The 72,089-nt window shown below is 45.4% G+C and overlaps 2 protein-coding genes across 14 annotated transcripts; both read left to right on the forward strand.

The window, feature by feature from the left end:
* The first annotated feature begins 33,327 nt into the window (after positions 1-33,327).
* LOC125508415 lies at positions 33,328-37,552 on the forward strand. 13 transcript variants are annotated; one of them, XM_048673124.1, is made up of 7 exons: positions 33,328-33,945; positions 34,012-34,082; positions 34,755-34,843; positions 35,762-35,882; positions 35,976-35,984; positions 36,331-36,446; positions 36,615-37,552. In XM_048673124.1, the coding sequence occupies exons 1-6, from the start codon at positions 33,617-33,619 to the stop codon at positions 36,378-36,380; spliced, it is 669 nt and encodes a 222-aa protein (XP_048529081.1). In that variant the 5' UTR covers positions 33,328-33,616; the 3' UTR covers positions 36,381-36,446; positions 36,615-37,552. The 13 variants fall into 13 exon arrangements, 1 of the variants encoding a protein (XP_048529081.1); XR_007283452.1 differs by having other exon boundaries at positions 33,329-33,945; positions 34,755-35,882; positions 36,615-36,714; positions 37,267-37,552; XR_007283456.1 differs by lacking the exon at positions 35,976-35,984.
* A 3,645-nt stretch (positions 37,553-41,197) lies between these two features.
* Positions 41,198-58,912, forward strand: LOC125508416 (alpha-(1,4)-fucosyltransferase). The gene is made up of 4 exons (XM_048673127.1): positions 41,198-41,943; positions 57,116-57,289; positions 57,894-58,470; positions 58,552-58,912. Exons 1-3 carry the CDS (start codon positions 41,395-41,397, stop codon positions 58,461-58,463), a joined length of 1,293 nt encoding a protein of 430 aa, XP_048529084.1. The 5' UTR covers positions 41,198-41,394; the 3' UTR covers positions 58,464-58,470; positions 58,552-58,912.
* Positions 58,913-72,089: the final 13,177 nt, after the last annotated feature.

Genomic DNA, 72,089 nt, shown 5'->3' on the forward strand with positions numbered 1-72,089 from the left:
ACGGTGCTTGATCCCAGTGACAGAAGGGGAACCGATACGTATGTATCGTTGCTATTAAGGATAACAACATGGGCTCTATTTCTACATAAATAGACCTTGTCTACATCATGTCATCGTTCTTATTGCATTACTCCATTTCTCCATGAACTTAATACACTAGATGCATGCTGGATAGCGGTCGATGTGTGGAGTACTAGTAGTAGATGCAGGCATGAGTCGGTCTACTAATCTTGGACGTGATGCCTATATAATGATCATTGCCTGGATATCGTCATGATTATTTAAAGTTCTATCAATTGCCCAACAGTAATTCGTTTACCCGCCGTTTCCTATTTTTCTCGAGAGAAGCCACTAGTGAAACCTACGGCCCCCGGGTCTCTTCTTTATTATATTTGCCTTTGCAAACTATTTTTATTTTCTTTTATGTTTATATCTATTAAACCAAAAATACAAAAATACCATGCTGCACTTTATTTTATTTGGCGTTCAATCTATCAACTTATCACAACTTTCTCACGTCCGTTTGCCAATTTCTGGCGTCGTTGCCCGAAAGCGATTGACAACCCCTTAAATACGTCGTATTGCGAGTATTTGTTATTTGTGTGCAGGTGCTGTTTATTTAGTGTTGCTTGGTTCTCCTACTGGTTGAATAACCTTGGTCTCATCACTGAGGTAAATACCCATCGTCGCTGTGCTGCATCATCCCTTCCTCTTTGGGGAAATACCGACATGGTTCTTGTAGACATCACTAGCCACTCTCGCCTCCGACACCTTTCTCCTTTCCCCTACGGTAATTTTAGCAATAAAATCTTCCACATCTCTGGGATGTGGTTCCTCAATGCTACCCTCATAAGGTAATTTACAAACCTCACAAAAGTCATAAAGCATCATCTCCTTATGCTCATCATATAATAAAACTCTACCATGGGTGGTGATCTCCTAGCATGAAAATGAAAATTTTGCACGAAAGTATTAGTGAGTAGGAGATACTGATCACATTGGTCGTGGAGGAAGTCGGTGACGCCTGCATTCTCAACCAAATAATAGAAATCCTCATAAATTTCGTCCGCCTCCAAGAATGCATCACATGGTCATTCACACGGCCGAATATCCATGGTGCGAGGAAGATTGTACTTGGGTTTCTCCTTCTCCTCATTTTCTTTTTCCTTCGAACCCCGGCTCGAAGAGCCAACAATCTCCTCATCATTTTCTTCCTCTGTAAATTTCTGAATCTTTTAGTGACTCAAAATAAAAGTGAACCAAACTCAACAAGATTGATAGAAACTACTCCTACAAGTGTCTAGAGGCTATATCATGCATCAAAACTACTTTGGACCATATAAATTTGACATGCAAGCTCAAGAAAAAGGTCACCACAATAGCAAAATTTTGCAATAAATAAAGCACTAGAACAAAAACTGATTGGACCATTGGAGGAATCATATACCGAAGAACAATCCCCCAAAGTAGTTTTGTGAATGAAGCTTTGAGCAAGGAGATAAAAAATGGCAGCAAAATGAGCAAGAACACGGGTTTGAGCTATGGGATGATTTTTTTTCTGGAGGAATACGAAGTTGATGGGTGCTGGAATAAGTGGAGGGGACCCACGTGGGACCCATAAGGTAGGGGGCGTGCCCAGCGGGGTAGGGCGCGCCCTCCACCCTTGTGGCCCACTCGTGAGGCCCCCTAGTGTGTTCTCAGAGCCAGAAATTCTCAAATATTCTATAAAAAATCATACTAAATTTTCAGGGCATTTGGAGAACTTCTATTTTCGGGACATTTCTTATTGCACGGATAATTCAGAAAACAGATAGAAATTACTATTTTTACTTTATTTAAACTAAATAACAAGAAGTAAAAGGTGGTATAGAAAGTTGTGCTTTCTAAATTCATCCATCTCATGCCCGTCAAAAGGAATCTATTAACAAGGTTGATCAAGTCTTATTAACAAACTTCTTCTGAATGACATGAAACCGGAGAATTTTTTAATAACACTAGGTTACCTCAATGGGGATATGCATGTCCCCAACAATAAGAATATCATATTTCCTTTTGACAGTAGGAAGAGGAAATTCAAAACCTCCAATAGTAAGAGTTGAAATTTTTCCAATAGAATTGATACTATGGACTTGAGGTTATTTCTTCCGAAAGTGTACCGTATGCTCATTACCATTAACATGAGAAGTGACACTGCTTTTGTTGCAATTAATAGCAGCCCCTGCAGTATTCAAAAAGGGTCTACCAAGGATGATCGACATACTGTCATCCTCGGAAATATCAAGAATAACGAAGTCCGTTAAAATAGTAACATTTGCTACCACAACAGGCACATCCTCACAAATACCGATGGGTATAGCAGTTGATTTATCAGCCATTTGCAAAGAAATTTCATTAGGTGTCAACTTATTCAATTCAAGTCTACAATATAAAGAGAAAGGCATAACACTAACACTAGCTCCAAGATCACATAAAGCAGTTTTAACATAGTTTCTTTTAATGGAGATGGTATAGTTGGTACTCCCGGATCTCCAAGTTTCTTTGGTATTCCACCCTTAAAGTATAATTAGCAAGCATGGTGGAAATTTCAGCTTCCGGTATCTTTCTTTTATTAGTAACAATATCTTTAATATACTTAACATAAGGAGGCATTTTAAGCATATCGGTCAAACGCATACGCAAAAAGATAGGTCTAATCATTTCAGAAAAGTGCTCAAAATCTTCGTCATCCTTTTTCTTGGATGGTTTAGGGGGAAAGGACATGGGTTTCTGAACCCATGGTTCTCTTTCTTTACCATGTTTCCTACCAATGAAGTCTCTCTTATCATAACGTTGATTCTTTGATTGTGGGTTATCAAGATAAACAGCAGGTTCTATCTCAACATCATTATCATTACTAGGTTGGGCATGAACATGAGCATCATTATTAACATTATCACTAGGTTCATGTTCATCATCAAATTGTGTCTCAGCATCAGAAATAGAAACATCATTGGGATTCTCAGGTGTGTCTACAACGGGTTCACTAGAAGCATGCAAAGTCCTATCAGTTTTATTTTTATTTTTATTACTAGGACTAGGTGCATCAGTATTAATTCTCTGAGAATCTTGCTCAATTCTCTTAGGATGGCCCTCAGGATATGAAGGTTCCTGGGTCAATTTACCACCTCTAGTCATAACCCTAACAACATTATCATTATTCTTACTATTCAACTCATTGAGCAAATCATCATGAGCTTTAAGTACTTGTTCTACTTGAGTTGTAACCATGGAAGCATGTTTACTAATAAGCTTAAGATCATTAACAGTTCTGCTCATATAATCACCCAAGTGGTCAAGCATGTAAGCATTATGTTTCAATTGTCTACTAACATAAGCATTGAAGATCTCTTTTTTAACAATAAAATTATCGAACTCATCCAAGCATTGACTAGCAGACTTATTATGAGGAATACCACCTTCATCAAATCTATGGAGAGAGTTTACCTCTACTACCTGTGTCGGGTTATCAAGACCATGTATTTCTTCAATAGGTGGTAAATTCTTAACATCTTCAGCTTTAATACCTTTTTCTTTCATAGATTTCTTTGCCTCTTGCATATCTCCAAGACTGAGAAATAGAATACCCATTTTCTTCGGAGTTGGCTTAGGAGTTGGTTCAGGAAGTGTCCAATCATTATCATTACTCAATATGTTATTCAATAGCAATTCAGCTTGCTCGATAGTTCGTTCCCTGAAAACACAACCAGCACAACTATCCAGGTGGTCTCTGGAAGCATCGGTTAGTCCATTATAAAAGATATCAAGTATTTCATTTTTCTTGAGAGGATGGTCAGGCAAAACATTAAGTAATTGGAGAAGCCTCCCCCAAGCTTGTGGGAGACTCTCTTCTTCAATTTGCACAAAGTTAAATATTTCTCGTAAGGCAGCTTGTTTCTTATGAGCAGGGAAATATTTTTCAAAGAAGTAGTAAATCATATCCTGGGGACTACACACACAACCAGGAGCAAGAGAATTAAACCATAACTTAGCATCACCCTTTAATGAGAAAGGAAACAATTTAAGAATATAGTAATAGCAATTTTTTCCTCATGAGCAAATAGGGTGGCTATATCATTCAATTTAGTAAGATGTGCCATAACAGTTTCAGATTCATAACCATAGAAAGGATCAGATTCAACCAAAGTAATTAACTCAGGATCGACGAAGAATTCATAATCCTTATCAGTAACAAAGATAGGTGAAGTAGAAAACATAGGGTCATATTGAATTCTAGCATTCAAAGACTTCTCTTTCAGCTTAGCTAACATTTTCTTAAGATCATCTCTATCATTACAAGCAAGAAAGTCTCTAGCAGTTTCCTTATCCATAATATAACCCTCAAGTACAACAAGCAATTCATATCTAGGGGTAGAATCATAATCTTCAGTTTCAATAATATCACCAGTTTCAATAATTTCATTCTCTCTAACCCTAGCAAGTTATTCATCAAGAAATTCACCTAGTGGCATAGTATTATCAAGCAGAGAAGTAGTTTCATCATAAGCATCATGCATAGCAGAAGTGGCATCATCAATAACATGTGACATATCAGAATCAATAGCAGGTGTAGGTGTCACAAGTTTACTCAAAATAGAAGGTGAATCAAGTGCGGAGCTAGATGTCAGTTCCTTACCTCCCCTCGTAGTCGAGGGACAAATATTGGTTCTTTGATCTTTCAGATTCCTCATAGTGATCAACAGATATAAATCCCAAGTGACTTAGAGAATAGAGCTATGCTCCCCAGCAACGGCGCCATAAAAAGGTCTTGATAACCCACAAGTATAGGGGATCACAACAGTTTTTGAGGGTAGAGTATTCAACCCAAATTTATTGATTCGACACAAGGGGAGCCAAAGAATATTCTCAAGTATCAGCAGTTGAGTTGTCAATTCAACCACACCTGAAAGACTTAATATTTGCAACAAAGTTTTTAGTAGCAAAGTAGTATGGAAGTAACGGTAACGGTGGCAAAAGTAGCAGTAGCAGTTTTGTACCAATTGTAATGGTAGAATCAAAAAAAGTAAATTAGCAAAGATTAATATGAAACGAACTCAAAGGCAATTGATCAATGATGGATAATTATGTCGGATGGCATTCATCATGCAACAATTATAACATAGGGTGACACAGAACTAGCTCCAATTCATCAATATAATGTAGGCATGTTGTTGACACCTGATTTTGACACAATGCAGAATGCAATGGAGATGGCCTCAAATGACAAAATATTCTAAATGAGAAATTTCACATTGCCGAGTGGAACAACTTTGATGTTTGGACCATAATCATTCAGCATCATATCAAAGACCAAAACTACACTCAGATTGTCATGTTTAGGTGTTCTGAGTGCTTTTTGGTCAAGTACGCCTCCAGGACAATCTCGGATGAAGGAATGCTCTACATGAATTGTCTTCGTCTCGTCGAATCGGTCGATTTTGATATAAAAATCATCTCAATCCGAGTTCGTATGCAAAAGTTAGAGCTATCTGGATGCAGCCCTGTCAAGAGGCGAAATATGACGCGGAAGACCAGACATGTCTTGGCAAGTGTCTGATGTAATGCATGAGTGTTTTGGCCCAGAAGATGGCCTCGAATCGGAAAACGTTCAACACGAAAGTTTTGGCCCAGAAGATGGCCTCGAATCGGAAAACATTCAACACGATAGTTTTTCGTCTCGTCAAAACGGTCAACTTTGCTTTTGGACACATTTTCATCCGAGGTCGTTTACTGCCTCAAAAACCTTGCCGGGGAAAACTTGCCGCCGTGAACAGTAACCTTGCCGGGGAAAGCTTGCCGCCGTGAACAGTAACCTTGCCGGGGTAGAGCTTGCCGCCGTGAACAGTAACCTGCCGGGGAAAGCTTGCCGCCGTAAACAGTAACCTTGCCGGGGAAAGCTTGCCGCCGTGAACAGTAACCTTGCCGGGAAAGCTTGCTGCCATGAACAGTAGAAACTGTCGAGGCCAATCCGACCAGATGCTGAAGATGGGCTCAAATACTTATCTAGATGGCTTCGGATGAAGAAGTGTTCAACACGGGAGTTGTTCGTAACGTCGAAACGGTCAACTTTGCTTTTGGAGTCATCATCATCCGACGTAGTATACGACCTGCAGAGACGCTGTAAGAGTCGGGCGGTCCAGTCAGCTACATGAACGAGTCCAACTCGAAATTAGAGATGACCCCGTGGAGTATTCAAGATGGCCTTATTTGGAAAAGTGATCAACATACGGATTGTTGGCCTCGTCGAAGCACACATAATTGATATTTGAACCGTCTCCATCGGAAGTCATATGCAGATTCCACAGCCCACGCAAGGAGCAAGACAGAAGATTGGACCAGATTCGGGCTGAATCCGAGTGGGACCAGAACTAGGATTCTAGGACGTGAATTGATGTAATTTTCTTGTAAGGAAAGCCTAGATAAATCCTTTGCTTGTACGGGAGGTCCAGCCGCCTCTTATATATGTTGGGGGTGACGGCCGATTGAACAAGACACAATCGAACAAATCAATACACTACTTTTTCATATACGTTTTATCTCTCCACCGTTTTTCTATCTCGTTCTTCGCTGTTCTTCGTGTTTGAGAGCTGCGAATTCCGAGGCTCTAGGGGCGAGCGAATCGACCTAGAGCAGCCCATAGCCGCCGCACTCCCTGACGGGGTCCCTCCCGGGGGTGTGGGGTTTTCGGGTCTACAAAAGCGCCCGTCGACTGTCTTGCGTATCGCGCTGTCGGTCAGGTCTCCTTCGACGTGAGCTGCGGTGCATCACCCCCGGCGTCGAGGGTACACGTGACGTGTTCGTGTGTCAACACATGTATTCCGAATATAGTCATACGTGCTTATGGAAAAGAACTTGCATGACATCTTTTTTCCTACCCTCCCGTGGTAGAGGGGTCCTATTGGGAACTAAGGGATATTAAGGCCTCCTTTTAATAGTACCAGACCAAAGCATTAGCACTTGGTGAATATAGGAACTCCTCAAACTATGGCCATCAACGGGAAGTGTCCCAACTATTGTCACTCCGGGGTTGCCGGATCATAACACGTAATAGGTGACTATAACTTGCAAGATAGGATCAAGAACACAAATATATTCATGAAAACATAATAGGTTTAGATCTGAAATCATGGCACCCGGGCCCTAGTGACAAGCATTAGGCATAGCAAAGTCATAGCAACATCAATCTTAGAACATAGTGGATACTAGGGATCAAACCCTAACAAAACTAACTTGATTACATGGTAAATCTCATCCAAGCCATCACCGTCCAGCGAGCCTATGGTGGGATTAATCACGCACGGCGGTGAGCGTCATGAAATTGATGGTGGAGGAAGGTTGGTGATGATGATGGCGATGATTTCCCCACTCCGGAGCCCCGAACAGACTCCAGATTTGGCCTCCCGATGAAGAACAGGGGGTGACGGCGACTCCGTATAATAAGACGCGATGAATCCTTCTCTCTGATTTTTTTCTCCCTGAAGGTGAATATATGGAGTTTGAGTTGAAGTCGGTGGAGCCTCGTAGGACCCACAAGGACAGAGGGCGCGCCCCCACCCTTGTGGACAGGGTGTGCGTCCCCTTCGGTTGATTCTTTCACCAATATTTTTTATTTATTCCAAAAATAATCTCCATGAAGTTTCAGGTCATTCTGAGAACTTTTATTTCTGCACAAAAATAACACCATGGCAACTCTGCTGAAATCAGCGTCGGTCCGGGTTAGTTCCATTCAAATCATGCAAATTAGAGTCTAAAACAAGGGCAAAAGAGTTTGGAAAAGTAGATACAATGGAGACGTATCAGGGTCGTATTCCTATGTGCGACGAATGCAGGGAGGCTCCTTGGCTGGAGATAGGGCCCGTGCTCGCTTACTTGCCTCTTGCGCCTTGACGGTGAGCTGGCACTTCGGCCCCATATTCGGCCGCCAAGGTCGTAGTGTGTTCCTCGGTCCGGAGAGAGCGCTCCACGTTGCCATTAACTGTGATGACGCCTCTTGGTCTGGGCATTTTTAATTTGAGGTAGGCATAATGTGGGACGGCGTTGAAATGAGCGAACGCCATTCGGCCTAGGAGGGCGTGATAGCCACTTCGAAAGGGGGCGATGTCAAAGATCAAGTCTTCGCTCTAGAAGTTATCCGGAGAGCCGAATACCACTTCCAAAGTGATAGTGCCCGAACAACGGGCTTTAGTGCCGGGGATGACCCCCTTGAAGGTGGTGCTGCTGGGTTTGATCCTTGACGGGCCAATTCCCATTTTCCTTACTGTATCTTCATAGATCAGGTTGAGGCTGCTGTCACCATCCATGAGGACTCTCGTAAGGTGGTATCCATCGATAATGGGGTCTAGGACCAAAGCAGCTGACCCTCCATGACGAATACTGGTTAGGTGGTCCTTGCGGTCGAAGGTGATCAGACATGCCGACCATGGATTAAATTTCAGGGCTACAGACTCTATCACATAGATGTCCCGAAGTGCGTGCTTCCTCTCCTTCTTGGGTATATGAGTGGCATAGATCATATTTACCGTTTTGACCTCATGAGGGAATTGTTTCTGGCCTCCGTTGTTCATCATGCGGGGTTCCTCATCGTCCTCGCTACGGGGGCTTTTGCTCGTGTCCTGGGCTGTGAGTTTGTCGGCCTGCTTGATTATCCAACAATTACTGTTGGTGTGGTTAGCGGGCTTGTTTGAGGTGCCATGGGTCTGGCAAGGCCTATCCAGGATGATGTCCAACTTGGTGGGTCCATCTTGGTTTCCTTTAGAAGGCTTTTTCCGCGGCCCTGATTTGGGGTTACGGAATCCGACATTTACTATCATGTCATCGACATCGGTGCCATTGTGCCGACGCTTGTTTTTATTGCGCCTGGCTTCCGAAGTGCCGGGGTCTTTGGGGTTGGTGCTTCTACAAGCCAACCAGCTATCCTCACCAGCGCAAAAGTGGGTCATGAGGGAGGTAAGGGTGATACGTCTCTGTCGTATCTATAATTTTTGATTGTTCCATGCCAATATTATACAATGTTCATATACTTTTGGCAACTTTTCATACTATTTTTGGGACTAACATATTGATCCAGTGCCCAGTGCTAGTTCCTGTTTGTTGCATGTTTTTTGTTTCATAGAAAATCCATATCAAACGGAGTCCAAACGGGATAAAAACTTACAGCGATTTTTTGGAATATATGTGATTTTTGGGAAGAAGAATCAACACGAGACGATGCCCGAGGGGGCCATGAGGCAGGGGGGCACGCCCCTGACCCTCGTGGCCACCTCGTAAGGCGGTTGGTGCCCTTATTTCGCCACAAGAAAGCCAATATCCGGATAGAAATCGTGTTAAACTTTTAGCCCAATCGGAGTTACGGATCTCTGGGAATATAAGAAACGGTGAAAGGCCAGAATCTGGAACGCAGAAACAGAGAGAGAGACAGAGAGACATATCCAATCTCGGAGGGGCTCTCACCCCTCCGCCACCATGGAGGCCATGGACCTGAGGGGAAACCCTTCTCCCATCTAGGGATAAGGTCGAGTAAGAAGAAGAAGAAGAAGAAGAAGAAGAAGAAGAAGAAGAAGAAGAAGAAGAAGAAGAAGAAGAAGAAGAAGAAGAAGAAGAAGGGGGCCCTCTCCCCCTCTCTCCCGGTGGTGCCGGAACGCCGCCGGGGCCATCATCGTGTGACGGCGATCTACACCAACACCTCCATCATCTTCACCAACATATTCATCACCTTCCCCCATCTATCTACAGCAGTCCACTCTTGCGCAACCCGCTGTACCCTCTACTTGAACATGGTGCTTTATACTTCATATTATTATCCAATGATGTGTTGCCATCCTATGATGTCTGAGTAGATTTTCGTTGTCCTATCGGTAATTGGTGAATTGCTATGATAGGTTTAATTTGCTTGTGGTTATGTTGCTGTCCTTTGGTGCCCATCATATGAGCGCGCGTGTGGATCACACCATAGGGTTAGTTGTATGTTGATATGACTATGTATTGGAGGGCAAGAGTGACAGAAGCTTCAACCTAGCATAGAAATTGATGCATGCGGGATTGAAGGGGGACCGATATATCTTAATGTTATGGTTGGGTTTTACCTTAATGAACGTTAGTAGTTGCAGATGCTTGCTAATAGTTCCAATCATAAGTGCATAGAATTCCAAGTCAGGGATGACATGCTAGTACTGGCCTCTCCCATAAAAAACTTGCTATCGGTCTAGTAACGTAGTCAATTGCTTAGGGACAATTTCCCAACTGCTACCACCACTTTTCCACACTCGCTATATTTACTTTAGTTGCTTCTTTACCTTAACAGCCCCTAGTTTTATTTTCGTGCTCTTTACTTTCTTGCAAACCTATCCAACAACACCTACAAAGTACTTCTAGTTTCATACTTGTTCTAGGTAAAGCGAACGTCAAGCGTGCGTAGAGTTGTATCGGTGGTCGATAGAACTTGAGGGAATATTTGTTCTACCTTTAGCTCCTCGTTGGGTTCGACACTCTTACTTATCGAAAGAGACTACAATTGATCCCCTATACTTGTGGGTTATCAAAGGGCCGCCATTGTCCTCGGCTTATCTTGGCTGAGCTGGTGTGCGAGCAATTCGTCCCGGATACTATGTTTGAACGCGGCTATGGCTTCGGCGTCTGGGCAATCGACTATTTGATTCTTTTTGGTAAAAAAAGCTATTCCAAAATTGTTGGGCCGACTAACTGATACGTCTCCAACATATCTATAATTTTTTATTGTTCCATGTTGTTATATTATCGTTCTTGGATGTTTAATAATCATTTTATAGTCATTTTATATCATTTTTCGGTACTAACCTATTGACATAGTGCCAAGTGTCAGTTGTTGTTTTTTGCATGTTTTTTACATCGCAGGAAATCAATACTAAACTAAGTCCAAACGCAGCAAAACTTTTTGTGGATTTTTTTGGACCAGAAGACATCCAATGGGCAGAAGAAGCACCTGGGGGCTGCTCCGAGGGGAGCACAACCCACCAGGGGTGCGCCCTGGTGGGTTATGCACACCTCGGGTGCCCCCCGGGCCGCCTCTTTACTCTATAAATACCCCAATATTCCAAAAACCCTAAGGGAGTTGACAAAAATCAATTCCAACCGCCGCAGAGTCTAGAACCACCAAATCCAATCTAGACACCATCACGGAGGGGTTCACTACTTCCATTGGTGCCTCTCCGATGATGCGTGCGTAGTTCTTTGTAGACCTTCGGGTCCGTAGTTAGTAGCTAGATGGCTTCCGCTCTCTCGTTTGATTCTCAATACAATGGTCTCTTGGAGATCCAGATGATGTAACTCTTTTTGCGGTGTGTTTGTTGGGATCCGATGAACTTTGAGTTTATGATCAGATCTATCTTTTTATCCATGAAAGTTATATGAGTCTTCTTTGATCTCTTATATGCATGATTGCTTATAGGCTTGTATTTCTTCTCCGATATTTGGTTTTGTTTGGCCAACTTGATCTATTTATATTGCAATGGGAAGAGGTGCTTTGTGATGGGTTCGATCTTACAGTGCTTGATCCCAGTGACAAAAGGGGAACCGACACGTATGTATCGTTGCTATTAAGGATAACAAGATGGGGTCTATTTCTACATAAATAGATCTTGTCTACATCATGTCATCGTTCTTATTACATTACTCCGTTTCTCCATGAACTTAATACACTAGATGCATGTTGGATAGCGGTTGATGTGTGGTGTAATAGTAGTAGATGCAGACAGGAGTCAGTCTACTAATCTTGGACGTTATGCCTATATAATGATCATTGCCTGGATATCGTCATGATTATTTGAAGTTCTATCAATTACCCAATAGTAATTTGTTCACCCACCATTTGCTATTTTTCTCGAGAGAAGCCGCTAGTGAAACCTACGGCCCCTGGGTATCTTCTTTAAAATATTTGCCTTTGCGATCTATTTTATTTGCTTTTATTTTCAGATCTAGTAAACCAAAAATACCTTGCTGCATTTTATTTTATTTGGCGTTTGATCTATCAGTCTATTACAACTTTCTCACGTCTGTTTGCCAATTTCTCGCGTCGTTACCCGAAAGGGATTGACAACCCCTTGAATACGTCGGGTTGCGAGTATTTGTTTTTTGTGTGCAGGTGTTTGTTTACGTAGTGTTGCTTGGTTCTCCTACCGGTTCGATAACCTTGGTCTCATCACTAAGGGAAATACCTATCATCGCTGTGCTGCAGCATCCCTTCCTCTTTGGGGAAATACTGACGTAGTCTAGCAGACATCAAAAGGAATTTCTAGCACTGTTGCTGGGGGACATCATCAACATCTACCAGGTTCCTAATCACAATCTCATCCTCTCGCAATTTACATTATTTTCCATTTTCCTCTCATTTTCCTCTCCCCCACTTAACAAAATTTTGTTGTTTTATTCGCCCTCTTTTTCGTTCGCCATTTTCTTGCCGGATCTGTTTTTGCGTGCACTCTTGTTTGCGTAGTCATGATGCCTCAAAGAAAATATTATGATGTTCCTTACCCCAATATTTTTCTTGAAATTGAGAAAAGTACTAAGGAATATATGACTACACAATTTGAGCATACTAAGTATTTTACCGAAGAACATAAGGAACACTCCGTTGTGCTTTATGCTATAACAAAACAACTTGATGATATCAGTAGAGAAGTTTGCAATCTCCAATCTAAGTATGCTTTTGCTGAAAGTTTTCTAGGAAAAATATATCCGATGCACAAGGTACCCTAGTAAATCAAATGGCCGCAAAACCAATCTTGCTAGAAGAAAAAATGATGATCTTAAAATGATTTGTGCTTCTTCTATTGATTCCTTGTTTAGTAAAATTAAGATTGATGAAAAAGGGACCGGAGAAGAGTCAACTTTAGCTAGAAGGCGTCCCGGTAATCCGGAGGGTGAAAATCTTGCTGAGAAAATTGATAAAAGTGGGTTTGAAGAGGTCAAAACTTTAACTAGTGATGTGCCCACTCTTTTGGATTACAAAGACTTTAATTATGATAGTTGCTCTTTGATTGATCGTATTTCTTTGTTCCAATCCATGATACACCTCATGCTTATGAACAAAATAAAGCTTTTACTAAACATATTGTTGATGCTATGATGAAAGCTTTAGAAGAAAAGTTGTAATTAGAAGTTTCAATTCCTAGAAAATTACATGATGAATGGGAACCTACTATCAAAGTCAAGATTAAAAATTATGAATGTTTTGCTTTGTGTGACTTGGGTGCTAGTGTTTCTACAATTCCGAAATCTTCATGTGATGTGCTTGGTCTTACCGATATTGAAGAATGCTCTTTAAATTTGCACTTGGCGGATTCTACTATTAAAAATCCTATGGGGAGAATTAATGATGTTCTTATTCTTGCAAATAGGAATTATGTGCCCATAGATTTTATTGTTCTTGATATTGGTTGCAATCCGTCTTGTCCAATTATTCTTGGTAGATCGTTTTTACGCACTATTGGTGCCATGATTGATATGAAAGAAGGCAATATTAAGTTTCAATTTCCACTAAGGAAGGGTATGGAACACTTACCTAGAACAATAATTAGGGCACCATATGAATCAATCATGAGGGCATCTTATGGATCTCGAAACAAAGATGACAAATCTTAGATCCTTTGCTTTATGCCTAGCTAAGGGCGTAAAACGATAGCACTTGTTGGGAGGCAACCCAATGAATAGAATTTATTTTTGCTTTTTGTTTTCTGTTCTTGAGTGTTTGCACAATAATGCTATTGTTATGATTGTGTTTTTTGTGTTTTAATTAGTGTTTATGCCAAGTAAAGCCTTTAGGATCTTCTTGGGTGATAGTTGTTTGATCTTGCTAAAAAAATAGAAACTTTCATGCTCACGAAAATAATTTTAATTTTTAAACCAGAGTGCGATAAAATACCAGTTCTTTTTGAAGAAGATTAATATGAAAATTTAACAGGTTTTCTTAAATTTCAAGATTTTTGGAGTCACAGAAGTATTCAAAATATCCAGATTGCTACAGACTATTCTGTTTTTTGACAGATTCTGTTTTCTTTGTGTTGTGTGCTTGTTTTGATGATTCTATGGTTTTCTTTGAAGAGTTTTTGCCATAGAAAAGTTGGAATAGAGTAGATATAATGCAAGAATAAAATATTAATGGGTTGCAACAACACTTATAGTAGTGATTTGCTTTTTATACTAACGAATCTCACGAAAGGTTTTGTTGAGTTTTGTGTGATTGAAGTTTTCAAGTTTTGGGTGATGTTACGATGGATGAAGGAATAAGGAGTAAGAAGAGCCTAAGCTTGGGGATGCCCATGGAATCCCAAGCTATTATCCAAGGAGAAGCAAGCAACTAAGCTTCGGGATGCCCCGAGTGGCATCCCCTCTTTATTCTAACGACCATCAGTATTTTACTCGAAGCTATATTTTTATTCGTCACATACTATGAGTTTTTCTTGGAGCGTCTTGTATGATATGAGTCTTTGCTTGTTTTTATTTTTTGTTTTAAGTCTTGATTCCTTTCTGGACACACCTATTTGAGAGAGCCAAAATTATGCCATGAATTGTTAGAATTGCTCTCTATGCTTCACTTAATTTTTTATGAGCTATGGAATTGCTCTAGTGCTTCACTTATATCTTTTTGAGCACAGTGCACTTTAGTATTTTTGAAGAAATGCTCTCTTGCTTCACTTAGATTTATTTGAGAGTTAGTAAAATTTTCAAGAAATTCTCTCTTGCCTCACTTAAATTAATTTGAGAGAAAGAAATATTATGCTCATGATCTTCACTTATATTTGTTTGAGCTTATCAAAAGCAACATATGAAAATTAGTTCCAAAGTGATTGATATCCAAGGAGGATATAATAAAAACTTTCATGAAGATCATTGGACAAAATAAACTTGATTCCTTGTAATAGTTTTGAGATATGATGATGTGATATGTGAGTCATGTTGATGAGTAATTATGCTTTAGTAACAATATTGGTGCTAAGGTTTGTGATTCCCTATGCAAGCACGAAAGTCAATAGTTGTGCAATGAAATTATATCCTACTTGTGGTGCATTATTCGGTGTTAATTATGCTTAATGCTCTCTTATGAGATTATTCGTTTCTTGGTTGGTCGCTTCTCAATCTTTTGCTAGCCTTCATTTTGCACTAAGTGTGATCACTACTTGTGCATCCAAAATTCTTTAAACCAGTTTTGCCACATGAGTCCACTACCTACCTATATGCGGTATTCCTTTGTCGTTCTAAGCAAATTTGTATGGGCCATCTCTAATTTTCAAAATAAATTTCTCTTTTGTGTGCTCGTACCGCTTGCGAGGTGGTGAGGGGTGACCAATATTTTCTATGCTAGATGTGTTATTCTCACGATGGGTGTTTATTCACTTGTCATTGCACGAGAGTAAGGCAAAGGTATTAGGGATGCCTAGTCCCGAAATGAAAAATGAATTTACTTTATGTTGTCAAATAATAAATTCCTTGGAAAGTGTTAGTATGGAAGGCACCCGTGGATACGGTTAGCCATGGAAAGTGAAAGTATGGTGGAAAAAGGAATAAACTTTATTTTCTGTTTGGGAACCGCCTATGATATATCTAGCATGGAAAGTGTTGGGAGCTCTAAGTCGTTTTCATTGGTGGGAAATGTATGCCTCTAAAAATGTTTTTATCTCTCAATTTTTGCTTTGAGCTCTGGCACCTCTACAAATTCCTACTTCCCCCGTGAAGGGCCTTTCTTTTACTTTATGCAATTTTTATTTTTAATTTGAGTCTCCATCTTCTCTTATAAAGCACCAACTAGGGGCACTATGATCATACTTGAGCATTGGGTGTAGCTAATATGAGAGTGAGTCTTATGAATGGATCAATGATTGAGCATGATGGGCTAGGGATAACTTATTTTAGCATTGATATTTTGAAAGACATGGTTGCTTGTTGATATGCTTGAGTATTTAAGTCTCATGTCAAAACTAGACTATTGCTTTCAACAATATAAAAGTCCAATTGTCCATGCTACAAAGAAAAGAATATGAGATGACATGTTAGGCAACATTCCACGTCAAAAAAAAACTGTTTTTATCATTTACCAACTCAAGGACGAGCAGGAATTAAGCTTGGGGATGCTGATACGTCTCCAACGTATCTATAATTTTTGATTGTTCATGGCTGTTATATTATCATTCTTGGAAGTTTTACAATCATTTTATATCATTTTTTGGTACTAATCTATTGACATAGTGCCAAGTGCCAGTTGCTGTTTTTGCATATTTTTTACATCGCAGGAAATCAATACCTAACGGAGTACAAACGCAGCGAAACTTTTTGTGGAATTTTTTGGACCAGAAGACATCCCATGGTCCGAAGAAGCACCTGGGGGCTGCTCCGAGGGGACCACAACCCAAAAGGGCGCGCCTGCAGGCCCAGGCGCGTCCTGGTGGGTTGTGCCCACCTCGGGTGTGTTGGGGATCGTAGCAGAAATTTAAAATTTTCTACGCATCACCAAGATCAATCTATGGAGTAATCTAGCAACGAGGGGAAGGAGAGTGCATCTACATACCCTTGTAGATCGCTAAGCGGAAGCGTTGCAAGAACGCGGATGAAGGAGTCGTACTCGAAGCGATTCAGATCGCGGTTGATTCCGATCTAAGCGCCGAACCACGGCGCCTCCGCGTTCAACACACGTGCAGCCCGGTGACGTCTCCTACGCCTTGATCCAGCAAGGGGAGAAGGAGAGGTTGGGAAAGACTCCATCCAGCAGCAGCACGACGGCGTGGTGGTGAAGGAGGAGCGTGGCAATCCTGCAGGGCTTCGCCAAGCACCACAGGAGAGGAGGAGGACTTGGGAGAGGGGGAGGGCTGCGCCAGAACTTGGGTGCGGCTGCCCTCCCAACCCCCACATATATATAGGGGCAAGGGAGAGGGGGGCCGGCCCCCTCAGATCCAATCTGAGGAGGGGGCGGCGGCCAAGGGGGGTTGCCTTGCCCCTCAAGGCAAGGGGGACGCCCCCCCTTTAGGGTTCCCCCAAACCCTAGGCGCATGGGCCCTAGGGGGAGGCGCCCAGCCCACTAAGGGGCTGGTCCCTCTCCACACACAGCCCATAGGGCCCTCCGGGGCAGGTGGATCCTCCCGGTGGACCCCCGGAACCCCTCCAGTGGTCCCAGTACAATACCGGTAACCCCCGAATTATTCCGGTGACCGTATGATGACTTCCCATATATAAATCTTTACCTCCGGACCATTCCGGAACTCCTCGTGACGTCCGGGATCTCATCCTGGACTCCGAACAACATTCGGTAACCACATATATCTATTCCCTATAACCCTAGCGTCATCGAACCTTAAGTGTGTAGACCCTACGGGTTCGGGAGTCATGCAGACATGGCCGAGACAACTCTCCGGTCAATAACCAACAGCGGGATCTGGATACCCATGTTGGCTCCCACATGCTCCACGATGATCTCATCGGATGAACCATGATGTCAAGGATTCAATCAATCCCGTATACAATTCCCTATGTTTATCGGTACGATACTTGCCCGAGATTCGATCGTCGGTATCCCTATACCTTATTCAATCTCGTTACTGGCAAGTCTCTTTACTCGTTCCGTAACACATCATCCCGTGATCAACTCCTTGATCACATTGTGCACATTATGATGATGTCCTACCGAGTGGGCCCAAAGATACCTCTCCGTTTACACGGAGTGACAAATCCCAGTCTCGATTCGCGCCAACCCAACAGACACTTTCGGAGATACCTTAGTGTACCTTTATAGCCACCCAGTTACGTTGTGACGTTTGGCACACCCAAAGCACTCCTACGGTATCCGGGAGTTGCACAATCTCATGGTCTAAGGAAATGATACTTGACATTAGAAAAGCTTTATCATACGAACTACACGATCTTTGTGCTAGGCTTAGGATTGGGTCTTGTCCATCACATCATTCTCCTAATGATGTGATCCCGTTATCAACGACATCCAATGTCCATGGTCAGGAAACCGTAACCATCTATTGATCAACGAGCTAGTCAACTAGAGGCTTACAAGGGACATGGTGTTGTCTATGTATCCACACATGTATCTGAGTTTCCTATCAATACAATTCTAGCATGGATAATAAACGATTATCATGAACAATGAAATATAATATAATAATAACCAATTTATTATTGCCTCTAGGGCATATTTCCAACAGTCTCCCACTTGCACTAGAGTCAATAATCTAGTTCACATCGCCATGTGATTAACACTCACAGGTCACATCACCATGTAAACAACATCCAAGAGTCTACTAGACTCAATGATCTAGTTCACATCACTATGTGATAAACACTCAAAGAGTTCTGGGTTTGATCATGTTATGCTTGTGAGAGAGGTTGTAGTCAACGGGTCTTGCCATATTCAGATCCCTATGTATTTCGCAAAACTTTATATCGTAGATGTTGCTACCACGTTCCACTTGGAGCTATTCCAAATTATTGCTCCATTATACGTATCCGGTATCTCTACTCAGAGCTATCCGGATAGGTGTTAAGCTTGCATCGACGTAACTCTTTATGTCGAACTCTTTATCACCTCCATAACCGAGAAACATTTCCTTATCCCTCTAAGGATAATTTCGACCGCTATCTGGTGATCCAGTCCTAGATCACCTTTGTACCCTCTTGCCAGACATGTGGCAAGGCACACATCAGGTGCGGTACTCAGCATGGCATACCGTATAGAGCCTATGACAAGAGCATAGGGGACGACCTTCGTCCTTACTCTTTCTTCTGTCGTGGTCAAGCTTTGAGTCTTACTCAACTTCACACCTTACAACTCAGGTAAGAACCCCTTCTTTGACTGATCTATTTTGAACTCCTTAAAAAACATGTCAAGGTGTGCGTTCTTTGAAAGTATCATCAGGCGTTTTGATCTATCTCTATAGATCTTGATGCCCAATATGTAAGCAGCTTTATCCAGGTCTTCCTTTAAAAAATACTCTTCAAACAACCATTTATGCTTTCCAGAAATTCTACATTATTTCGGATCAACAATATGTCATCCACATATACTTATCAGAAATGTTGTAGTGCTCCCACTCACTTTCTTGTAAATATAAGTTTCTAGCAAACATTGTATAAACCTAAAAGCTTTGATCACTCCATCAAAGCATATATTCCGACTCCGAGATGCTTGCTCTAGTCCATAGAAGGATCGCTGGAGCCAGCATACCTTTTAGCATCCTTAGGATCGACAAAACCTTTTATTGTATCACATACAATTTTTTCTTACGAAAACTGGTAAGAAAACTTGCTTTGACATTCATCTGTTAGATTTCATAATCGAAAAATACAGCTAATGCTAACATGATTCCGACGGACTTAAGCATCGCTACGGGTGAGAAATTCTCATCGTAGTCAACTCCTTGAACTTGTGAAAAGACTCTTTCCCACAAGTCGAGCTTCATAGACGGTAACATTACCACCCACGTCCGTCTTCTTCTTAAAGATCCATTTATCTCAATGGCTCACTGATCATCGGGCAAGTCCACCAAAGTCCATACTCTATTCTGATACATGGATCCTATCTCGGATTTCATGGCTTCTAACCATTTGTCAGAATACGGGCCCACCATCTCTTCTCCATAGCTCATAGGTTCATTGTTGTCCAACAACATGATATCTGAGACAGGATTACCGTACCACTCAGGAGTAGCACATATCCTTGTCGACCTACGAGGTTCGATAGCAACTTGATCCGAAGCTTCATGATCACTATCATTAACTTCCTATTCAACAGACGTAGGCGCCACAGAAAACATCTTTCTGTGTTGCATCACTTTCTGGTTGAAATAAAGGTTCGACAACCTCATCAAGTTCTATCTTCCGCCCACTCAATTCTTTCGAGAGAAACTCCTTCTCGAGAAAGGACCCGTTCTTAGTGACAAACAATTTGCCCTCGGGTCTGAGATAGAAGGTATACCCAACTGTCACCTTTGCGTATCTTATGAAGATGTGTTTGTCCGCTTTGGGTTCGAACTTCTCCGGCTGAAGCCTTAAGCATCGCAGCCCCAAACATTAGGAAACGACAACTTTGGTTTCTTGCCAAACCAATGTTCACACGGCGTCATCTCAACGGACTTATATGGTGTCCTATCTAAAGTGAGTGCAGTTGTCTCTTATGCATAACCTCAAAATAATAGCAGTAAATCGGTAAGAGACATCATAGATCGCACCATATCTCATAAGGTTCGATTACGACGCCCGGACACACCATTACCCTGTGGTGTTCTAGGTGGCTTCAACTGTGAAACAATTCCACAATGTCTTAAATGTTTACCAAACTCATAACTCGGAAATTCTCATTAATCAGATCGTAGGAATTTGATCTTCTTGTTATGATGATTCTTAACTTCACTCTGAAATCGCTTGAACTTTTCAAACGTTTCAGACTTGTGCTTCATTAAGTAAATATACCTATATCTACTCAAGTCTTCAGTGAAGACGAGAAAATAGCGATATCCACCGCACGCTTCAATTCTCATTGGATCACACACATCAGCATGTATGATTTCCAACAAGTCACTTGCCTGTTTCATTGTACCTGAAAACGGGGTCTTAGTCATCCTGCCCATGAGGCATGGCTCGCATGTGTCAAGCGATTCAAAATCAAGTGACTCCAAACATCCATCGATATGGAGTTTCTTCATGCATCTTACGCCAATATGACCTAAGCGGCAGTGCCACAAGAAAGTGGTACTATCATTATTAACTCTACATCTTTTGGCATGAACATGTGTATTACCATGACCGAGATTCAATGAACCATTCACATAGGGTGCATGACCATGAAAGGTATTATTCATGTAAACAGAATAACCATTATTCTCTAATTTAAATGAATAACCGTATTGCAATGAACATGATCTAATCATATTCATGCTCAACGTAGACACCTGATAACATTTATCTAGGTTCATTACTAATCCCGAAGGCAGATGGAGCGTGCGATGGTGATCTCATCAATCTTTGGAAACACTTCCAACACACATCGTCACCTCGCCCTTAGCCAGTCTCCGTTTAGTCCGTAGCTTTTGCTTCAAGTCACCAATAATAGCAACTGAACCGGTATCCAATACCCAGGTGCTACCAGGAGTACTAGTGAGGTACACATTAATAACACGTATATACTTTGTTGAAGTTGCCAACCTTCTTATCTACCATGCATTTGGGGTAATTCCGCTACCAATGACCGTTCCCCTTACAATGGAAGCACTTAGTCTCGGGTTTGGGTTCAACCTTGGGTTCCTTCACTTGAGCGGCAACTGGTTTGCCATCCATATGAAGTTTCCCTTCTAGCCCTTGCCCTTCTTGAAACCAGTGGTCTTGTTAAACCATCAACACTTGATGCTCCTTCTTGATTTCTGCCTTTTGCGGTCTTAAGCACCGCGAACAGCTCCGGGATCAACTCCATCCCTTGCATGTCATAGTTCATCACGAAGATCTAGTAGCTTAGTGATAGTGGCTAGAGAACTCTATCAATCACTATCTTATCTGGAAGTTTAACTCCCACTTGATTTAAGTGATTGTAGCACCCAGACATTCTGAGCACATGCTTACTAGTTGAGCTATTCTCCTCCATCTTGTTGGCTAAAGAACTTGTCAGAGGTCTCACACCTCTCAACACGGGCATGAGCCTGAAATCCCAATTTCAGCTCTTGGAACATCTCATATGTCTTATGGCGTTCAAAACGTCATTGGAATCCCGATTCTAAGCCGTAAAGTATGGTGCACTAAAGTATCAAGTAGTCATTAGGATGTGTCTGTCAGGTGTTCACAACATCCACAGACGATGTTGTAGGGGTTTGCACATCGAGCGGTGCATCAAAGACGTAAGCCTTCTGTGTAGAAGTGAGGACACTCCTCGGACTACGGACCTAGTCCGCATCATTTCTTACAATATCTTTCAACTTAATATTTCTCTAGGAACGTATTGAAACAGGGAGCTACAACATGAGCTATTTATCTACAACATATTTGCAAAGACAATTTAGACCATGTTCATGATAATTAAGTTCATCTAGTCAAATTATTTAATGAACTCCCACTCAGATAGACATCCCTCTAGTCATCTAAGTGAAACATGATCCGAGTCAACTAGGCCGTGTCCGATCATCACGTGAGACGGACTAGTCAACGTCGGTGAACATCTTCATGTTGATCGTATCTTCTATACGACTCATGCTCGACCTTTCGGTCTTCCGTGTTCCGAGGCCATGTCTGTACATACTAGGCTCGTCAAGTCAACCTAAGTGTATTGCGTGTGTAAATCTGGCTTACACCCGTTGTATTCGAACGTTAGAATCTATCACACCCGATCATCACATGGTGCTTCGAAACAATGAACCTTCGCAACGGTGCACAGTTAGGGGGAACACTTTCTTGAAATTATTACGAGGGATCATCTTATTTAAGCTACCGTCATTCTAAGCAAATAAGATGTAAAACATGATAAACATCACATGCAATCAAATAGTGACATGATATGGCCAATATCATTTTGCTCCTTTTGATCTCCATCTTCGGGGCTCCTCCACCGCACGCTTCAATTCTCATTGGATCACACACATCAGCATGTATGATTTCCAACAAGTCACTTGCCCGTTTCATTGTACCTGAAAACGGGGTCTTAGTCATCCTGCCCATGAGGCATGGCTCGCATGTGTCAAGCGATTCAAAATCAAGTGACTCCAAACATCCATCGATATGGAGTTTCTTCATGCATCTTACGCCAATATGACCTAAGCGGCAGTGCCACAAGAAAGTGGTACTATCATTATTAACTCTACATCTTTTGGCATGAACATGTGTATTACCATGACCGAGATTCAATGAACCATTCACATAGGGTGCATGACCATGAAAGGTATTATTCATGTAAACAGAATAACCATTATTCTCTAATTTAAATGAATAACCGTATTGCAATGAACATGATCTAATCATATTCATGCTCAAACGTAGACACCTGATAACATTTATCTAGGTTCAATACTAATCCCGAAGGCAGATGGAGCATGCGATGGTGATCTCATCAACTTTGGAAACACTTCCAACACACATCGTCACCTCCTTAGCCAGTCTCCGTTTAGTCCGTAGCTTTTGCTTCAAGTCACAATAATAGCAACTGAACCGGTATCCAATACCCAGGTGCTACCAGGAGTACTAGTGAGGTACACATTAATAACACGTATATACTTTGTTGAAGTTGCCAGCCTTCTTATCTACCATGCATTTGGGGTAATTCCGCTACCAGTGACCGTTCCCCTTACAATAGAAGCACTTAGTCTCGGGTTTGGGTTCAACCTTGGGTTCCTTCACTGGAGCGGCAACTGGTTTGCCATCCATGAAGTTTCCCTTCTAGCCCTTGCCCTTCTTGAAACCAGTGGTCTTGTTAAACCATCAACACTTGATGCTCCTTCTTGATTTCTACCTTTTGCGGTCTTAAGCACCGCGAACAGCTCCAGGATCAACTCCATCCCTTGCATGTCATAGTTCATCACGAAGATCTAGTAGCTTAGTGATAGTGGCTAGAGAACTCTATCAATCACTATCTTATCTGGAAGTTTAACTCCCACTTGATTTAAGTGATTGTAGCACCCCAGACATTCTGAGCACATCATCTTGTTGGCAAAAGAACTTGTCAGAGGTCTCACACCTCTCAACACGGGCATGAGCCTGAAATCCCAATTTCAGCTCTTGGAACATCTCATATGTTCTATGGCGTTCAAAACGTCATTGGAATCCCGATTCTAAGCCGTAAAGTATGGTGCACTAAACTATCAAGTAGTCATCAGGATGTGTCTGTCAGGTGTTCACAACATCCACAGACGACGTTGTAGGGGTTTGCACATCGAGCGGTGCATCAAAGACGTAAGCCTTCTGTGTAGCAGTGAGGACACTCCTCGGACTACGGACCTAGTCCGCATCATTGCTTACAATATCTTTCAACTTAATATTTCTCTAGGAACGTATTGAAACAGGGAGCTACAACGTGAGCTATTTATCTACAACATATTTGCAAAGACAATTTAGACTATGTTCATGATAATTGAGTTCATCTAATCAAATTATTTAATGAACTCCCACTCAGATAGACATCCCTCTAGTCATCTAAGTGAAACATGATCCGAGTCAACTAGGCCGTGTCCGATCATCACGTGAGACGGACTAGTCAACATCGGTGAACATCTTCATGTTGATCGTATCTTCTATACGACTCATGCTCGACCTTTCGGTCTTCCGTGTTCCGAGGCCATGTCTGTACATGCTAGGCTCGTCAAGTCAACCTAAGTGTATTGCTCGTGTGTAAATCTGGCTTACACCCGTTGTATTCGAACGTTAGAATCTATCACACCCGATCATCACATGGTGCTTCGAAACAATGAACCTTCGCAACGGTGCATAGTTAGGGGGAACACTTTCTTGAAATTATTACGAGGGATCATCTTATTTAAGCTACCGTCATTCTAAGCAAATAAGATGTAAAACATGATAAACATCACATGCAATCAAATAGTGACATGATATGGCCAATATCATTTTGCTCCTTTTGATCTCCATCTTCGGGGCTCCATGATCATCGTTGTCACCGGCATGACACCATGATCTCCATCATCGTGTCTTCTTGAAGTTGTCTCGTCATCTATTACTTCTACTACTATGGCTACGCTTTAGCAATAAAGTAAAGTAATTACATGACGTTTATGTTGACATGCAGGTCATAAATAAATTAAGACAACTCCTATGGCTCCTGCCGGTTGTCATACTCATTGACATGCAAGTCGTGATTCCTATTACAAGAACATGATCAATCTCATACATCACATCCTTTTGGCCATATCACATCACAAGGCATATGCTGCAAAAACAAGTTAGACGTCCTCTAATTGTTGTTGCAAGTTTTTACGTGGCTGCTATAGGTTTCTAGCAAGAACGTTTCTTACCTACGCGAAAACCACAACGTGATATGCCAATTTCTATTTACCCTTCATAAGGACCCTTTTCATCGAATCCGATCCGACTAAAGTGGGAGAGACAGACACCCGCTAGCCACCTTATGCAACTAGTGCATGTCAGTCGGTGGAACCAGTCTCACGTAAGCGTACGTGTAAGGTCGGTCCGGGCTGCTTCATCCCAAGATGCCGCCGAATCAAGATAAGACTAGTAACGGCAAGTAAATTGACAATATCGACGCCCACAACTACTTTGTGTTCTACTCGTGCATAGAAACTACGCATAGACCTAGCTCATGATGCCACTTTTGGGGATCGTAGCAGAAATTTAAAATTTTCTACGCATCACCAAGATCAATCTATGGAGTAATCTAGCAACGAGAGGAAGGAGAGTGCATCTACATACCCTTGTAGATCGCTAAGCGGAAGCGTTGCAAGAAGGCGGATGAAGGAGTTGTACTCGAAGCGATTCAGATCGTGGTTGATTCCGATCTAAGCGCCGAACCACGGCGCCTCTGCGTTCAACACACGTGCAGCCCGGTGACGTCTCCTACGCCTTGATCCAGCAAGGGGAGAAGGAGAGGTTGGGGAAGACTCCATCCAGCAGCAGCATGACGGCGTGGTGGTGAAGGAGGAGCATGGCAATCCTGCAGGGCTTCGCCAAGCACCACGGGAGAGGATGAGGACTTGGGAGAGGGGGAGGGCTGCGCCAGAACTTGGGTGCAGCTGCCCTCCCAATCCCCACATATATATAGGGGCAAGGGAGAGGGGAGCCGGCCCCCTCAGATCCAATCCGAGGAGGGGGCGGCGGCCAAGGGGGGTTGCCTTGCCCCTCAAGGCAAGGGGGGCGCCCCCCCCCTTTAGGGTTCCCCCAAACCCTAGGCGCATGGGCCCTAGGAGGGAGGCTCCCAGCCCACTAAGGGGCTGGTCCCTCTCCACACACAGCCCATAGGGCCCTTCGGGGCAGGTGGACCCTCCCGGTGGACCCCCGGAACCCCTCCAGTGGTCCTGGTACAATACCGGTAACCCCCGAATTATTCCGGTGACTGTATGATGACTTCCCATATATAAATCTTTACCTCCGGACCATTCCGGAACTCCTCGTGACGTCCGGGATCTCATCCGGGACTCCGAACAACATTCGGTAACTACATATATCTATTCCCTATAACCCTAGCGTCATCGAACCTTAAGTGTGTAGACCCTACAGGTTCGGGAATCATGCAGACATGGCCGAGACAACTCTCCGGTCAATAACCAATAGCGGGATCTGGATACCCATGTTGGCTCCCACATGCTCCACGATGATCTCATCGGATGAACCACGATGTCAAGGATTCAATCAATCCCGTATACAATTCCCTTTGTCTATCGGTACGATACTTGCCCGAGATTCGATCGTCGGTATCCCGATACCTTGTTCAATCTCGTTACCGGCAAGTCTCTTTACTCGTTCCATAACACATCATGCCGTGATCAACTACCTGATCACATTGTGCACATTATGATGATGTCCTACCGAGTGGGCCCAGAGATACCTCTCCATTTACACTGAGTGACAAATCCCAGTCTCGATTCGTGCCAACCCAACAGACACTTTCGGAGATACCTGTAGTGTACCTTTATAGCCACCCAGTTACGTTGTGATGTTTGGCACACCCAAAGCACTCCTATGGTATCCGGGAGTTGCACAATCTCGTGGTCTAAGGAAATGATACTTGACATTAGAAAAGCTTTAGCATACGAACTACACGATCTTTGTGCTAGGCTTAGGATTGGGTCTTGTCCATCACATCATTCTCCTAATGATGTGATCCCGTTATCAACGACATCCAATGTCCATGGTCAGGAAACCGTAACCATCTATTGATCAACGAGCTAGTCAACTAGAGGCTTACTAGGGACATGGTGTTGTCTATGTATCCACACTTGTATCTGAGTTTCCTATCAATACAATTCTAGCATGGATAATAAACAATTATCATGAAAAATGAAATATAATATAATAATAACCAATTTATTATTGCCTCTAGGGCATATTTCCAACAGGGTGCCCCCCGGACCGCCTCTTTACTCTATAAATACCCCAATATTCCAAAAACCCTAAGGGAGTCGATGAAAATCAATTCCAGCCGCCGCAGAGTCCGGAACCACCAGATCCAATCTAGACACCATCACGGAGGGGTTCACCACTTCCATTGGTGCCTCTCCGATGATGCATGAGTAGTTCTTTGTAGACCTTTGGGTCCGTAGTTAGTAGCTAGATGGCTTCCTCTCTCTCGTTTGATTCTCAATACAATGGTCTCTTGGAGATCCATATGATGTAACTCTTTTTGCGGTGTGTTTGTTGGGATCGAATGAACTTTGAGTTTATGATCAGATCTACCTTTTTATCTATGAAAGTTATTTGAGTCTTCTTTGATGTGTTATAAGCATGATTGCTTATAGCCTCGTATTTCTTCTCCGACATTTGGGTTTTGTTTGACCAACTTGATCTATTTATCTTGCAATGGGATTATGGGAAGAGGTGCTTTGTGATGGGTTCGATCTTACGGTGCTTGATCCCAGTGACAGAAGGGGAACCGACACGTATGTATCGTTGCTATTAAGGATAACAAGATGGGGTCCATTTCTACATAAATAGATCTTGTCTACATCATGTCATCGTTCTTATTGCATTACTCTGTTTCTCCATGAACTTAATACACTACATGCATGATGGATAGCAGTCGATGTATGGAGTAATAGTAGTAGATGCAGGCAGGAGTCGGTCTACTAATCTTGGACGTGATGCCTATATAATGATCATTGCCTGGATATCGTCATGATTATTTGAAGTTCTATCAATTGCCCAACAGTAATTTGTTCACCCACGGTTTCTATTTTTGTCGAGAGAAGCCACTAGTGAAACCTACGGCCCCCGGGTCTCTTCTTTAATATATTTGCCTTTGCGATCTATTTTATTTGCTTTTATTTTCCGATCTATTAAACCAAAAATACAAAAATACCTTGCTGCACTTTGTTTTATTTGGCATTCGATCTATCAATCTATTACAACTTTCTCACATCCGTTTGCCAATTTCTGATGCCGTTACCCGAAAGGGATTGACAACCCCTTTAACACGTCGGGTTGCGAGTATTTGTTATTTGTGTGCAGGTGTTGTTTATGTAGTGTTGCTTGGTTCTCCTACTAGTTCGATAACCTCGGTCTCATCACTGAGGGAAATACCTACCATCGATGTGCTGCATCATTCCTTCCTCTTTGGGGAAATACCGACGTAGTCTAGGAGACATCACTCACCAGGCTATTGGACCATGTGGCTTAGATCGTTGGCATCCGGAGGCCGGACATAGGTGCCTTGAAAGTTGGCTCGGAAAGCATCCTCGAGCTCTTCCCAGCTCCCTATGCGAGTCTTCGAGGAGGATGTTCAACCAATATCGGGCTGGTCCTTTGAGCTATGATGGCAAATATTTGCTGGCGTGGAGGTCATCTCCTCATGCCATACTAATGTGGAGAAGAAAATCCTCAATCCATACGGCCGAGTCTGTGGTTCCGTCGTATGGCTCAATGTTTATGAGTTTAAACCCTTTCTGGGAATTGGTGCTGCATCACCTCATCGGTGAAGCACATTGGGTGAGCGACACCCCTTATTCGGGCCACATCGCGTCGAGCCTCGGATTCCATCAGTGCCGGACATTGATCCCGAACTCTATCGTATCAGTCGAGCCATGATTGGTATCCATCTCTTCTTTCGGGAGGGTAACCTCTTGATCCGTAAATGGACCTTGACTGACCTGCTCTAGCGGCCAGGTCGTGTCGCAGATCGTATTGATATGCTGGTTGTGCCGCCTCCTTGCCTTTGTGGCGAGGGAGGGGGCAGGTGGGTATTCGGCCTCTCCAGCCGGCCCATCCCTTCCTTGAGGGGGGCGGTCGGGCTGGTCACCTTGAGTTCGGCTGGGTGGTGCAGGCTTGAAGGCCTCGTCATCGAATTGCGGCAATAGTTTGCGCTTGGGGTAGCTCCTTGTTTGCTGTTCACCGTACCCTTCTTCGGCTGCTAGGACTTTCGTCCATCTATCGTTGAGGGTGTCTTGTTTGGCTTTTATTTTTTGTTGCGTCTTCTTCAATCTTCGCGCGGTGGCTATGAGCTATTGCTTGAATCGCTCTTGTTCCAATGCATCTTTTGGGACGATGGAATCTTCATCTCCAAGGTTGACCTCCTCTTCGGAGAAAGGCATGTAGTTGCTATCTTCGGAATCGTTGGGGTCCTCGGGGTTATACTGACCCTCCTGCCCCTCTAAGCCATCAGACTAGTGCTCAGTGGCGGGGTCGCCGAGGTCTTCTCCATTGCCCGGGGTGTCGCCTTCTCTGGTGCCCGTGTGGCTTTCCCTGCCTCGTCGCCCCTTGGATTGTCGACGTTGTCTTCGGCGTTTGGGGGGCTCCTTTCCAGTCTTATTACTGTCCCTTCTGGGGGTGCCGACCCCATTAGCTCCATCGCCGTCGTCCTTGGGGTGTCCACCATGTAGACATTACAGGTAGATGTGGCCGTCCATCGACCAGAGACGGGAGGGTCGGCGTCCGTGCGGGTCGTGGCCTCGCTGTAGTCGTCCATGTCGTCGGCCTCCTCAGAGGCGTAGTCTAGCATGTCGGTTAAGTCTTCGACAGTGGCTATTAGGTGGGTGGTGGGTGGGACGTAAAATTCTCTGTGGCTTGCCTCAAGGTTCTGTTGAGCGTGAACCGAGGACGAGCCATCAACAATAGTCATCATCTAGATATGATCAAGCGCCTCATTTAACAAGGCAAGGCTGGCCTGATGGACGTATGAGTTTTCTTCGGAGCTGACGTCTGCCATCACGGTGGGGTGGGGCATGAGTCCGGCCAGGGTGAGATCCTGGTCTTTGGACGCCGTACTCGTGTCAAGGCTCAAAACCGAGTCTGTAGTGAGGAGGGCGAGTTCGGCTGGGGTTGACTCCTCGTTTTCGGACGCCGAACTCCCGTTAGGGCTCAAAGCCGGATCCATAGTAAGGAGGAAAGGTTTGGACAAAGTTGATTCCTGGTCTTCGGACGTAAGAGCTGCTCCTGAGCTCAAAGCCGATAGTGCGGTAAGGGTCGATCTGGAGATCAGATCGGGGAGAGGCCCCGAAGTTAATGCTTTGGAAGCCATGGTTGTTCCAGGTGAGGTTGAGAAGCCAGTGAAGATTAGATCGCCCCGAGCGTCGATGACGTACTCGAAGTTACCAAACCTGATCTGATGCTCAGGGGCGAAACTGTCGACCTGGATGAGACGACCGGTTGAGTAGCATGCAGGACAATGTTGCCGAACGCGAATAGTTGCTCGAGGACGAAGACGTCCCCAGTGTTGATGCCATCTTCGATGATCGGGCGAGCCATCGATCCCTCGACAATCCAACAAGGGAACTCTAAATGAAATCACCAATGTCGGTGTCAAAACCTATGGATCTCGGGTAGGGGGCCCGAACTATGGACCTTGGATCGATGGGGAACAAGGGACGTGGGACACGATATTTACCCAGGTTTGGGCCCTCTATAAGAGGTAATACCCTACATCTTGCTTAATTATATTGCTTGTGTATATGGGGATTACAGAGTTGATCTACCACGCGATCGGATGAACTAAACCCTAAGCTAGTAGGACGGTGATTGTTCTCTCGCCTCTATGGACTAAGTCCCCTGGTTTATATAGACACGAGGGGTATTAGGGTTACACATAGTCGGTTACAACAGGGGAACAAGCATGCATAATCTTCTATCTTGACTTGGAGTACACACCAAGACACAAAAACGTCACCCATCCGGATACAATGTCGCCCCATAGTTCGGTCCACCAGCAATCATAGTAAGGGCATCTCCAGCCGTTGGCCCCCCCAGGACGCATAAAAATCGCCCCCTGGGGGCGAGCCGGCGATACAATCGGCGCTGGGGGCGGTTTTGCGCCCAGTCGTCGCCCCCGGCTCGCCCCCAGGCGCCGAAATTGGCCCACTTTGCAGCCCAATTTCGGCGAATAAAGGGCCCATATGGGCGAGAATAGGCCCATATTCGGCGTGGTTTCGCCGTGTCTCGGCGTTCAATTATCAACACAATTATTTCTTATCACATATTTCATCACAGAAAAATCAAATACTTCAACAAAATAGTACAACAACAAATAGTTCGATACAAATTATATAGTTCAACAAATAAAAACTCGTATTTCATCACACGGCGCCCCCCTTGAGCCTCCATAGGTGCTCAATCAGATCTTTCTACAGTTGATGATGCACCTGTGGGTCTCGGATCTCCTGACACATACTGAGATAGGCAGTCCAAGTTGCCGGTAGCTGGTGATCAATTTCGGCTAGAGGACCCTGCCTGTAGTATGGTTCAGTGTCAAACACTGGGTCTTCTTGCTCGCTCTCGATGATCATGTTGTGCAAGATGACACAGCAAGTCATAATCTCCCACATTTGATCTTTGGACCAGGTCTGAGCGGGGTACCGAACAACAGCAAATCGAGATTGGAGCACACCAAATGCCCGCTCGACATCCTTCCTGCAAGCCTCCTGAAGCTTCGCAAACCAGGCGTTCTTGCCTCCTGCCACAGGGTTTGAGATCGTCTTCACAAATGTCGACCATCTCGGATAGATGCTGTCAGCTAGACAGTACCCCTTGTTGTATTGGTGCCCGTTGATCTCGAAGTTCACCGGAGGAGAATGGCCCTCAACGAGCTTGGCAAAAATAGGAGAGCACTGCAGCACGTTGATGTCATTGTGAGTTCCTGGCATACCCAAGAAGGAGTGCCAAATTCAGAGGTCCTGTGTGGCTACCGCCTCAAGCACCACACTGCAACCGCCTTTGGCGCCTTTGTACATCCCCTGCCAACCAAATGGGCAATTCTTCCATTTCCAATGCATGCAGTCGATGCTTCCAAGCATCCCAGGAAATCCTCTTGCTGCATTCTGGGCTAGGATCCGAGCAGTGTCTTCCGCATTGGGTGTTCTCAAGTATCGTGGCCCAAACACTGCCACCACTGCCCGACAGAACTTGTAGAAACACTCTATGCTGGTGGACTCGGCCATGCATCCATAGTCGTCGAGTGAATCACTGGGAGCTCCATATGCAAGCATCCTCATCGCTATCGTGCACTTCTGGATGGAGGTGAATCCAAGAGCGCCAGTGCAATCCATCTTGCACTTGAAGTAGTTGTCAAACTCCCGGATGGAATTCACAATCCTGAGGAAGAGCTTTCGGCTCATCCGATAACGGCGCCGAAATGTTCTCTCGCCATGAAGTGGAGCATCAGCGAAGTAGTCGGAGTAGAGCATGCAGTAGCCTTAGAGACGATGCCGGTTCTTTGATTTCATCCGCCCCGGCGCCGAGCCACCTCGCCGCGGCTTTTCATTGCTCGCCAGCAGCTGGGCGAGGGCGGCGAGCACCATGAGATGCTTTTCTTCCTGGACGTCGGCCGCGGCTTCCTCCTCCAGCAGCGCGGCGAGCTCTTCCTCCTCATCCGAGTCCATCGTCGAGGCAGGCAAAACGCCGAACACCTTGCGCTCGGTGGGCGTGTACCCGCGGTTAAACCGCGCCTCCGCGGCCGGAAACGGCGGCCGGAAACGCCCAACTGCTGTGGGAGGGGCTGCCGCGGCGAAGCGCTGCTATTTTTCGACGGGGAATGGCTATCTAGCGGAGTGGGGCGGCGGCCGTCGCCGGGATATAGCTAGTGGTGGCCGAGGGCGCGGGGGGTGCGAGGCGAGTCGGGGGAATAAAACCTTGACTTTTCCCCTGTCGGTGTGGGCCAGGCGTGCTTTTCCCTAGCGCCGGAGCCCCCAACTGCTCCCCAGCGCGCCGGGTTCGGCCTGTGACCGCCGGGCGGAAAAAGGGTCCGAACCGGCGATTTTCGGCGTCCTGGGGGCGCGACTGGGCCGTTTTTTGGGCGCTGGTGCCGAAAAAGTGGCCTAGGGGGCCCTGTTGGGGGCGCGGCTGGAGATGCCCTAAGGCCCAGCTGTCCTGCCCATGTGAGATAGGCCGGCATCCCGAGGACCCCCTAGTCCAGGAGTCCCTCACCTGCTATCACACGATTTGACATTGAAAAATATTTCCAATTTAAAACAAAACAGAAGCTAGCCAACTCGCTCTCACAAGACTCTACCGATTTCAGCCTTCCTTGGCCGTTGGATCGTGATGAAACAGGTCTTCAAATTCGCTTCATCCGTTGGATCTTTCTCTTGAGAGTTTTCACCGCGTGGTTATTCCCAGGACCAATGACGGGTGGGCTCGTTTCGTTTGCCTATTGGCTGGGTCAGCTGTTTCCAGGTGCGATTGCGCCCTCTCGTTGCGCACCGCGCGGTTGGCTGCGCCAAAGCTGAAAGCCCACAGCTCACTCGAACCCTAGCCGCCACATCCCGTCTTCCTCCCTAGCTCAGCATCACAGGCGCCGGCGCGCCGCACCCCCTATTCCTCCTTTCTCCTCGTCTGAATAGCCGCCGGCCGCCGCACCGCTTCTTCCCCTTCCTCCTACCTCCCTTATCCCTGCCCCCAATCCACATCCGCCTCCTCCCTTCCTTCCTTCCAGATCGGGGAGTAAGATGGCGGGCGGCAGAGCGTGGGGTCGATGGCAGCGGCTGGACGAGGTCGTCCACAGGCGAGGAATGGCCGCCAAGCTTGTTCCTCCGACCGCCGCACTGGAGCCCCGGTGGCTGAGCCTGCAGTGGCACCGGTAGTCCGTCCGTCCTCGTCCTCCTCCTCCTCTCTCTCTCTCTCCCGTGCAGCCGGCCTCCTCCCTCGTCGATTGACTCGACCTCAGTCCACCTCTGTGTGCTCTCCTCCTATTATGCGGGCACTCGGCGGCAGGGAGCATGGCGGCGACCGGGGCTGCTGGACAGTAGGGGCTCGCCGAGGTGGTCCATGCCTGGGAAGACGGCGACATCTTCCGGCGACAAGGTGAGCTTCGCCTAATCCTCTCTCTCTCTCTCTCTCTCTCTCTCTCATCTGTTCTCTGGTATGAAGATCCTTTGCAGATCAATTAGAAGGCAGAATTCTTGCTAGGTGGCTCAGGCCAAGCATCGTTTCACATTCAGGTAGAGCTCTTTGTTTGCAACCACTGCTGTACCCACTGCAGATGGGGTTTGATCGAAATGTATCAGAAAAATTGTTTGGTTGAGGAACATTTGGTTTGACCTGGAACTCTAATCTGTTGCCCCAAAGATCTTTAAAGTTGTTGTTCACCACGTTCCTCTGGGATCCCAGAATATATTAGACAATATGGTAGTCCAATGCTGTTTTGAAGTATATATTGGCATTGTGCTGAAAATGGACCTGGCAGGTGAAGTTTTATTATCTATCCTGGTAGAATAATCAAAAGAAGATATGTTTTACTCACCAATTTATATGCCTAACTGTGCTTCTATTGTATTATTTTCTTAATGGATGCTCCTAAAATTGTTTAGGTGCTCTTCTACCAAGATTGACCAAATGAGTGTTCTGCTAAAGTAAAAAAGTCATAAGACTGAAATATCATGGGTCAGCCTTCGTATGTCTGCCAGTGCTACAAATTATTTGAATGAAAGATCTGAAAATACATAGCACATCATATGTCCACAGTTGTGATTATGATAGGTGCAAAGTCTTGGCTTGTTCATTACATAATCTGAAAACATGTGTTATTTTGAGCTTACATTGTGTAGCATCTCTACTGTCGGTTTATAAGTAGCTTTCTCCTTTATCTGATGGAAATCATAATTGTTTTACAGGAAGTGAAGACGGCCATTCGTCGTGCCATGAGCTCCATTCATATTACTATATGCTTAAAACATCGTGCTCTCCTTATCTACATCATGTGGTAGTAGTATTTACTTGCCATTCATGCATCTTGTTCCATCATGTCAGTCATATCTTACATATCACGCTTGACTGGTTTGTTCAATTCCTCTACTATGCTTTTCTGTCGTGTTTTTCAAACATTCTCGGTTACTATAGATTATCATGATATCTTGCTGCAATGCATTCAAACCTGCAAATAGCTTTGTAAACAGAGTTATGTGCCCAGGCTTTGGCGGAGGTGTGCTCTTGTCTTGTCTTTCATAATATTCGCCTTTATTGCGTGCACAATCAGTTGGTGGTACCCAGCGGAGGTTGAATTGTTAGTACTTATGCCTCTGATTTTGTGGGGTAGTTAGTGTATGCCTGCATGCCTCATTGGAAATATTACTGCATGATACCATACAGATATTTCAGTTTATAAACTGATAAGGTAATTATGAGTTTATTAGAGAGTACAGATTTGCTCAGCTACTAGCCTACAATGACTTATATATTTGTAAATAGTGAAGTACTCTATGCACCTTAAAAATAATCTTTAAGTGAAAGATGCAGTTACTTTACATTAGTACCTTCGCCATTTAGGCAGGGTGGAGGCGACGCACAAGGACGCCTCTAGCACGTTCACCGCCAGCCGTTGCCGTTGCTTTCTTCTTTTTTGGCTTATATTTCTTAATACCTAAAGTGAATGCCTGGTACTCATTCTCCTAATGTTTCAAGGTATTTCTCATTATTAGAGCATTTACATTGCTTTACAGAGTATACATCAAGCACAGTTGAAGTACATATCAAATAGTTGTATTCCAGAGTTGTTTGATTCGCATGATAAAGATTCTAAAAATAGTTCCCATGCCATAATAAGTTATAATGTTTTGTTTCTCTTATATTTATATGTTTACACCACTGCTTTTGTTCCAATTTTATTGGAGGCTCATATTAGGTCGCTTTGGAGGTTGAAATCAGGTGGCTGCTCATGTCTGGCTTGGTGGCTTGGTGCCTATATTTTAGATGTTCCATTAATCTTGGCTGCTTTTCTCACCAGTTTTGGGCTTTAACCTTGGGTAAATGGACTAATCTTTTCCTTGTCTGTAAACTGTCTGCTGACATGCTTATGCTCTAACAAGTTCCTCTGCTTTCATTTCTCACGTTGTCAGATCTAGAAGGTTGCAGCTTCTTTGTTCTCCTACTCAAGATTTGCTCACTTTCTAGCTGGTTGCTGCATCATTTACTTTTTCCTCTGTTCAAGGATGTATCGTACACATTGTCACCTTTTTCCTCTATTCAGATATCGGTGTTGCCTAATTAAAAAATGAACAACAATACCAGTTGTACCAGTTGAAGTTTTTTCTTTCTGAATTGAGTAGTTAAGAGTTCAGTCTTCCTATAGAATCTTCAGGAGTTTAGTTAGGCATTCTGAAAAAGAGAAGTCTTGTTGATCAGACGGCTAAACGCTCATATCGCTCCTAAACTTGATACACTGTTTTCCTTTTGATATGTCTTGCCAAGCAGAGCGACCAATGCAAGGAGGACCAAGATCTAGGACGGTGAGCCTCGCCTAGCTCTTCCACCTCTTCCACCTATTATGGAGGAGGGACGAAGGGGGAGAAGATTACAGCATGATTCAGGTTTGACTTCTTTTTTTCTATTCCATCTAGCAACTCTGGTGGCAGAATGAAATTATCCAGTAAACTTAACTGTTTGTAAGTGTCTTGGTTGTACTAGAATTTGCAGAATTTTGTCCAAAGTCTAATCAACACAAAACTGAAGTTTTTTATTCTGATTTTTGACACCAGGATCAGTTGAGGGTTGAATGCTTCAATGGTTCCAGAAAGCTTCATCCACAATCCTGACAAATATTTCCTTTGATGTCACAAAGCATACCAAGAATTTGAAGTGAGTACGTTTTATCCCAGCTAACTTGTCAGGCTGTCACCTTTTAGCGATGTCATGAAAAATGAACATATGGCAGTCATTTATTATTAATCTTGTGGTGACATATGCATGACTATTAGTAGAATACTTTGTAGTAAGTTGTGTGTAAATGTTGTGTAGAGAAGGCGATAGGGAGACTGACGGGGCATAGAGTGCTTCCGTGTGTTGGGGTATTTAGCTGATTGCTCATTTGGGAGCACTCAATAGCATGTTGCATCTTTAATTTTATGAAATAAATGCCTTCCTTTGTTTGCTCATTTTCTTCTGATATAAAGGTTTAGATATTAGGTATTTGGTACTCAAGACCATTTAACTTTCTTTTTTCATATATGAGTATAGCTGGATTATTCATGTTTCTTACAATCAAGAATTTTCCCATTCAGGTAGATTGTGAATTATTCCTGACATTTCAGCAAAATATCCATTATTTCTATCTGGAAGATTCTGGGTTGAACTCTCGGAGACTCTTTACGCCGAGACTCTTTACCCGATATCAACTCTCTCTCCATGCAGCTCTTCTTTTGATTCTGTCCAATTCCTGGCGATCGGCACGGACCAGAATACCATCGCGCATGCCCTTGGTGTGTGTGCCAGAACTAAAAAGGATCTACATAAGATTGCAGGGGTCTCTGTAGCTACGTGAAGCAGTTAAATCGGATTGTAAACAAGGCTCCCGAGTAGTTTCTACTCTATATCTCATTCTGAAGAAAAAAACTTTCAAAATCGCAATGTATTTCACTCCTTATGTTTAGGTTAAGCGAAGAACTTCCTTTCAGTGAATCTCGCTCCTTTTGTTAAAGCTAAGTGCGGATCTTAATTGCACCTGTTACTAAAGACTTGCCCAGGCCAAGTATGCAGGACCTAATAAGTCTCTTCTATGGCCCTAATGGTTTATATTGTATGTATTCCTCTGAACAATGCAAACCATGAGAGAAAAATAGTATTGGTAGAAAAAAGGTGGGCCTAAATGCCACACATCTATAATGAAATAAAAAAAAATATGTCCCCATGTTGCCCAGATAACATAACAAATTATGTCAAGTTGTGGGTTATTTCTCTGGAATATACATATGTTCTGAAGCTTGAAAATCCTTATGTGCAGCTAAATTGTATTTAAGACCTATATGTATACGAGAAATGCAAAGCGTTTCAAGTAACTATTAGTCTAAATTGGGACTTCGCGTTCCAAAGTAAAATCCTCATTTTTTTCTACCTAAAATGTTTAAAGTATTATTCACGCTACTAAGTTTTCCTTTGTAAATAAACGTTTGAAGAAGACAAACTGTTTCAAAACACCACAAGTGTGAATTGGGAATTGTCGTGGCATGGCAGACATAACAACACTGCTATATATATGGTATTGATGCAACTTTGTTGCACTTAAAGAATGAACGACACCTACCTCATGTTTGTGTTAGAACAAGGAGCTCAAAATGCAAACTGCAAAGACAATAAATGTTGTTACAAAAACCATAGCCTAAGTGGCTGCGAAAATGAACTTTTACCGAGAAAGATAAACCTTTTAAAAACACCCATGGCATTGATTTTGAAAAACAGATTCTTAATTTTTCATATAAAAAGGGTCACAATTCATGCCATGTGTGCTTGCTCAAACGTGAAGTACTAACAGGCGCAAATGTTTTCAAAGCACTCATGGTTTTAAAACATGATCTTGCCTTGATCTTTTTATATAATAAAGGGGTTAAAGTAATTAACATATGTCTTACTCAAACCTAACACTACTACCATATTCAAATATTAATGTACATTTATTTGTAAACAACAAGCCTCCATTCATTTTTATACAAATGGGTTAGAATTGTTACCATAGGTGCTTGTCTACAACTAAACCTACCAAGACATGGGTTCTTTTCAAAGCACACATGGTGTTTAGCAGGTCTGAGCGCCATTTGTTACCATATCTTCACTGCAACACGGTCTTTAGTGGGAGCGCCTCTCTGGAAACGCCTCTATCGCCCAGCTGACGAACCAAGGAAGAAGAGGGGATAGACAGGCTCGGTGGATGCATTCGCCACCGCTTCATATTCTTCTCCTGACAGGCCGCAGTCATCGCTGTTCGTGGGCTGGGCTAGGTAGCATATGGGCCATTCAAATACCTATACCTCCATATATGCACAACACAAAGATGTTTTTTCCCTTCATGTGCATATACAATAAAAGTTTGGTGCAACCACTGCTAAAAAAATATAACCATGCCTGCTCTACACATCCCATACAAATATGTTTGTTTTAGCTTAGGTTTCTTATCATGATGACCATATTTTTAAACTAAAACTGTACATATTACACAAATGTTTTCTTTTTGCAACCTCAAATTTCGCGGCGTGATAAACATGTTCTAAAATAGCATGGTTTAACAGATGGTCCTTGCAAAATGAAACTATTTTCATCGACAACATGGCTTCAGTAGGTCTCTGCGCCATTTGACGCAACGAGTCAACTAGTTAATCTATAACGTTTGGAGTTCAAAGAATTTCAAGAAGAGCTAATAGATATCATGGATTGTGTTCGAAAGTGAATAGAAAAGAAGAGGCAATATAAACATATGAAACAATCGAGGATGTGCTAATTGATGGGGAAAAGGGATGGAAAATATATACTATGTACCATGTATATTTCAATGAGGAAAATTTTGAAGTTAAGTGTTCATGTCATCACTTTGAGTTTGGAGGTATTCTCTATAGGCACACACCTCCACAATAGATGCCTTGATCTGCGGAAAAAGTATAAAATAGCATAACTTTATCACGTGCACATATGACGGCATGGAAGACAGTCCTATTGCAAGTATTGTGCAATTCTTTCTTTCCGGTTGCAGAGACGAGCGTCATTCGTTAGATGATTCATTCATTTCCTTGGTTGAATACCTCCCCATCTTGAAAAACTAGAAGTCCACATTAAGTGATTTTCAAAGTAACAATATTTTTTCGGAAATATTTTTATTTATTTTAAGACAATTAAGTACTAGCTCGCCGCCCAGTTAAATTCCGACGGATATACATGACACATGAAAAAACGGCCCGTCCCGTAATTTTTTTACGGGCTGCCCGTAACCGCCCGCATTTTTGATATATATAGTAGAGCGACCGTGATTTAGGGTCTGCGTCCGCTATTTCTTCTTCCCTACTCTGCTGCAAATCGGTAGCTCCGGCGAGTCGAGGAGCTTCTCCCTCCGCCTGTAGTTTGCCTCGCGCAGCCACCCAAAACTCGCCCCGATGTCGAGAGCTGGTCGCGGGAGGGGCGCCCGCCATGACGATGAGACGGGGAGCTCCTCCCTCCGCCCCTCGGTGGAGGAGTGGTGCAAAGTGCAGGCGCGGGAGTGCGGCGCGCTCACTCGTAGTGGTGGCCGGCGGGTATGGCGCAACTTCAACCGCCTCCATGAGATTTTCTGGCCGACGACCAAGCATGTTCAGGCGGCGGAGCACGCATTCTTCGCGAGAAAGGAGGCGTCCGCTGCCAGAGAAAAAGGTGCCGTGGCACGGCCAGAGGCGGCGAGGAAGGAGTACGACCTCGCCTTCGTCCTCGCTAACTCCTTGATGGAGTACCATCTTGGCGTCAAGAAGGACGGTGATGATGATGAGTATATTTAGGTTTTTAAGCTAGTGGTATGTTTAAATTTATCATATGAACCATGTTGAATTCAATGTATTATTTATTTATTAAATTTGATCTTTTGTGTCGTCTGCGGTACCGCAAATTTAATACGGTACTAGTGGTTGGAGCGTCACCCGGTAGCGCCACTTAAAAAGAAGTTGTGGGCACGTTTTCAATTAGAAAAATACATATAATCCTCACCCATCTAGAAAAATATTTAAAAGAAAATCCTCACCCTCATCTAAAAAAATAATAAAAAGAAGGAAAAATCACCAACACAGGCTACCAGCGAACGCCACTTTGTGTAGCCCTTCATTTAAAAAAAATGCGGGGTCATCACCTTCATCTAAATAAAACATTTTAAAAAATTTCTCACCTCCATCTAAAAAAAATATTCAAAAGCTTTTTCACCGTGGTCAGTCAGCTTGCGCCACGCGACATAACTGGTTGATGGCCCTCCACACATAGCTTAATGATTTTAATTACGGTTTACGAGCCTGCAAGAGATATGCTCTAACAGTAGAATTCAAGACCGAACAAATATTTGGCTTGCCAAATGTTGGCGCCAACTATTGGCAATACCGAGACTTGCCAACTATTGATAACTTTATGTGAGATAGGTAAAACATCTCGTAGCCAACCAAGTAGTTGTTAATATTTGTCACAATGCTAAACATTGGCATGCAAACCAATTATGCTCATACACTCGTTTCATTTCTTGTCGGAAAGCCAAAGTCAAGAACAACCATCCGTAATGGATTGGAACTTGGAAGCCTCGCAGAAATGGTAAACAACCGCCGGCGACCGCCACCCAGTCAGTCCAACCACCGCGCCTCGTAACGAGAAATACTCAAACTGCAAAGCTACTGCAACGAAAGAAATACCACTAAGCCGCCGGAAGAAACATCATCGATAGTTTTCTGGAAAGCACCCCACATTAGTACGTTACTCCCTCCTTCTCCTTCCCGCTTCGCCTCCGAGATCTCTCCCTGCTCCGGCGACCGGAGTTTCGGAGAAGGCTTCCGGATGCGCGCTCCCCCGATGCTCGTGCCGAAGCGCATCAATTACGTGGCCCCGATGCTCGCCTCCGCCCTCATCCTACTCCTCCTCCTCTCCGGCTACTTCGAGCTCCCCTCTATAACCTCCTCCCTCTCCACCCAGTTCTCCCCCACCGTCCCCGCAGCCGGCGCCACTGGGAGCCGCCGCTTTGGGACAGCGCTCGACTCCGTCGGCTCCCGCGAGCGGTCGGCTTTTACGTCCACCCTCGCCGCCTTCAGCGCTTGGGATGCCTCCGTCGGGTGCCCCCGCATCCGCGCCAAGATCGGCGCCGCTAACGCTACAACAGCCTCTGCCATGGCTTCCATCACCGGCGGAGCGGGGTGGGGAGGCGCGAGGTGCGAGGAGATGAAGACGCGGCACGTGGGGGTGTTCGTCAAGGGGTGGACGTGGATCCCCGACTCGCTCGACGGCGTGTACACATGCCGTTGTGGAGTGAGCTGCGTGTGGAGCAAGGCCGCCGCAGTCGTCGACCGCCCCGATGCGCTGCTCTTCGAGGGCGCTACGCCGCCACTGCAGGTACTGCAGCCCGCTCCGTCTTTGCTGTGATAACGAGGTAAAGTGGCATTTCTTTGTTACATGAGTCCGGAGCTGGCCGTGTAAGTTGAGCTGAATTGGTGCATATAGATAGCTCAACTCTAAGCTTAGTGTCATCCAAATTGACAAGGTGCAAATGTTTGCTTCCTTGTGGAGTTGTGACTTGTATTGATTGTCTCGGCTCTTCTCAAGGACATGGATTCATTTTTTTGTTGGGGCAAATTGGGCAGGCATCACAAGTTTGCTTTTTGAAAGGACAGGGATTCATTGTTTTTGGCGAGTTCTTAGAGGATGGTATTGGCCTAAATTGAGGAAGTGATAAAGTCTTGTCTTGATTTAAGTTTTTGTCAAAACCCTAGCGCCATGTCACCAGATAATCAATAAAGTTCCTTTTATAAATAAGTATGTGCAAGGGTGATGGCTAGAAATGTCCTAAAGGCTAAAGATAAATCTTCAAGATCAATCAGCATTTCAATGCTTGTGTAGGCTAGTGGTAGGACTAGGGTTCCTACCAGGCCTTCGGCATAGGTTGTATGGACAAGGAGGAGGGGGACGAGGGCTGGAGCGGGCACGCCGGCAAGCGGGCGCTGTCGCGGCTAGGGTTGGGTGCGGCGGCGGCTAGGGTTCCGGCTCCTTGGGGAGCCGGGCAATAGAAGATTATAATATCTTTATTGCTTAATCTCAAACGGTGTCTTACAACTAGTATTTATAACTTTAGCCTAAGATAACTTTGCCTAAGATAACTTGTGGGCCAAGCCCCTAATACTAATGCCCGGTGGGCCTCTTCCGGGTATAGACCAAACCGGTCATAACATCTCTCCCCGCCTGCGCAAACAGCTCGTCCTCGAGCTGAAAGTCTGGATAGTGTTGGCGGAATTCCTCACGCTGCTCCCAAGTAGCCTCCTCCTCCGGAAGGCCCGCCCACTGAACGAGGACAAACCACACGCCACGACGGAGCTGCGCCTGCAACACCTTTGCCGGCTCTGGAAGAAGGCGACCATCGGCGGTTGGAGGAAGCGCCGGAGGAGCCGCCGGTGGCTCGCCACGGAAGGGCTTGAGCAGCCCCACATGGAAGACGTCGTGGATGCAAGCGCGGGCTGGAAGCTGAAGACGATAGGCCACCTTCCCAATGCGCTCCAAGATAGGGAAGGGCCCGGCGTAGCGAGGGCCGAGCTTGCGCTTCGCGCGCGGGTCGAGTGACTGTGTAGAGCGGTGGAGAAGACGCAGCCACACCCAGTCACCCACCGCGAACTCCGCCTCGCGATGATGATCGTCGTAGTAGTGCTTGGCCAGCTGCTGTGCCTGAAGGAGACGCTGACGGACCTCAGCAAGCATCTCGTCACGGGTGCGGATAAGGTCACCCGCAACCTCCGTCCGAGCCGTCTCCGGGTCCACCGGAAGTATAGGCGGGGGTGGTCGACCATAGACCACCTCAAACGGCGTAGTGCACAGGGCGGAGTGATAGGAGGTGTTGTAGCAGTACTCCGCCCAAGAGAGCTAGTCCACCCACGCTCGAGGCCGATCACCTGTCACACAACGCAAATACATGGCAATGACCTTGTTAACCACCTCGGACTGACCGTCCGTCTGAGGATGGAACGCCGTACTCAGGCGGAGCTGGACACCTGCCATCCTGAAGAGGTCGCGCCAGACATGGCCCGTGAACACTGGGTCCCGATCACTGACGATCGAAGCAGGGAACCCGTGTAGACGGACGATGCCGTTGAAGAAGGCCCGGGCCACTGACGCCGCCGTGTACGGATGGCCGAGCGCGATGAAGTGGGCGTACTTGGAGAAGCGGTCGACCACCGTGAGGATGACCGACTTGCCGCCCACCTTGGGAAGGCCCTCGATGAAGTACATGGATATATCCGCCCAGACCTGAGACGACACCTCCAAGGGCTGAAGTAACCCAGCCGGCCTCAGGGTCTCCGTCTTGTTGCGCTGGCATGTCTGACAAGACCGAACCCAGTCGCGGACCAGGGCGCGATCGCCAGGGATGTAGAAGTTGGCGCGAACACGATGGAGGGTTTTCTGCACACCCTCATGACCCGCCGAGTGGGCGAGCTGTAACACCTGGTGACGGAGATCATCATGCGCCGGAACAAAGATCCGGCGCCCATGGAGAAGCAGTCCGTCAGAGAAGCGCCAAGGCTCCTCCAGGTCATCGGCCGTGAGTTGCTGCTGAAGAAGGACGGCGTCGTCGGCCATCGCAGTTGCACGGCGAATGTCGTCGAAGAGACCGAACATCGGCCCGGAGCGGATGCACAGGGCCACGGTGTTAAGGCGGCCCGGCCGATACTCGACGGAGAAGTTGAAGCTGAAGAGCTTGCTGATCCACTGGTGCTGCGGCACGGTCGACAGCCGTTGGTCCAGCAAGAACTTCAGGCTGTAGTGGTCCGTGCGAATGTGGAAGGACCGTCCCCACAAGTACGGCCGCCAATGACGAACGGCCTGGACAAGGCCAATGAGCTCCCGCTCGTATGCCGCCAGCTTAAGATGGCGCGGAGTGAAAGGCTGGCTGAAGAAGGCGAGGGGCCCATCGCCCTGATGAAGCACGGCGCCGAAACCTGCGACCGAGGCGTCACAGTCCACCACGAACGGGCGGTCGAAGTCGAGCATCTGGAGGACGGGGCCCGTCGTGAGGGCCCCCTTGAGGGCCTCGAACGCCGTCGTCACCTCGTCATCCCAGGCGAAAGCGTCGCGGCAAAGCAACCGCGTGAGGGGCTCCGCGATGAGCCCGAACTCCCGGATAAATTTTCGGTAGTAGCCGGCGAGGCCGAGGAACCCACGGAGAGCCCGCGGCGAGTGAGGCGTCGGCCATGCGGAGACGACCGCCACCTTGTCGGCGTCCATAGCCACCCCGTCGGCCGAGATGACATGGCCGAGGTAGGCGACGGTAGGTGTCCCGAACGAGCACTTCGAGTGCTTAAGGTGGAGGTGGTGTGCCCGAAGCTCGTTGAAGACGATGGCGACGTGCTGGAGGTGCTCGGCCCAGGTGGCGCTGTAGATAAGAATGTCATCAAAGAAAACAAGCACAAACCGCCGTAAGTAGGGTCAAAGGACGTCGTTCATCAGGGCCTGGAAAGTCGCCGGGGCGTTGGCGAGGCCGAAGGGCATCACGAAGAACTCGAAGTGGCCATGGTGGGTGCGAAACGCCGTCTTGGCGATGTCGTCTGGATGCATACGCACCTGATGATAGCCCGACCGGAGATCGAGCTTGGTGAAGAAGCGCGCCCCATGGAGCTCATCCAAGAGCTCGTCGACCACCGGTGTAGGGAACTTGTCCTTGAGCGTCAGCGCGTTCAGGGCGCGGTAGTCGATGCAGAAACGCCACGTGCCGTCCGACTTGCGGACGAGAAGTAGCGGCGAGGAGAAGGGTGACGTGGAGATCCGGATGATGCCCGCGGCGAGCATAAGGGCGCTCCAACTCATCCTTCTGCAGCTGAGGGTAGCGGTAGGGCCGAACCGCCACGGGGGTGGAGCCCGGCATGAGGTGAATATGATGGTCGTACACCCGGGCGGGCGGAAGACCCCGTGGCTCGTCGAAGAGGTCGCTGTGCTGCTGCAGAAGGGAATCCAGCAGGGGTTGCTCGGCCTCCGAGGACGCGGCGGCCAGCTGGAGGTGTGGCACGGCCGGCGCAGCGCCCCCAAGGCCGTCCCACCGGATGCGGCAGCCCAGCCGCCAGAACGTCATCGTGAGCGCGTCGAAGTCCCACAGGATGGGACCGAGGGTCCGGAGAAAATCCACCCCGAGGATGAAGTCGAAGCAGCCGAGGTTGATCCCTGCACAGGTAATGGAGAAGTGTTCGCCACCGATGGAGATGGGAATGTCGCGGGCGAGCCCATGACACCGGAGGCGATCGCCGTTCGCCACCGTGATCCGCAGGCGCTCCCCGCCCGTCGTTGGAAGGGCTAGCCGACGCATGGTCGCCTTGGGCAGAAAGTTATGGGTGGAGCCAGTATCCAGCAGGGCCACCAGCCGCTCGCCATGGACCGTCACCGGCAACAGCATGGTCCGCTCGCCACAGATGCCGGCGAGGGCGTGGAGGGAGACGACGCACGCCGTCGCCGTGGGATCCGCAGGCGTGTCCGCGGTCGCCGCGGGTGGTGGTGGTGCATCAGTCGAGTCGTCCACCTCGGTGTAGTCGACCGTCTCGAAGTAAAATAGGCGGGGGCAGACATGGGTCGGCGTGTAGGGCTCATCGCAGTTGAAGTAGAGGCCCTGACGGCGATGCTCCTGCTGCTCGGCCGGTGACAACCGACGGAAGGTCCGTGTGGTGGCCGGGGGTGCGGCCGTCGCGGCTGGAGGAGGCCGGCCCGGTGCTGGTGGAGTCGGCGCTGGTCGACTGGGCTGGCGGCCGCCCCGTCCGAGCGGTTGCTGCAGTGCCTGGACCCACTGCTCGAAAGCCCGGGCGTAGTACATGGCCGTCTGGAGGTCGGGGGGATCTCGGAGCTCGACGTCCACGCGAATATGGTCCGGCAGACCGCCCACAAATAACTCGGCGCCTGAGTCGCGGAGACGCCCGGCGCGTGGCACGCCAGGGCCTGGAAGCGGTCGGCGTAGTCCTGCAACGTGAATGTGAAAGGTAAGCGGCCGAGGGCCGCCAGTTGGCTCCTGCGGATAGGAGGCCCGAACCGGAGGAGACAGAGCTCCCGGAAGCGCTCCCATGGTGGCATGCCGCCCTCGTCCTGCTCGAGGGCGTAGTACCAGGTCCGCGCCGCGCTTCGGAGATGATAGGACGCGAGCCAGGTACGATCCGAAGCGAGCGTCCGCTGCCCTCGAAAGAACTGCTCGCACTGGTTGAGCCAGTTGAGGGGGTCCTCCGTGCCCTCGTAAGTGGCGAAGTCCAGTTTGGCGAATCGAGGGGGTGTCGGACCGCCGTGCCCGGGGGCTGCTGCAGTCGACGGCAGCGCGTGTGCCGGGTCGGGGATCTCCGGGGCGTAGTATGCCGAGCTGGAGGGACGATCAAACCGAATGGAGGGCGTCGGGTGTTCCGGCGCCGTGGTATACACCGGGCCCGGAGACGAGCCGGCCGCCCACGCGGGAAGCGGCGATGGCGATGGCGGAAACTGCACCTGGTGCAGGGGCCGACCAGTGGGCCTGGGCGCGGGTGGTGGTGCTGTCGACTTTGGTGGCGCCTGGTGGTGCTGCGGCGCTGCAGCCAGCGTCGTGGTGGCCGGCGGTGGCGCCTGTAGAGACTGCTGGGGAGGGCCCCCCAGCTGTGCGGTGGTGGCCGGCCACGTTGGCCAAGGAGTCCCCGCGGACGGGTAGTGCTGCAGCATCAGCGGCGGCGGGGGCGCCCCTCTGTAGGGCGACTGGAAGGCCGGGGCGGGCCACTGGAGCGGCGGCGGCGGCCCGTAGGCGGTGGTGGCGGCGCTCGGCGGCGGGGGCTGGTTCCTGGCGAGATAGAGGCTGATGCCCCGGACCGCCTGGACGAGCTCCCGAAGGGTGCCCGACACCTCCTCGGGCGAGAGGATGGGGGGCGGCTCCGCCGCGGTGGTGGTCGGCGCTGGCGAGGTGGCGGTCCCGGACGTGATCGCTGGCATCGGCACGGAAGTGGCCGGCGGCAGCGAGGGTGGGGCGGTGGTGGTTGGCAGCGGCGGCGGTGAGGGAGGAAGCGACATTGATGTAGGGTAGGAACCCTATAGGCCGATCTTTCACGAAAGGAGCGGGTCCCAACGATGAACACGAAGAACACGGGAAAGAAGACGAGGGGAAACACAAGAGAATCACTCAAACCAAACAAGAACAAGTCACACATGTGCTAGATCCTCGGATACATAGAACGATACACGAATCCACGGTCAACTAAGGACGATACAAAAAGGGTAGCCGGTTCTTCTCCGAGAGGAGGTCTTGAATCCACAAGGGGATCTTCCCGTAAAGGGGGTCTTGTATCCAAAAGTGGATCTTCTCCGTAGAGGGGCCGCGGTCTCTCTCGTGGAGTAGATCCGATATGGATGAGCAATGCTCTATCTCTCAAATGAGCTAAACCAATGCTAACCCTAGAAAGTTGTACGGGATAGAGTATTTATAGTCTAGGTAACAAAGGGTACACGGGCCTTGGCCCAAGTGACTGCGCGCAGGCAGGGCCGGTAGTACCGGTCAAGGGGGCGGTTGTTCCGCTGGGAGCTCATGCAGGGCGGAAGTACCGGTCCTGGAAGGCGGTAGTTCCGCTGGGAGGTCTGGCGCCGGCTTGCGGAGATGGACGTCGAAGGGGCCAACGGTTGTACCGGTTGTCGGGGCGGCAGTACCGGTCTTTTGGTAGTTACTGGTACATCCGGTGTAGTGCCGGCCTTGCACCGCTCGATCACAGAAGGTAGACCGGTTGTTGGGCGGTAGTCGGCCGGTTGTTCCGCCCGGGCGGTGGTCGGGCGGTTGTTCCGGTCCTTCAGGGCTGGGCAAAATGTCTCCATGCTCTTGATGTCCATCTTGCACCGTTCCATCTCCTTGGTTGCTTATATGGTACCTAAGCACACAGAGCAACTCCGATTGAGGTAGTAGCCATGTCTCACGTGGGTCAAAGGGAAGTTCAACAAGGAGAGAGTTAACCTCGTTCTCGATGGTTCTCGCACGGGCTCTTGTCATGGGTCCAAGTGGTGTCGTGGGAGATGTAGGTAGGTCCATGGGGATGACCTTGGGATGCTCCGCATCATCTCCCCTCCTTTGGGGAAGATCCGTCCTCGGATCAAATTCTTCATCACCATGGAAGGGAGAGAGATCTTTGACGTTGAAAATGTCGCTCACGTTGTACTTGTCGCGCGGGAGGTCGATCTTGTAAGCGTTGTCGTTGTAGCGTGCAAGCACCTTGAAGGGTCCATCCGCTCGTGGTCGAAGCTTGGACTTGCGTTCTTGTAGAAAGCGGTCCTTGCGAAGGTGTAGCCACACGAGATCACCAGTGTTGAAGACCATAGGTTGCTTGTTGACGTTGAGCTTGGTCGCAAGGCGTTGTACTTGGCGCTCGATGGTGTTTCTTGTATCTTCATACACCTTCTTGATATGGGTCGCTCGTGCACTTGCGTCCAAGTTGATTCGCTCTTGGAGTGGTAGATGTAGAATGTCCAATGGTGACAAAGGGTTGAATCCGTAGACGACCTCGAAAGGGGACTTGCCGGTTGTTGAGTGTCTTGCTCGGTTGTAGGCGAACTCGGCGATGGGTAGACACTCCTCCCACTCCTTGATGTTCTTCTTGATGAGTACTCAAAGTAGAGCGGAGAGTGTGCGGTTTGTCACCTCCGTTTGGCCGTCGGTTTGAGGATGGTATGCCGTGGAGAAGAGTAGCTTGATTCCGAGCTTGGCGCATAGGGTCTTCCAAAAGTAGCTAAGGAACTTGACGTCGCGGTTCGAGACGATAGTCTTTGGCACACCATGTAGACGCAATATTTTCCTACAAAAGAGATTAGCCACATGTGAAGCATCGTCTATCTTGTTACAAGGAATAAAGTGTGCCATTTTTGAGAAACGGTCCACAACGACAAATATGGAATCTTTCTCATTGCGAGTCCGAGGCAAACCAAGTACGAAGTCCATGCTAATGTCTTCCCAAGGTTGGTATGGAATTGGTAAAGGCATATAGAGACCATGAGATTGAGCTTTGGACTTAGCTTTGCGACATGTAGAACACCGGTTGGTGAAGCGATTGACGTCCCGAAACATTTTTGGCCAAAAGTAGCTCTTTGAGAGCGTGGCGAACGTCTTGTCGCGTCCGAAGTGTCCCATTAAGCCGCCTCCATGAGATTCCTGCAAAAGCAACAAACGAAGCGAGGACTCGGGAATGCAAAGTTTGTTAGCTCTCATAAGGTAGCCATCTTTGATGTAATAGCGTTCCCAAAATGTATTCGATAAACACTTGGCATATGGAATGGCAAAAGTCGTATCATGCTCATATAAGTCTTTGATATGCTCGAAGCCAATGACAATCTAACTCAAGTTGCGTGACAAGCATGCAAATGCGGGAAAGCGCATCCGCCACAACGTTTTCTTTACCCTTAATGTACTTGATGACATAGGGAAAAGACTCAATAAATTCACTCCATTTAGCATGACGCTTGTTCAACTTAGTCTATCCCTTAAGATATTTGAGAATCTCATGATCGGTATGAATGATAAACTCATGGGGACGAAGGTAGTGTTCCCATTCATGCAAAACGCGGACTAAAGCATATAGCTCTTTGTCATAGATGGGGTAATTGAGTTGCGCTTTGGAAAGTTTCTCACTAAAGTAAGCTACGGGGCGCTTCTCTTGCGTTAACACACCTCCTATACCGTTACCACTAGCATCGCAATGAATTTCAAAGGGTTTGTCGAAGTTGGGTAAAGCAAGCACGGGAGCATGAGTAAGCAAATTCTTAAGCTCATTGAATGCGGTATCTTGGGATGGTCCCCAAACAAAAGGCGCATTCTTCTTGCTCAAAGCATGCAAAGGCGAAGCAATGGTGCTAAAATCCTTTACAAAGCGACGATAGAAGCCCGCAAGGCCAAGGAAACTACGCACTTGATGCAAGTTGGTTGGTTGCGGCCAAGTCTTAATAGCATTGATCTTGGACTCATCTACATGAACACCCTTAGAAGAGACAACAAATCCTAAGAAAATGAGCTTATCAACACCAAAAAGGCATTTCTCCATATTAGCATAGAGACGCTCTTTCCTAAGAGTTTGCAAAACGGTGCGGACATGGGTGACATGCTCTTGTATAGATTTGCTAAAGACAAGAATGTCATCGAAGTAAACCACAACAAATATACCAATGTAAGGGCGAAAGACATGATTCATAAGGCGCATAAAAGTGCCCGGTGCTTCCGAGAGACCCATAGGCATGACTAACCACTCATACAAACCAAACTTGGTTTTGAAGGCGGTTTTTCATTCATCGCCCTCTTGTATGCGGATTTGATAGTAACCACTCTTAAGATCAATTTTGGAAAATATAGTGGCACCGCTAAGCTCATCGAACATATCATCTAGGCGTGGAATGGGATATCTATAACGAACGGTGATAGCATTGATAGGTCTACAATCGGAGCACATGCGAAAGCTACCGTCACGTTTTGGCACAAGAATGACCGGTACGGCACAAGGGCTCAAACTTTCACGCACATGTCCATGGTCTATGAGATGTTTTACTTGCCTTTGAATTTCTTTGGTTTCTTCGGGGTTGACGCGGTAGGGAGCTTTGTTCGGAAGCGGTGCTCCGGGTATGAGGTCGATTCGGTGCTCAATGCCTCGGAGAGGGGGTAGTCCCGGAGGTAGCTCATCGGAAAAAACATCTTGAAATTCCTGCAAAAGAGAAGACAACACTAGAGGAAGAGTGTGAGAGGTGTTAGTTTGTGGTGCATTGTCCTTGCACACGAGGACGTAGTGTAGGACACTAGATGGGTTCTCACACACTTCTCTCATCTCACGTTTGGTTGCAAATAGAACGAAGTTCTTGTTTTCGCTCATCGTGGAGGCACTCAATTTGGGCTTGTGGCGCTCACTCTCTTTTTGGTGGCTCACTCTCTCACCATTCTCTCCACGATGGGTGGTATGTTTGTCGGCGATCACTTGACTTGGCGACATTGGACGGAGGACGTACTCCTTGCCCTTCATCTTGAAGATGTAGTGGTTCGTTCGACCGTTGTGGACGACTCCTCTATCGAATTGCCATGGCCATCCAAGGAGAAAATGACAAACGGTCATTGGAACAACGTCACACTCCAAGGTGTCTTCGTATGCGCCGATCTTGAAGGAGACTTGTACTCGGTGCTCGACTTGGATGATGCCGGAGTCACTAAGCCATTGCACTTTGTAAGGATGTGGATGCTTCGTCTTGGACAATTGGAGCTTGGAACAAAGTTCTTCACTTGCGAGATTGTGACAACTCCCTCCATCGATGATGACCTTGACGGATCGTCCATTGATGCCGACCTTGGTGTGGAATATGTGGCATCGTTGGTCTTCTTCTTGGTGATGTTGGAGAGTCAAGACTTTGGAGACAACAAGTGCGGGACTCGAGTCTTTATCACAAAAGACTTGTTCTTCTTCATTGTTCACTTGGCGGTGCATGGCGACTTGCTCAAGTGCTTCCATTTCACCTTCACTCATGGAGTCATAAGTGCCATCGTCGTTGAAGACCATGGTCCGCTTGTTGGTGCACTCGTAGGACTTGTGGCCTCGGCCTCCGCAAGTGAAACACTTGAAGGAACTTGTCTTGACGGTCTCATCGGTTGGGGTTGATGATGATGAAGCTCTCGGCTTGAAGTTGCTCGTAGGAGGATGACTTGTAGTTGACGAAGCTTTCTTGGATTTCGGCTTGTCGGTGTTGGAAGTAGACGTTCTTGTAGTCGGTGTTGGAGTCGTTGAGGCTTGGTTATTGGAGAAGCCGTAGGACTTGGATGAGAACTTGGCGTACTTGAAGTCATCTTGCACTTGGCGTTCCGCTTTGGTAGCTTGGTGCACGAGCTCGATGAGATTTGAGTATGGTTGGAAGTCGGCGATCTTCTTGATAGGGTGATTGAGTCCATTCAAGAAACGTGCCATAGTTTGCTCATCATCTTCCGTCACATTGGCTCTTATCATTGCAATCTCCATCTCCTTGTAGTAATCTTCAATGCTCTTTGTTCCTTGCTTGAGTTGTTGGAGTTTCTTGAAGAGGTCGCGGTTGTAGTAGGTAGGCACGAAGCGTGCTCTCATGACATCCTTCATTTGTGCCCAAGTAGTGATGGGTGGATCACCTCTTGTCTCGCGGCGTTCAATGACTTGTTCCCACCAAATGAGGACATAGTCTTGGAACTCAAGGGATGCCATCGCGATCTTCTTCTCTTCTTCATAATTGTGCAAACGGAAGATCTTGTCGACTTTCAATGCCCATGAAAGGTATTCTTCGGGATCGTTGCTTCCGTTGAACTTGGGCATGGTGAACTTGAGCTTGCCGTAGCGTTGCTCTTCATTGTGTTGGGGTTGAGGATGATGACGCCCATGTTGTAGATGATTGTTCAACTCATGGTGCACTTGTCGCGGAGGGTTGTCAACCTCGTGTTGCTCTTGTCGCGGAGTATTCCCATTGTTGTCATGCTCTTGATGAACTTGATGGTCTTGGCGAGCTTGTGGAGGAGCGCGTCGAGCTCGAGGAGGAATTTGACGATTCATGAGAGCTGGAAGTCGTTGTTCGAGAATTTCTTCGCGAAGTGCTTCCTCTTCTTCACGGGCTTGACGGCCTCGGTCGGCAACGGCTCGGCTCGCATCGCGTAGAGCTTGTTGCGCCTCAAGTGCTTGAGCGTCACGGAGTTGTTGTTCTTTACGTTGAGCCTCAACATCTTGTGCATTTTGGTGTAGACGCGCACGTTCTTCCTCTTCATGTTGGCGTTGTTGTTGCCGTTCTCGAGCTAGCGCAAAGGCTTCTTCGGCTTGACGTCGTCGGCGCTCTTGAGAGTCGGTGTCTCGAAGTGGATTGAGGTTTGCTTGACGGTCGGTGCGCGCGGCTCGACGAAGAGTGTTCGATGTCGGTGTACTTGAGCCGGAGAGGGTAAAGTCGGAATGGTGACTTGAACGGCTCCTTGAAGTGGAGGAAGAGCGGTTGAGCAACAAAGCGCGAATCTCGTCCATCCTTGCGTCATTCTCTTGCTTGTGATCGTCGAGCTTGTTGTCAAAGTAGTCCCTTGTACGTTGCTCGGAAAGTCGTAAGTCGGCGGCAAGGTTGTCGATGCGTTCACTCATAGCTTGTTGCTCTTGATGTAAAGCACGTTGTGCACCAAAGAGGTGACTCTTGGTGACGAAGGAGTTCATGTCGTCATCTTGCTCCATGAAGAGTGGGTTGGTAGAAGTACTTGGCCTATCCATCATTCCAAGACAAATGTGAGTGGTAGAAAGAGAAGAACGAATACCAAATGTACCTTGACCGAAGTTGAAAGTGGATCGAGGATCACTCCAATGTAGGACAAGGAAATAGCACAATTGGTACAAGTTCTTGTCGGTTTCTCACACCTACACAAGTAAAAGCTTTTGGTGGAGCTTGGTTAGGATGGTGGCACAAAAATTTGATGTAATTGTAAGTGAGCTTCAATAATGTTGGAAAAGATTTGCAAGATGCAATGTAACAAGTAGACCAAGCATATAAGGTACACGGAAACACACGCGCAAAAAGATAAGTGGGGTTGTGCAACCAAGGGTGAGCCAAAGTGTGGAATCCACAAAAAATGCTCTTGTTGCACAACACTAGAGAGACGCTAGCACGATTGCACGATAGGCGGATACAAGAACTTGTGCACAACCTACTTAGCAAAAATGCAACGACTTCTATCCCAAATATTTTGTATGCAAGGTGTGGCGATGATACGATCCAAGATGATCGAGTATGACAATCTTAATGTTGTATGATGCTATGGTTCTTGCTTAAAAGCTCTTTGCGTATCTTTCCTCTTTGCTTAAAAGCTTGTTTGGCTCTTTGATGTTTGAGCTCTTTTCTCATGCAAAGCTTGACGAACCAAGATAGCAAGTTAGTATGCGATGACAATTTGGTGACACAAGAGATGATACCAATATAGGCAACAATGACGTATGTATGCTATGGGAAGTATGATCACTAATGTGCACAAGTCTCGTTGCTGGCAATACTCAATGGCTAGTCTCGATGGGTAAGCAACGCAAATGAGTAAGGCTATGATGGCTATCAATGTAATGGCAAGAGTGATGTGTCTAATACCAAGATGAGGTTACCGGTCTTGCTTCCGTATGGTGTCAAAATGGTGGCACGAATACCAAGTCCTAGTCGAGGTGGTCGTTGTTGATGACGCGTCCGTGGCGAAGATGAGCGGCGGTGGTGTCGATCTCGAACCGTACCTAAATAGCCGAAACACAAAAGGATACGGTACCGCAATTCAAATTCTCAAACCTCGAAGTGGCAACACGTGTCGGAGTGCGAAATGGGCACAAAGGGGGTAGTATGCGGAAGTGGTGATGGTGTGTAAGTGGTTGGCAAAGGTGCCAGTCGGTTTCAACTGAAACCGGGTGGGGCGGTAGTACCGCTTGTGAAGGCGGTGGTACCGGTTGGTGCCTTAGCGGTAGTTCCGCTCGTGGGGGCGGTAGTACCGCTGGGGTCGGGAAGATCGCAAGATCTGGATTGGGGATGGGTTTTTGGGACGGAAAATGATTAATTCGTTGTCGAAATTCGAGCGATTTCAAGGATGGAAGGTGGAGGGGAAATGGGTAGATGCTAGATCCACTTGAAACCAAGCAAATCCACGGATCAGATCCAACAAAACATCAACACACCAACAAATCACAAAAAAAATTTGGGGCTATTTTTGGTGGGGATTTTCGAATTAGGACGAAAAACAACAAAATTTAGGCTAGAAACACAACGGGGAGGCTCCGAAATCGTGATCAACCTTGCTCATGATACCAAGATGATGTAGGGTAGGAACCCTATAGGCCGATCTTTCACGAAAGGAGCGGGTCCCAACGATGAACACGAAGAACACGGGAAAGAAGACGAGGGGAAACACAAGAGAATCACTCAAACCAAACAAGAACAAGTCACACATGTGCTAGATCCTCGGATACATAGAACGATACACGAATCCACGGTCAACTAAGGACGATACAAAAAGGGTAACCGGTTCTTCTCCGAGAGGAGGTCTTGAATCCACAAGGGGATCTTCCCGTAAAGGGGGTCTTGAATCCAAAAGTGGATCTTCTCCGTAGAGGGGCCGCGGTCTCTCTCGTGGAGTAGATCCGATATGGATGAGCAATGCTCTATCTCTCAAATGAGCTAAACCAATGCTAACCCTAGAAAGTTGTACGGGATAGAGTATTTATAGTCTAGGTAACGAAAGGGTACACGGGCCTTGGCCCAAGTGACTGCGCGCAGGCAGGGCCGGTAGTACCGGTCAAGGGGGCGGTTGTTCCGCTGGGAGCTCATGCAGGGTGGAAGTACCGGTCCTGGAAGGCGGTAGTTCCGCTGGGAGGTCTGGCGCTGGCTTGCGGAGATGGACGTCGAAGGGGCCAACGGTTGTACCGGTTGTCGGGGCGGCAGTACCGGTCTTTTGGTAGTTACCGGTACATCCGGTGTAGTGCCGGCCTTGCACCGCTCGATCACAGAAGGTAGACCGGTTGTTGGGCGGTAGTCGGCCGGTTGTTCCGCCCGGGCGGTGGTCGGGCGGTTGTTCCGGTCCTTCAGGGCTGGGCAAAATGTCTCCATGCTCTTGATGTCCATCTTGCACCGTTCCATCTCCTTGGTTGCTTATATGGTACCTAAGCACACAGAGCAACTCCGATTAAGGTAGTAGCCATGTCTCACGTGGGTCAAAGGGAAGTTCAACAAGGAGAGAGTTAACCTCGTTCTCGATGGTTCTCGCACGGGCTCTTGTCATGGGTCCAAGTGGTGTCGTGGGAGATGTAGGTAGGTCCATGGGGATGACCTTGGGATGCTCCGCATCAGACATGATTGGTCTGGTGTCTCTGGATACCAAATTGGTAGGACTAGGGTTCCTACTAGGCATTCGGCGTAGGTTGTATGGACAAGGAGGAGGGGGATGAGGGCGCGCCCGGCGGGCGCCGTCGCGGCTAGAGTTGGGTGCGGTGGCGGCTAGGGTTCCGGCTCCCCGGCTCCTCGGGGAGCCGGGCAACAGAAGATTATAATATCTTTATTGCTTAATCTCAAACGGTGTCTTACAACTAGTATTTATAACTTTAGCCTAAGATAACTTTGCCTAAGATAACTTGTGGGCCAAGCCCCTAATACTAATGCCCGGTGGGCCTCTTCCGGGTATAGACCAAACCGGTCATAACAGCTAGTTCCGTGAACTAATACAATTTTTTTTTCAGAGAATCATTTGAGTATTAGATGGGAGCTATAACTATGGATCAAAGAATCAACATTTCCGCAAGGAGCTAGTTTTTTATATTCTTATCAAATGTTGCATGTCAATGCTCCTTCACCTCACCGTGAAATTACCAAAATGCTCTTCGTTACCTTGGTGGTTTCAGTTGGGTCATAAGTGCCACATGCTCGTATTCATAAAATTGCAATTCTGCAACAACCTCTTTGTGGAATCAAACACCATCTGTCCTTTTCACTAACCAATACATACCGTTTACTTTGTTTTGTTCTTGACTTAAATTCGTAATTTGTTCTGAGCTTCAATTTCAAGTATTCTTAACATATTTTGCAGAGAATGAAAGGTCTGCCTCTTCGTGTTTATTTGGATCTGGAGGCTAGCAGGAAACCAACTGGTTTTGAGGACATTTTTATAGGTTACCATGCTAATGATGATTTACAAGTAACATATGCTGGAAAATCTTTCCACACTAGCCGGAGTTACCATGTATCCACAGAAAAGACAACTGTACGTCCAAATTCTGCACAGTATATATTACACAACACAACAATATCATGGTCTAAGGCACTTTCTTACATGTATCGCCTTTGCAGTGATTTTTAACATTCCATGCATTATGTATGTCCAACCATGTTTTACTTGACATTAGTATCTCCAACAATGTATCATTTGGCATTATGATTCCCTGTGCTAAATCACTGTTCTTCATCAGTTGGAACAGTACAAATAGAACATACTTCCTCCGTCCCATAATGTAAGACGTTTTTTGACACTACTAGTATAATTATCTGTAGAACATTTAACACTAAACAGGCATCTACAGCCTCACATGGTACACCTTAGTTGGAGGTGTTTCTGTCCTTTTGGAGATCTTGGCAAAAGCCAGAAGAGTACTATAGTGGAGGCTACCAAAAATGGTCTCAACTCATATATGGAAATGAGTGAACACAACAGCACATGATGTCAAATTGTTTCTGCAGTTTGTGCTACACCTGTCAGAAAGATATAAGTTTGCATGTCCACTGCTGCATTGGTTTTGCACAAAGATGCTATCCATCCTGCTATAATACGATTTGTATAATTGTCTGAACTTCTGATTTCCTGTTATCAGGATGCACTTATCTATTGGTCATCTTCAAGGTGTCTTCCTCACAGAGACAAGCTTGCAGAAGATTTCCTCTCATTGGTGCCACACCATTCCTTCGGAAAATGTTTGAATAATGTTGGTGGTCCTGACATGGCACTATCCATGTATCCGATTTGCTCAAACAATGGCAATGGATCACCACATTGGTGGGATCACCTACACTGTGCAATGTCACATTACAAGTTTGTTCTTGCAATCGAGAACACCAAGGCAGAAAGTTATGTGACAGAGAAGCTGTTCTATGCGTTGGAGGCTGGGTCAGTGCCAATATACTTTGGTGCACCCAATGTCTGGGATTTCATTCCTCCCAATTCCGCAATTGATGCCTCCAAATTCAGCTCTCTTAAAGAACTGGCATCATATGTGAAAGCACTTGCGAATGACCCGGTAGCGTATGCAGAATACCATGCATGGAGGCGATGTGGTGTTCTCGGCAACTTTTGCAGGACACGTGAAATGAGCCTTGATACACTGCCTTGCCGACTCTGCGAACTAGTTAGCAAGAGAGGTGGTAGAAGTGCAGACTCATTTTGATTGGCTGGTTGGTACCCTACTTACATCCTCCGCATTCACATTATGTTGTTAGCACATTCATAGTAAACCTTTCTTTTGTTTATACTAGGTGATAACATTGTGTCTTACATATACTTTGATTCAATGAGAACGGAATGACTTGCAACAAATGGTCTGCCTGAGTGATGAGATTATAAAGAAGATGAAGTGGTCATATTATGGAATGGCAACAGCTGATATTCTTCTAAGACCACACCGGCCGCCTTTTTATATATTATTTTCTCAATCTTGTTTTGTCTCGTTGACTGCAGTTAAGTGGTGAAACTGTTTTTTTGACAGAGGTTCATGTTTGTAGGTGGTGAAACTCACAAATACACTTCATCTTGTTAATATGAATACATTATAGGGTCGTATGACCGTTTCTTATAAGGAGGCACTGACAAATTAAAGACATGTGTTGGGTTCTTGTATATCTGTTTCTCCACTACTTGTCAACACATTGCGAACCAATTATTTGTGTGTAGAAACTAGGCATTTTATTTAAACGTTTGACCTATGAAAATGGGATAAAAGTGGGTCACTCGGTTTCCAAGAAGGGTAATGATACCATCTTGCTAGTCATTGGCCGTCTTTCTAACATTACTCATTTTCTTCCTGTTCATGAGGAATTGTATGTCTCTTCGATAGTCTCAGTTCATGGCGTTCCATTGGAGATCAATTCTGATCTTGAAATACTTGCGTCAGACTCTGCAAGTTCTGCGTCAGCATCAATGGAAAGTCAAGTACTCCAAGTGCACTTTTGCACAGCAAAGTCTCAACTATTTGGGGCATGTCATTAGCTGGGGTATGTCATTAGCGACCAAGGGGTCGCCACGGACCCATCCAAGATCGATGATGTGAAGAACTGGGAGAGACCCACCAATGTCAAAAGAACTCCGAGGCTACCTAGGACTCACCGGGTATTAGCGCAAGTTCATCAAAGGGGTACGGCATCATTTCACGGCCCCTCACCGATCTCCTGAAGAAGCACACATTGTACGTTTGGACCTCCAAACCTCGGAGACAGAATCATCTTTTCAAGCTCTCAAGACGGCTCTCATCGAGGCCCCGGTGTTAGCCCTCACTTTCACAAAACATTCATTGTTGAGATTGTTGCAAGTGACAAGGGTATTGGTGCCATACTCCAGCAAGAAGGACACCCATTCGCATATATGAGTCGAGCATTGGGACCACGGAGCCAAGGTTTTTCAACATATGGAAAAGAGTGCATGGCCATCCTCACGACAGTAGACCATTGGCGCGCATATCTCCAAATGGTTGAGTTCATTATTTGTACGGATCACAAGAGCCTGATTCACTTGGATGCACAACGCCTTACCACCCCCATGGCAAAAACGAGCCTTTACCAAGCTGATTGGGCTACAATACAAGCTCACTTACCGGAAGGGAGTGGAAAACAGGGCGGCCGACGCCCTGTCCCGGAAGCCGCCCACCATTGGGGGCGAGTTGGCGGTGATCTTGTCGTGCACTCCAGTTTGGCTCAAGGAAGTGGCAGAGGGGTACCAGATGAACCCAACAGACCGTGAGTGCCTGGCAACACTGGCTGTAGGCACCAACATAGACAGGCGATTCACTCTGCGCGATGAAGTTGTCCGATACAAGAACCGTATATGGCTGGGCAATAACACATAGACGCAGTCCAAGGTCATGCACGCCCTTCACAGTAGCGCGGTGGTTGGCCATTTCGGCTTCTCGGTGACTTATCAAAGACTCAAGGGGTTGCTCTCATGGCCTCAGATGAAGTCTATCACTAAGAGGTGCATCCAGGGCTGCCAAGTTTGCCGGCAAGCCAAGTCGGATCGCGCCAAGTACCCAGGTCTCCTGCAATAGCTGCCAGTGCTGAAGAGCACCTGGAAGGATATCTCAATGGACTTTGTGAAGGGCCTACTATGATCCAGTAGGTATAACTGCATCCTTGTTATGGTTGACCGGTTCTCCAAGTACGCACACTTCATGCCACTGTCGCGCCCATTCATGGCGACGCAAGTGGCCACTAAGTTCCTGGACAACATTTACAAGCTCCATGGCATGCCATCAACCATTCTCTCCGTTCAAGATAAGGTCTTCACTAGTCATTTTCGGTCTGAACTGTTCAAAGGCCACGAGCACGGAGCTTGACATGAGCACATCATACCATTTGCAGACCGATGGGCAGACGGAGCGCGTCAACCAATGCCTCGAGACTTATCTGCGGTGCTACGTCCACGCATGCCCGACCAAATGGGCGAGATGGCTCGCCCTTGCGGAGTACTAGTACAATACTTGCTATGAAAAACTCCATTCTCATTGCTCTATGGACAGGAACCACCCCAGTTGGGGCTGGACTGGAATGTGAGCATATCAGGGGAACTCCAAGAATGGCTCGAGGAAAGGAAGCTAATGACAGAGCTGCTGCAACAACAACTTACTCGAGCACAACAGTGGATGAAGCGACAAGTGGACAAGAACCGGTCGGAGCATTCCTTCTTCGTCGGCGACCACGTCTTCCTCAAGCTCCAGCCGTACATGCAGTCTTCGGTGTCTCGGAGGGCAAACCACAAATTATCCTACAAGTTCTATGAGCCTAACTCCATCACGGCGCGCATCGGCGAGGTGGCCTACAAGCTCGATCTCCCTCCTACCAACACCATCCATCCAGTGGTGCACATATCCCAGACTCTCATAATAATTAAATGTAGGATCATACTCAAATTCAACAATATAACAATCATATAAAATTTTCTTTTCATGATCCACATGCATAAAGTCTTATAATCTTCCAAGTTAGTGGGATTAACATCAACTAAAGTCATGACCTCTCTGAACCCACTTTCATAAAAAAATTCATAAGATTGAACACTCTCCAAATATGTGGAATTATTTTTACCTAAAGTTGACGCTCTTCCAAACCCATTTTCAATATCATTGCAAATAACATATTCATCATGAGTCTTAAATACATTTTCAAGATCATAAGAAGAATCACCCAATCATGATCATTACAATTAGTAGTGGACATAGCAAAACAAGCATCCCCAAGCTTGGGGTTTTGCATATCACTAACACAATTGACATTAATAAAATTTGTAATAACATCATTGCAATCATGCTTTTCATTCAAGGAGATATCAAGTGTGGGTGCAATAGCAATAAATTCATGTTTAACATAAGGAACTATAGCAAGTTCATTTCCATAAGCATCATTAATATTGGCATCATGGCCACAAGAATAGCAAGCATCATGTTCATAAAGAGGGGATAATTCAATCAAATCAACGGAATCATAATTATCCATAGCTTCATGCATATCATTATTTTCTTCGAAAGAAGCGGACATTCTCTCAGTAAAATCTTTAACATAGGCATTATGAGCATAGTTTTCATAGCAATATTTAAGTATGTCAAATTTTTCAGATTTGTAGAGAGTAATATCATACTTTTCAATCAAAGAAGCAACTTTATAAGCACCCTTAAAAGCAACAAATTCTTCAATTTGTTCGATATCATAGTAAATATAAACCTCCTTGGCATAAGAAGATAAGATTTCATTGTCATTAAACTCACATAAATAGGGGAGGTTTTTTTAGGGTTCTTCGAGTAACAAGTAAAATCACAAATTTCACAAAGATTCCAAGCATAGCATAGCAAACAATTTATTCTTCGGTTCCTCAAGAACCAGTTGTACATGAGCCATCCTCACCAAGGCCAACTGAAGCAGTGCCTATGGTTAATCCCGCTCATGATGAAAAACCAACTCAGCATCAAGTGTCCGTTCCTCGGTCAGAACAACGAGATTCTCCTATCATTGAAGAACCTAAAGATTCAGTTCCTTCCTCTGCACCACCAACTTCAGAAGCAATTCCTTAACTGCCCCAATTGAATGATAAAGCTTCGGTGCCTAAATCTGTCCCTGCATCAGTGACAAATCCCTCTCCGTTGAGGATTTCACTCATCGCAGCTTGAAGACCCTCCGATGTGAACCCCTCTGCAGCAAACTCACCATCAACTCATCATTCGAACTCTGTCATCTATGGCGGTGAAGTTCTTTCTATTGAAGAAGAACTAAAGTACCCCTATCCTCGTGAGTGACTACCCATGTTTACCACTGGTGTCGGCATCAAAGGGCCGCTGTTCAACAGAAATACTCACCCACTTTTCTTTCGAGAGAGTCCCGACAGAAAACCCAAGACATCTGATTCTCCTCGATTTTGGACTCAGGAACATGCGATCTATTACTCTCGCATTCTGTATGACAGCCTGAAGATTTCCCCTCATGAGTTTACAGACTTTGCAGCAATGAAAAGCATCGGATGCTTCAATCAAATTCTGCAAGACATCGAAGACTATGGTCTCACTCGTGTCTTAGGCTATCAGCATCCATGGAACAGGGAGATTATTCTTCAGTTTTATGCAACTCTATATATCTCCGGCGATGAAACAGATAGCACACAATGGATAATGGAATGGATGACAGAAGGAAAAAGAATCAAATTCTTTGGTATGGACCTTGTCTCTCATTTTCATTTTCCTTGATTTGAACATGGCAAAACTAAGATTCGCGTTCACTACATTGACACAGTCACTGATGAAGATTTCCGATGCAGAATGGACCAAGAAAAGATTCGTGATTACCATGGCTCTCCTTTGCCGGAACATTTAACCTTCGACAATTAGACTCTATACCATATCCTCACATATACCATATGTCTGCTGGCTGGAATGAATACTGACAATGTAATATCTGATGTTCTTCGGAATACCATCCATGCCATATCTCAGGGTTATATCTTCGATCTCGAAGACATGCTCTTGCGCATCCTAATGGACTCAGCTCAATGTCCTAAAACCATCGAAGTTTTTGCACCATGGATTCAGAAAGTGGTTGACTATGCAATGAAGACCGAATATCTGGCTAAAGTCAATCACAAGAGCTTCATTCCTCCTATGCGTGATACACTGAAAGTTATGGAAGATATTTCTTTAGGAAAAGCACCAGCGTCAAGCACTTCTGACTATCATAACACTTTCAACGGACCAAAGTTGCCCAAGCGTGATCGTCTGTCGAATACTCAACCTCCTTCACATCTTGAAGTGAGCATGTGCACTCAGCAGTTGCTACTGAAGCATATGGCCGAAGGCCACCAAGGGAAAGAACATCTGGCTGCCGAACTTAATTTCATTCACAACCGAACAAAAGTTGTGCATATGATAACAGCAGAAAACAAGAAGCGCTTATGGAAATTGCTTCGGAAATTTTTCTCCAAGAAGAAACTTAGCAAATCTCACCTTCAAGAACTATATCAGTATATTGACCAAGGCTTTACTGTTGAAGATTTTCACGATCGCTCCACTCCACCTTTGCCAGCTCGTGAACCTACAACAAATTTACTTCGAATACAACTGTGCAAATTTCTTGATGAATCAGAAGCCACTTCTCCAATTGTCAACCTTTTGAAGAAAATTCTCTGTCTCACAAGTGTGATGAGTCTGGCCCCAATATCCCTTCCTTGTCCAAGAACCAAGTCAGTCTCGAAGGATTAGCTGATGCTGCCGCCGCTGAATATGAAGATGTTCCACACACTTCCGAATCATAAACTTCTTCAGACAGTTCCTCAGGCGATGCCTCAGAGTGAATCATATTCACAGTTTTTCACTTGTGTTGTTTCATCACTTTTTTGACACTAGTTGACAAAAGGGGAGAATAACATCAAGAGTTTGATAATAGCAGCATGATCTATGTGAACAGTTATTTGGAATCAACAATATAAGACCTGAACTTATGACAAGCAAGCACAACCGCTAAAAATTCCTTTTCAGTGGTAGCATAATTTCATTGAGCATTGTCTAGAGTTTTACTAGCATAATGGATAACATTAAATTTCTTATCGACTCTTTGTCCTAGAACAACACCAGTAGCATAATCACTAGCATCACACATAATTTTAAAGGGTAAGTTCCAATCAGGTGGTTGAACAATAGGTGCAGAGATCAAGGCTTTCTTAAGTATTTCAAGTGCTTCTACACAATCATCATCAAAAACAAATGGGACATCTTTTTGTAAGAGATTAGTGAGAGGCCTAGAAATTTTAGAGAAGTCTTTAATAAATCTCCTATAGAAACCAGCATGACCAAGGAAGCTTCTTATACCTTTAATATCTTTAGGTCATGGCATTTTTTCAATAGCATCAACTTTAGCTTTATCCACCTCAATACCTCTTTTGGAGATTTTATGCCCCAAGACAATGCCTTCATTAACCAAAAAGTGGCACTTATCCCAATTCAAGACAAGATTAGTTTCTTCACATCTCTGCAAAACTCGATCAAGGTTGCTTAAACAATCATCAAAAGAAGTTTCGTAAACAGAGAAATCATCCATGAAAACCTCAACAATCTTTTCACAAAAGTCAGAGAATATAGCAGCCATACATCTTTGAAAGGTAGCAGGTGCATTGCATAAACCAAAAGGCAATCATTTATAAGCAAAAGTACCAAAAGGGCATGTAAAAGTAGTTTTTTCTTGATCCTCTTGTGACACAGGTATTTGAGAGAAACCAGAATAACCATCTAGAAAGAAAAAGTGTGCATGTTTGATAGTCTTTTTAGCATTTGATCAATAAAAGGTAGAGGGTAATGATCTTTCCTAGTAGCTTTGTTTAATTTTCTAAAATCAATTACCATTCTATAACCTGTAACAATTCTTTGTGGGATCAATTCATTCTTATCATTGGGAACAACAGTAATACCTCCCTTCTTAGGGACACAATGAAAAGGACTTACCCATCCACTATCAGCGATAGGATAAATTATACCTGCTTATAGAAGCTTTAATATTTCATTTCTTACCACTTCTTTCATTTTAGGGTTTAACTGTCGTTGATGATCAACAACTGGTTTAGCATCATGCTCCATATTAATTTTATGCTGAAATAGAGTGGGACTAATGCCCTTAAGATCATCCAGAGTATATCCAATAGCGGCACGGTGCTTCTTCAGAGTTTTTAATAATTTCTTTTCCTCATGCTCTGAAAGGTTAGTACTACTAATAAAGGGATATATCTTCTTTTCATTGAGGTAAGCATATTTCAAAGTATCAGGCAATTGTTTAAGATCAAACACAGGATCACTCTTGGGTGGTAGAGGATCTCCAAGAGTCTCAACAGGCAAATTGTGTTTCAAAACAGGCATTTGTTTGAAGAAAATCTCGTCTAATTCCTTTCTTTCATTCATAAACATATCAATTTCATGGTCTAGCAAATATTGTTCTAAAGGATCAGTAGGAGGCACGACAATAGAAGCAAGACCAACAATTTCATCTTTACTAGGAAATTCGTTTTCATGGGGGTGTCTACGAAATTTGGAGAAATTAAACTCATGGGACACATCCCCAAAACTTACACTAACAGTTTCTTTCTCACAATCTATCTTAACATTAACGGTGTTCAAGAAAGGTCTACCAAATATAATGGGACAAAAATCATCTTGTGGGGAACCAAGAATTAGAAAATCAGTAGGGTATTTTAATTTCCCACACAAGACTTCGACATCTCTAACAATCCCAATTGGTGATATAGTATCTCTATTGGTAAGCTTAATAGTAACATCAATATCTTCTATCTCAGCAGGTGCAATATCATTCATAATTTCTTGATATAAAGTAAAGGGAATTGCACTCACGCTAGCACCCAAATCGCATAAGACATGATAACAATGATCTCCTACTTTAACAGAAACAACAGGCATGCCAACAACAGGTCTATGTTTATCTTTATTATCGGGTCTAGCAATTCTAGCAGCTTCATCACAGAAATAAATAACATGCCCATCAATATGATGGACCAAGAGATCTTTAACCATAGCAATACTAGGTTCAACTTTAATTTGTTCAGGGGGTATAGGTGTTCTAGTATAACTCCTAGGAACCACAACTGAAGCTTTAGCGTGTTCTTTTATCCTAACATGAAAGGGTGGTTTCTCAATATAGGCAGTAGGAAAACTGGATCAACATTATAAGTAATAGTTTCTTCAGCTTTAATAGGTTCTACTACTTTCACTTCAATGGGAGATTGATATTTAAACCACTTCTCCTTAAGGAGATCAACATGAGTAGCAAATGATTCACAGAAAGATGCTACTAACTCAGAGTCAAGTCCATATTTAGTGCTAAATTCACGAAAAGCATCGGTATCCATAAAAGATTTAACACAATCAAACTTATGGTTTATACCTGGCTCCTTACCTTCTCAAACTCCCAATCTTCAGAGTCGAGTTTAATTCTTTCCAAGAAATCCCATTTGAATTCAATAGTCTTCTTTATAAAAGAAACCAGTAAAAGAAGTATCTAGAATGGATTGATCATTACGAGAAAGTTGAGCATAAAAATTCTGAATAAAAATTTCTCTTGAGAGATCATCAATGGGGCATGAATATAACATTGACTTAAGCCTCCCCCAAGCTTGAGCGGTACTTTCTCCCTGACGAGGCCAAAAATTATATATATAATTTCGATCACGATGAACCAGATGCATAGGATAAAACTTCTAATGAAATTCCAATTTGAATCGATTGTAGTTCCAAGCTCCAATATCATCACATAGCCTATACCATTTCAATGCCTTTCCCTTCAAAGATAAAGGGAAGACCTTCTTCTTGATGTCATCCTCGGGCAAACCTGCAAGCTTAAATAATCCATAAACTTCATCCACATAGATTAGATGCATATTAGGATGTAGTGTTCCATCTCCTCGTAAGGATTAGTAGCAGTTTCTTTATCATACACGAAGAAATTTCATAATAACTATTTTTCAGCAGGTGCATTAGGTTGAGGAGCAACTTCTTGCTCTACCGGTCGAGGTGAAGATACCCCGAACAAGCCCCTCAAAGGATGATTCTCCATAGTAACAAGTGACAGTAAATTTCAGCACTTAATATAATTTTTTCCTTACCAAATTCCACTCACCAAAGGCGCTTCACTCCCCGACAATGGTGGAAGAAAAGAGTCTTGATGACCCACAAGTATATGGGATCTATCGTAGTCCTTTCGATAAGTAAGAGTTTCGAACCCAACGAGGAGCAGAAGGAAATGACAAGCAGTTTTCAACAAGGTATTCACTGCAAGCACTGAAATTATCGGTAACAAATAGTTTTGTGATAAGATAATTCGTAACGGGTAACAAGTAACAAGTGTAACTTAGGTGCAGCAAGGTGTCCCAATCCTTTTTGTAGCAAAGGATAAGCCTAGACGAACTCTTATATAAAGCAAAGCGCGAGGGCACATGAGAATTATTGTCAAGTTAGTTTTCATCATGCTCATATGATTCGCGTTCGTTACTTTGATAATTTGATATGTGGGTGGACTGGTGCTTGGGTGTTGTCCTTACTTGGAGAAGCCTCACACTTATGATTAACCCCTCTTGCAAGTATCCACAACTACGAAAGAAGAATTAAAATAAATCTAACCATAGCATGAAACATGTGGATCCAAATTAGCCCCTTACGAAGCAACACATAAACTAGGGTTTAAGCTTCTGTCACTCTAGCAACCCATCATTTACTTATTACTTCCCAATGCCTTCCCCTTGGCACAAATCATGGTGAAGTGTCATGTAGTCGACATTCACATAACACCACTAGAGGAAAGACAACATACATCTCATCAAAATATCGAATGAATACCAAATTCACATGATTACTTATAACAAGACTTCTCCCATGTCCTCAGGAACAAACATAAATACTCACAAAGCATATTCATGTTCATAATTAGAGGGGTATTGAATATCAGTAAGGGTCTGGACATATGATCTTCCACCAGATAAACCAACTAGCATCAACTACAAGGAGTAATCAACACTACTAGCAACCCACAGTTACCAATCTGAGGTTTTGAGACAAAGATCGGATAGAAGAGATGAGCTAGGGTTTGAGAGGAGATGGTGCTGGTGAAGATGTTGATGGAGATTGACCCCATCTCAATGAGAGGGTCATTGGTGATGATGATGGCTTCGATTTCCCCCTCTCGGAGGGAAGTTTCCTCGGCAGAACAGCTACGTCGGAGCCCTAGATTGCTTCTGCCCAGGTTCCGCCTCGAGACGGCGACGCTTCATCCCGAAAGCTTCCTTATAATTTTTTCCAGGTCAAAACCCTCCATATAGCAGAAGATGGGCACCAGAGACCTGCCAGGGGGCCCACAAGCGCTGGGGGCGCGCCAGGGGGTAGGGCATGCCCCCAGGCTTGTGGCTACCTGGTGGATCCCCTCTGGTATTTTCTTCTGCATATATTTTTTATATATTCCAAAATAATTCTCTGTAAATTTTCAGGACTTTTGGAGTTGTGCAGAATAGGTCTATCAGATTTGCTTCTTTTTGGTCCAGAATTCCAGCTGTCGGCATTCTCCCTCTTCATGTAAACCTTGTAAAATAAGAGAGAAAAGGCATAATTATTGTACCATAATGTGTAATAACAACCCATAATGCAATAAATATCAATATAAAAGCATCATGCGAAATGGACGTATCAGTCTCCTTCCTGGTGGCCCTCTCCACTAAGTTTGAAGCCCAGTTCACTTCGTCCTCTAAGATGGGCAGCACCTAGTCTACCTTGAATCCATTGGCATTGCAGTCCAGCATCCACTTGAGGATCTGGTCCAACGCAGAGTTTATATGCAGCAGTACAATCCTTGCTGGTAAGTGGAAGGTGCCGGCCTTGTGGAAGAGCTGATCGCACAACCATGCGTGGCTCATGACTGTCAGGTTATTGGCAACACCGGGGTAAAACCGCTTGTCATTTCCTTCTGCTACTCGTTGGGTTCGACACTCTGACTTATCGAAAGGACTACGATAGATCCCCTATACATGTGGGTCATCAAGACTCTTTTCTAGCGCCGTTGTCGGGAAGTCAAGCGCCTTTGGTAAGTGGAATTTGGTAAGGAAACATTTATATTACGTGCTGAAATTTACCATCACTTGTTACTATGGAGAATAATCCTTTGAGGGGCTTGTTCGGGTTATCCTCACCCTGACCAGTAGAGCAAGAAGTTGCTGATACGTCTCCAACGTATCTATAATTTTTGATTGTTCCATGTTGTTATATTATCATTCTTGGATGTTTTACAATCATTTTATAGCAACTTTATATCATTTTTTGGGACTAACCTATTGACATAGTGACCAATGCCAGTTGCTATTTTTTGCTTGTTTTTTACTTCGCAGAAAATCAATACCAAATGGAGTCCAAACGTAGCGAAACTTTTTGGAGAATTTTTTTGGGCCAGAAGACACAGGATGGGCCACATAAATACCAGAGGGGTGCCCCGAGGGGGGCACAACCCTTGGTGGCCTCCCGCACAACCCCTTTGCTCTATAAATACCCCAATATTCCCTAGGGGAGTCGACGAAACACAATCCCAGCCACCACAAGTTCTAGAAACCACAGATCCAATCTAGACACCATCACGGAGGGGTTCATCATCCTCATTGGTGCTTCTCCGATGATGTGTGAGTAGTTCATTGTAGACTTGTTCATGCAGGTATGAGAAATTTGCGGGTTTTGGTGAAGAAAAATCATCTCCATGGCATTCCTGATGTAAAATTCGACAAGAATCGTGTCTGTGCTGCTTGTGAAGCTGGAAAATTGGCTAAGAAGCATCATTCATCAAAGACAGTCATGACCACGACAAGACCACTGGAAATTATTCATATGGATTTATTCGGTCCTCAAAATTATGCAAGCTTCGGTGGCAATCATTATGGTCTGGTTATTGTTGATGATTTCTCTTGATACACATGGGTATTCTTCCTCAAAGACAAGACTTGTACTCAAGATATCTTCAAAAGTTTCGCCAAGAAGGCTAAGAATGAACATGATGTGCGAATTAAGCATGTTAGAAGTGACAATGGAACCGAGTTCAAGAATACTCACATTGTTGAATTTCTCGATGATCATGGTATCATTCATGAGTTCTCTTCTGCTTACACTCCTCAACAAAATGGTGTTGTTGAACGGAAGAACTGAACTCTCATTGAAATGGCAAGAAGAATGCTCAGTGAGTATGAAACCGCCATTTGTTTCTGGGCTGATGCCATTAACACTGCTTGTCATGTTATCTTCACAAGTTCCTTAAGAAAACTTCATATGAGCTTATCACTGGCAAGAAAAGAAATGTTTCTTATCTTTGTGTTTTTGGTGCACCCTGCTATATTCTTGATATGAATCATTCTTCAAAATTTGCACCTAAGGCACATGAAGGTTTTCTTCTTGATTATGGCTCAAACTAGCATACGGATGGAGTCTATAACTCTCACCACATGAAAGTTATGGAAATGGTAAATGTGCAGTTTGATGAATCTAACGACTCTCAAAAGGAGAACCTGCCAAATGTGTTAGATGAACCCCTGATATCGGACGCAATTCGACAAATGGCCATTGGAAGTGTCAAGCCTGTTGAAATGCACCCGAGTCATCCGATGATGATGCTCCTATGACTCGAAGCAGAACTCGTGAAGCCTCTGCCGAAGCAAATGCTCCTCCAAATGGAAATGGCAATCAGAACACAAATGCCGATCAAAATGGCAATCCTGAAGGAAATGATGATACAAATGCAGATGCTGATTATGATGACCATCACGAAGAAAATGCCCATCCTCGAGTGGCAAATCGAGTTGATCCCTCACTAATTATCGATGAACTTGAGAATCCAGGTTATTGACCCACAACTCGTTCGCACACTCGTTTGGATAACTACTGTGGCACTTTCTCTTTTGTTTCGTTGGCAGAACCTACCAAATATGAACAAGCCATGAATGATCCAGATTGGATAAATGCCATGCAAGAGGAGTTGGTGCAATTTGAATTAAATGATGTATGGGAACTGGTTGACAAACCGGATCCCAAGAGGCACAATATAATCGACACGAAATGAATCTTCCGCAACAAGCTAGAAGAAAATGGTATTGTGGTAAGAAACAAAGCACGACTTGTTGCGTAGGGGTACACACAGGTAGAAGGCATCGATTTTGGTGAAACATATGCTCCTGTTGCATGCCTTGAGGCAATTCACATTTTGTTTGCTTATGCAAATTACAATGATATCCTTCTGTATCAAATGGATGTGAAAAGTGTTTTCCTCAATGGTGAAAGATGAGGAAGTTTATGTTAGACAACCACCTGGCTTTGAACACCCTGAGTTTCCTAACAAAGTTTTCAGGTTGAAGAAAGCCTTATATGGGCTAAAGCAGGCCCGTAGAGATTGGTATGACACCCTGAAGAAGTTTTTGCTTGACAAGGGGTTCAAACTAGGATCCACAGATCCCACACTTTTCACTCGTGCTGTCGACAATGATTTATTCGTTTGTCAAATCTATGTGGATGATATTATGCTTAGCTGTTCTAACAATGCTTGCAGCTTAGAATTCAGGAAAATGATGTCCGATAAATATCAAATGTCCATGATGGGTAAACTCAAATTCTTTCTCGGACTGCAAATACGTCAACAAGTGAATGCCATCTTCATTTCTCAGGAAAAATATCTGAAGGAGTGCCTGAAGAAGTTCAAAATGCAAGATTCCAAAATGAAGGGCTATAAAACTCCAATGCCCACAAATGGTAAGCTAG

This window comes from Triticum urartu, chromosome 5, assembly GCF_003073215.2.
Source record: "Triticum urartu cultivar G1812 chromosome 5, Tu2.1, whole genome shotgun sequence".
Lineage (NCBI taxonomy): Eukaryota > Viridiplantae > Streptophyta > Magnoliopsida > Poales > Poaceae > Triticum > Triticum urartu.

Bases quoted from the DNA above. Each gene is read 5' to 3' on its own strand.
- LOC125508415 (XM_048673124.1), top strand. From the start codon at position 33,617: ATGGCAGCGGCTGGACGAGGTCGTCCACAGGCGAGGAATGGCCGCCAA. The intron at 33,946-34,011 runs GTGAGCTTCGCC...TCTGGTATGAAG, and splicing joins CGACATCTTCCGGCGACAAG to ATCCTTTGCAGATCAATTAG. The intron at 34,083-34,754 runs GTAGAGCTCTTT...ATTGTTTTACAG, and splicing joins AAGCATCGTTTCACATTCAG to GAAGTGAAGACGGCCATTCG.
- LOC125508416 (XM_048673127.1), top strand. From the start codon at position 41,395: ATGCGCGCTCCCCCGATGCTCGTGCCGAAGCGCATCAATTACGTGGCC. The intron at 41,944-57,115 runs GTACTGCAGCCC...CATATTTTGCAG, and splicing joins GCGCTACGCCGCCACTGCAG to AGAATGAAAGGTCTGCCTCT. The intron at 57,290-57,893 runs GTACGTCCAAAT...TCCTGTTATCAG, and splicing joins TATCCACAGAAAAGACAACT to GATGCACTTATCTATTGGTC.